Here is a 72,089-nt window from a genome sequence, read left to right on the forward strand (position 1 = left end):
TGACACTCTCTGACTCTCTCTCTCTCTCTGACATACTGTGATACTCTCTGAGACACCGTGACTCTCTCTGAGACACTGTAACACTTTCTGACGCTCTTTGTGACATACTGTGACACTCTCCGTCTCTCTCTCTGTCTGAGACACATTGTGACACACTCTGACTCTCTCAGACACACTGTGACACACTTTCTGACAATCGTTGTGACATTTTGTGACATATTGTGGGCGGCACGGTGGCACAGTGGTTAGCACTGCTGCCTCACAGCGCCTGAGACCCGGGTTCAATTCCCGACTCAGGCGACTGACTGACTGGAGTTTGCACGTTCTCCCCGTGTCTGCGTGGGTTTCCTCCGGGTGCTCCGGTTTCCTCCCACAGTCCAAAAGATGTGCGGGTCAGGTGAATTGGCCATGCTAAATTGCCCGTAGTGTTAGGTAAGGGGTAAACGTAAGGGTATGGGTGGGTTGTGCTTCAGCGGGTGGGTGTGGACTTGTTGGGCCGGGGGGCCTGTTTCCACACTGTAAGTAATCTAATCTAATATTGTGACACTCTCTGTCTCTGTCTCTCTCTCTCTGAGACACATTGTGACACACTCGGACTCTCTCAGACACACTCTGACACATTGTGACACTCTCTGACTTTCTCTGAGACACACTGTGACACTCTCTGAGGTACGCAGTGATACTCTCTGACTCGCTCTGTGACACTGTGAAAATGTTTGACACTCTCTGGCATGCAGTGACACTCTCTGTCTGCCTGTCTGTCTTTCTCTCTCTCTCTCTCTCTCTGAGACACACTGAGGTACTCTCTGACTCTCTCCGACTCACTCTGAAACACTCTGTGACACTCCCTGACAGTCTTTGACACTCTCTGACTCTCTCAGTCGCTCTCCTACACACTGTGACAATTTCTGACACACTGTAACACTCTCTGACTATCTCTGAAACACACTGCGACACTCTCAGATAGACTCTGAAACTCTGACTTTCTCAGACACACTCTTACACACTGTGACAATTTCTGACATACTGTGACACTGTCTCATACTCTCTGACACACAATGTGACACTCTCTGACTCTCTGCGACACTCTCTGAAACACACTGTGACACTCTCTGAGTCGCTCATACACTCTCCTAAAAATTGTGTCAATCTCTGACACACTGTAACACTGTCTGACATCCTCTGAGACACGCTGTGACACGCTCTGACATTCTCTGATTCTCTCTGACACTCTGACATTCTTTGAGACACACTGTAATACTCTCTGAGATACACTGTGGCACTCTCTGACCCTCTTTGACAATCTCTGAGACGCACTGCGGCACTCTCTGACACACTGTGACACGCTCTGAGACATGCTGTGACACTCTCTGTCTCACGCTGAGGTACTGTGATGTTCTCTCTCTCTCTCTCTCTCTCTCTCGACTCCCTTTGACACTCTTTGACATTCCCTGACACACTGTGACACTCTGTGAGACACTGTGATACATTCTGACCATCTTTGTGACATACATTGACACTCTGTGTCCCTCTCTCTAGCTGTCTCTCTCTGAAACACACTGTGACACGCTCTGACGCACTCTGACACTCTCTGACTCTCTCTCTTCTGAAACATTCTGACAGTCTCTGACACACTGTGACACTCACTGACACTCAGAGACACACTGTGCCACTTTCTGACCCGCTCTGCCATTCTGAAAAATGCTTTGACAGACTGCGACACTCTCTGACTCTCTCCGACACTCTCTAAGACACACTGTGATACTCTCTGACTTTCTCTCCGACACCCTGTAACACTCTCTGATACAATGTGACACCAATTGAGACACACTGTGACACTGTCTGTTACACTCTGATAGTTTCTGACTCTCTCTCTCTCTGACACTCTGCGATACTCACTGTCACACTCTGACACTCTCTGACTCTCTGTCTCTGACACATTGTGACAATCTCTAACACACTGTGACTTTCTGACATTCTGAGCCGCACTGTGAGACTTTTGGACTCCCTCTAACACTCTGAGACATGCTCTGACACTTGCTGACTCTCGTTGACACTGTCTGAGACACTCTGTTACACTCTCTGACACCCTGTGACAGTCCATGACTCTTCATCAGGCACCCTGTGTCACACTCTGAGACACTGTGACACTTGCTGACACCCTCCGAGACACAATGTGACATACTCTGAGACACATTGTGACACACTCTGACTCTCTTTGAGACACACTGTCACACTCTCTTACTCTCTCTGACTTTCAAATACGAACTATGAGAATCTCTGAGACACATTGTGACACTTTCTGACTCTCTCTGAGACACATTGTGACACTTTCTGACTCTCTCTGAGACACACTGTGACAGTCTCTGACACTCTCTGGCTCTCTTCGACACTCTCTGAGACACACTGTGACACTCTTTGACACTCTCTGAGACACACTTTGGCACTCTCTGACACTCTCTGAAACACACTGTGACATTCCCTGATAGACTGTGACACAGTGTGACTTTCTCTGATAGACTGTGCCACACTATGACACTTAATGACACTCCGACATTCTCTGATACCGACAGTGATACGCTCTAACTCTCTCTGAGACACAGTGCGACACTCTCTGACACTCTATGAGACACAATGTGACACTCATTGACTCTCCCTGAGACACAATGTGACACTCTCTGACTCTCTCTAAGACAAGCTGTGAGACTCTCTGAGACACACTGTGAAACTCTCTGACTCTCTCTGAGACACAATGTGACACTCATTGACTCTCCCTGAGACACAATGTGACACTCTCTGACACTATGAGACACACAGTGATACACAGTCACTCTCTCTGAGACACACTGTGACACTCTGACTCTCTCTAAGACACGCTGTGAGACTCTCTGAGACACACTGTGACACTCTCTGACTCTCTCTGAGACACTGTGAGAATTTCTGACACTCTTTGTGACATACCGTGACACTCACTCACTCTCTCTCTCTCTCTCTCTCTCTTTCTGTCTCTCTCTGAGACACACATTGACACTCTCTGACTCTCTCAGACACTCTCTGAAACACACTGTAACACTCTCTGGCGCACTCTGACACTCTGACTCTCTCTTTCTGAAGCATTGTGACAGTCTCTGACACACTGTGACACTCACTGACACTCGGAGACACACTGTGCCACTTTCTGACCCCCTCTGCCATTCTGAAAAATGCTCGACACTCTCTGACTCTCTCTGACACTCTCTAAGACACACTGTGACACTCTCTGACTTTCTCTCTGAAACCCTGTAACACTCTCTGATACAATGTGACATCCTCTGAGACACACTGTGACACTCTCTGTCACACTGTGACACTTTCTGACTCCCTCTCTCTTACACATTGTGACCATCTCTAACACACTGTGACTCTCTGACATTCTGAGCCGCACTGTGATGCTTTTGGACTCCCTCTAACACTCTGAGACATGCTCTGACAGACCTTGACACTTGCTGACTCTCTTTGACACTGTCTGAGATACTCTGTTACACTCTCTGACACCCTGTGACAGTCTATGACTCTGCATCTGACACCCTGTGACACTCTCTGAGGCACTCTGACACTTGCTGACACTCTCTAAGACACACTGTTACACTCTCTGAGGCACACTGTGACACTCTGACTCTCTCTGAGACACACAGTGACACTCTCTGACTCTCTCTAAGATACACTGTGAGACTCTCCAAGACATACTGTGACACTCTGACTCTCTCTCTGAGATACGGTGACACTCTCTGTCACACAGTGAGACTCTCTGAGACATTGTGAAACTGTCTGAGACACACCACACTGTGACACTCTCTGACTCTCTCTCTCTCTCTGACATACTGTGATACTCTCTGAGACACCGTGACTCTCTCTGAGACACTGTAACACTTTCTGACGCTCTTTGTGACATATTGTGACACTCTCTGTCTCTCTCTCTGTCTGAGACACATAGTGACACACTCTGACTCTCTCAGACACACTCTGACCCACTGTGATACTCTCTAAAACACACTGTGACACTCTCTGTCTCTCTCTGAGACATACTGTGACACCCTCTGACTCACTCGGACAGTGTCTGGAACATACTGTGACTCTCTCGGATGCACTCTGGCACTCTCTGACTCTGTCTCCCTCTGAAAAATTGTGACAATCTCTGACACACTGTGACACTCTCTGACACTCTGAGACACACTGTGCCACTTTCTGACTCCCTCTGACATTCTGAGACACTCTCTGACAGACTGTAAAACTCTCTGAGACTCTCTGAGTCACTCTGTGACACTCTCGACATTCTCTCTGACACTCTCTGATACAATGTGAAACTCTCTGAGGAACTGTGACATTCTCTGAGGCACACTGTGACACTCTCTGTCATACCGTGACCGTCTCTGACTCTCTCTCTCTCTCTGACTCTCTGATACTGTGACTCTCTCTGAACACAGTGACACTTTCTGACACGCTTTGTGACATGTTGTGACACACTCTGACTCTCTCAGACACTCTCTGACACACTGTGACACACTCTGAGACATACTGTGACACTCTCTGTCTCTCTCTGAGACACGCTGTAACACTCTGATTTTCTCCAATAGTCTCAGAAACACACTGTGACACTCTCTGACAGACTGTGACACTCTCTGACTCTCTCTCTGACACAATGTGACACTCTCAGAGACACTGTGACTCTCTCTGAGAGACTGTGCCACTTTCTGGCTCCCTCTGACATTCTGAGAAATGCTCTGACAGACTGTAAAATTCTCTGACACTCTCTGAGTCACGCCGTGACACTCTTGACATTCTCTCTGACACCCTGTAACACTCGCTGATACAATGTGACACTCTCTGAGGAACTGTGACATTCTCTGAGGCACACTGTGACACTCTCTGTCACACCGTGACAGTCTCTGACTCTCTCTCTCTCTCTGAGATACTCTCTGACACACAGTGAGACTCTCTGAAACATTGTGAAACTGTCTGAGACACACTATGACACTCTCTGACTCTCTCTCTCTCTGACACACTGTGATACTCTCTGAGACACCGTGACTCTCTCTGAGACACTGTAACACTTCCTGACGCTCTTTGTGACATATTGTGACACTCTCCGTCTCTCTCTGTGTCTGAAACATACTATGACACCCTCTGACTCTCTCAGACAGTCTCTGGAACATACTGTGACTCTCTCTGACTCTGTCTCCCTCTGAAGTATTGTGACAATGTCTGTCACACTGTGCCACTTTCTGACTCCCTCTGACATTCTGAGACATGCTCTGACAGACTGTAAAACTCTCTGACACTCTCTGAGTCACTCTGTGGCACTCTCGACATTCTCTCTGACACCCTGTAACACTCTCCCATACATTGTGACACTCTCTGAGGAACTGTGACATTCTCTGTGGCTCACTGTGACACTCTCTGTCACACCGTGACAGCCTCTGACTCTCTCTCTGATATACCTTGACACTCTCTGACATGCAGTGACACTCTCTGAGACATTGCGAAAATGTCTGAGACACACTGTGACACTCTCTGACACATTGCGATGCTCTCTGAGATACTGTGACTCTCTCTGAAACACCGTGACACTTTCTGACACGCTTTGTGACATGTGACACACTCTGACTCTCTCAGACACTCTCTGACACACTGTGACATTCTCTGACACACTGTGACACTCTCTGTCTCTCTCTGAGACACACTGTAACACTCTCTGATTTTCTCGGACAGTCTCTGAAACACACTGTGACACTCTCTGACAGATTGTGACACTCTCTAACTCTCCGACACTCTCCTACACACTATGAAAATCTCGGACATACTGGGACACTCTCTGACACACTGTGACGCTGTTTGACACTCACTGTCTCCCGCTGAGACACTGTGACACACACACTCTCTCTCTTTCTGGACTGCCAATGTCACTCTCTGACACACTGTGACGCTCTCTGACTCTCTCTCTCTGACACAATGTGACACTCTCAGAGACACGGTGACTCTCTCTGAGAGACTGTGACACTTTCTGACACTCTTTGTGACATACTGTGACACTCTCTCTCTGCAATGACACCCTCTGAGTCTCTCATACACTCTGCTACACACTGTGACAATCTCTGACGCCCTGCGACGTTTCCTGACACCCTGTGACAGTCTCTGAGTCACACTGTTACACTCTCTGTCACACTCTGGCAGTCTCTGACTCTCTCTCTCTGATACACTGTGACAATCTCTGACACACTGTGACACTCTCTTACACTCTGAGACACACTTGACACTTTCTGACTCCCTCTGACACTCTGAGATGTGCTCTGACAGATCTTAACACTTTCTGACTCTCTCAGACACTCTCTGAGACACTCTATGACACTCTATGACACACTGTCTCTGACTCTCCATCTGACATCGTGTGACACTCTCTGAGACACTGTGACACTTGCTGACACTGTCTGAGACACACTGTGACACTCTCTGAAACACACTGTGACACTCTCCGACTCTCTCTGAGACAAACTCTGACACTCTCTGAGACACATTGTGAAAACCTCTGTCTCTGACAGTCTCTGACACTCTGAGACACACTGTAACACTCTCCGACTATCTCTCTGACACACTGTGACACTCTCTGAGACACACAGTGACACTCTCGGACACACTGTGACACTGTCTAACACACTCTGAGACACGCTGCGACACTCTCTGTCTCCCGCTGAGACTCTGTGATGCTATCTGTCTGTCTGTCTGTCTGTCTCTCTCTCTCTCTCGTTCTCGACACTCTGTGTCACACTCTGACACACTGTGACACTCTGACTCTTTCTCTCTCTGACACACTATGACAATTTCTGACACACTGTGACACTCTCTGACACACTGTGACACTTTCTGACTCCCTCCGACACTCTGAGACGTGCTATGACAGGCTTTGACACTTTCTGACCCTCTCAGACACTGTTGGAGACACACTGTGACACTCTCTGTCACACTGTGAAACTTTCTGACTCCCTCTGACACTCTGAGCTTTGACAGACTTTGAGTCTTTCTGACTCTCTTAGACACTGTCTGAGATACACTGTGATACTCTCTGAGACACACTGTGGCACTCTCTGACTCTCTCTGACCAACTGTGACACTGTCTGAGACATTGTGACTCTCTCTCTTCACACAGGCCGAAGACGTGCAGTTTAGGTGAATCGGCCAGTCTAAATTGTCCATAGAGTCACGTGCATTGTCAGGGGTAAATATAGGGTAGGCAAGTGGGTCTGAGTGGATTACTCTTCGGGGAGCCTACATGAAGAGCCTGTTTCCATATTGTAAGGAATGTAATTTAAACTGACAGTGAGAGATATTGGTGTGGGTCTTCTCCTGGAACAAATGTTTACACTGCATGCCACACATTTGCTATGGGTCTTTCCCTCATTCTGTTCCTGCAGATACTGCAGAGGGTGTCCCAACAGTACTGATGGTGGGCAACAAAACTGCATTGTGTGCAGTATCTACATTACAGAGACCCAGAGATGGAGAGTAGAAGGAAGTCTGTGATTTTGTTCTTCACCATCGCTGGGACCTTCATCCTCCTGTTGTTCATTTATGTTTTAAGTTTCTTACATTATGTTATTCCAGTAGTCCATCCTGAAGATTATTCACCTTTCCTGTATAACTTCACAACACGTGGTTATATGTGCTGCAGACCCGAAGTTGGTGCACAAACAAATTTATTTATGTAGCAACATTATCTAGATTCAATATGAAAATCATTAGAGTCATAGAAATGCACAACTTAGAAAAAGACCTTTCGGCCCAAACCGTCCATTCCGACCAGATTTCCCAACCTAACCTACTCCCACCCGCCAGCACCCGACCCATATCCCTCCAAACCCTTTCTATTCATGTACCCATCCAAATGCCTCTTAAATGTTGCAATTGTACCAACCTCCATCACTTCCTCTGGCAGCTCATTCCACACACGTACCACCTTCTGCGTGAAAAAATATCCCCTTGGGGTCTCTTTCATATCTTTCCCCTCTCACCCTAAACCTAGGCCCTCTAGTTCTTGACTCGCCGACCTAAGGGTAAAGACTTCGCCTATTTGCACTATTCATGTCCCTCATAATTTGGTAAACCTCTATAAGGTCACCCCTCAACCTCTGACACTCCAGGGGAAACAGCCTGTTCAGCCTCTCCCTATAACTCAAATCCTCCAACTCTGGCAACATCCTTGTAAAATTTTCTGAACCCTTTCAAGTTTCACAGTATCTTTCCGATGGGAAGGAGACCAGAATTGCACGCAATATTCCAACAGTGGCCTAAACAATGTCCTGTACAGCCGCTGTTTTGAAGTGAGAAATTGTGGCAAGTGATTACATGATATTATCAGAATCCACTCATCAAACAAATGGCTGGTCATTATTTTCCAGCATCAAGCTTTCAGTTTTTTGGGCTACTTATCCATTGCAGTCTCATCAGAAATTTCGTACCATTGGTTACGACGCAGAGGTCGAACCTCTCTGTTAATTAAACCAAACACCAAGATAGTCTTGATTCACCCTGTAATCTGTTAAAATATGAGGCACAGAGAAATCCAAAATACTACTATTTCAGGAAAATAACAATTATTTTCTGAACTCTAACAGTGAACACTAAACAACAACTGTTCACAAATCCAAGTCCCCCTTTTTTAACTATTTAGTATCTGACTCCAACTGCACATAACTACACTGTTCCAATTATTAAACTGGACACTTATTAAGCATTGCAATAACTTAATCTGAAAATCAAAGAGGTTCCTCTATTTCCAATCCTCTGGCTGCTGATCTCGCTGGGTTCTCTTGTTTCATTTTTCACTGTGAGAAATTATTACATGAATGGTACCTTTGGAAGAAATTGTTTTCTAATTTCACTGAGAGGAAGATGCGAGATGGGCATTTATCTCTCGGGCTCGACAGCAGTCGCTCGCCATTCGATGGCAGTTACTGTCTCTCATACTTTCAAAATACCGTTTTATACAACACCCACAACTCATTAAATTCTTATGATCAGGTTCAAGGTGTCCAAACAATCAAACCAAATGTTTTCTGTTATTCTGGGCATAAGTTAAACTAATGGGGTAAATTGAAATTGTGGTCAAAACAGCAGCCAAACCTCAGGTAATTTGAACAGGTAATTTTGGATCAGTTCCTCCATCAGCTGGCAACCATTGCTGCACTGGAAATTCAAAAGGCACTTTCTATCTTGCAGTGAACATGCATTCTGTTGACTTTGGAACATTATAGATTCGTTGGTTGAAGTTCCAGATACAGACTGTACATTCATCTATACTGTCACCAAAAAACAGATGCACCAACACTGTAACAATCGACTCGCTGACTTATCCCTACTGGACACTGCAACCACCCCCTCCCTGACTGATCCCTACCGTACACTGCAATCACCCCTCCCCGACTGATCCCAACACAACACTGCAATCACCCCCTCCCTGACTAATCCCTCCCTAAAACTGCAGTCTCTGCCTATCTGACCGACCCCACCCAACATTGAAAACTCCCCCTCCCTGACTGTTCCCTACCCAATACTGCAATCAAACCATCCCTGACTGATCCGTCCCCAACACTGCAGTCTCCGCCTCCCTGACCGATCCCTACCCAACAGTGCACTCACCCCCTGCCTGACTGATCCCCTACCCAACACTGCAATCTCTCCCGCCCTGACTGATCCCTGCAAAGCACTGCACTCACCTACTCCCTGACTGGTCCCAACACCACAATACAATCCCCCCTTCCTGACTGATCCCTACACAACACTGCAATCTCGCCTTCCCGACTGATCCCTACCAAACACTGCAATCTCCGCCTCCTTGACTGATCCCATCCCAACACTGCAGTCTCACACTCCCTGACTGATTCCTATCCAACATTGCAATCAACCCCTCCCTGACTGATCCCTACACATCACTGCATTCACCCCAGCCCAGACTGATCCCTATGTAACACCGCATTCACCCCCTCCCTCACTGATCCCTACACAATACCGCACTCACCCGCTCCCTGACTGATCCGGACCCAACACTTCAATCTCCCCTCCCTGTCCGGTCCCTACACAACAGTGCAATCTCCCCTTCCTGACTGATCCCTACCCGATATTGTAATCTCCCCCTCCCTGACTGAAACCTACCCAACATTGTAATCACCACTCCTTGACTGACCCCTACACAACACAGCAATCTTCCCCTCCCTGACTGATCCCAATCCAACACTGCAATCTCCCCACTCCCTGACTCATCCCGGCCCAACAATGAAATCTCCCCGTCTCTGAATGATCCCTTTCCAACACTGCAATCTCCCACTCCTTGACTGACCCCTTCCCAACACTGCAATCACTCCTTTCCGGACTGATCCCTACCCAACACTGTAATCTCACCCAAACCTGTCTGATCCCCAGGCAACATTACAATCACCCCCTCCCTGACTCATCCGTACCAACACTGCATTCACCCCCTCCCTGACTGAGACCTACCCAACACTGCAATCTCCCCTCCCTGAATGATCGCTACGCAACAATAAATCACCCCCCTCCCTGACTGATCTCCACCCAACTCTTCAATCTGCCCCTCATTAACTAGTCCCGAATCAACACAGTATTCACCCCATCCCTGGCTCATCTCTTTCCAACATTCCACACCTAACAAAGCAATCTCCCCCTCCCTGACCCATCTCTCCCACATCAGGTCAGTGAGATGGAAGTATTAATAGTTAAGCCTGTACTTTGGGTATTTGACTGTGACAACATTGAGAGAACACGATGTGATGTCAATCCCCAGATGGTTAGAGGGAAGCACTTCGAGGAAGCTTTCCTCCAGATCTAGGTCCATTCTCAAACTTTTCTGCGATATTTACATGACAAATACCTCAATGAAGATTCTCTTTGAAGCCTTTCTGTACCTTGCTGTAGTTACCTGGGAATGCTGATAACCTGGGAAATAATGTTCCTGGGAATTTTGATGCGAGCCAGATTTAATGGAGATTTCTGGGTCCCGTTCCTTCACATAGAACATAGAACATAGAACATAGAAAAATAGAGCGCAGTACAGGCCCTTCGGCCCTCGATGTTGCGCCGACCAATGCCTACCTAACCTACAATAGCCCAATAACCTCCATATGCTTATCCAAAGCCCGCTTAAATGACCATAAAGAGGGAGAGTCCACCACTGCTACTGGCAGGGCATTCCACGAACTCACAACCCGCTGAGTAAAGAATCTACCCCTAACATCTCTCCTATACCTACCACCCCTTAATTTAAAGATGTGTCCCCTAGTAACAGCTGACTCCATTAGCGGAAAAAGGTTCTCACTGTCAACCCTATCTAAACCCCTAATCATCTTGTAAACCTCTATCAAATCTCCCCTAAACCTTCTTTTCTCCAATGAGAACAGCCCCAAGTGCCTCAGCCTTTCCTCATACGATCTTCCTACCATGCCAGGCAACATCCTGGTCAACCTCCTCTGCACTCTTTCCAATGCCTCCACGTCCTTCCTATAATATGGCGACCAAAACGGCACACAATACTCCAGATGAGGCCGCACCAGAGTCTTATACAACTGCAACATGACCTCAAAACTCTGGAACTCAATTCCTTTACCAATAAAGCCCAGTACACCATATGCCTTCTTCACAGCACTATTTATCTGGGGGGCAACTTTCAGAGATCTGTGTACATGGACACCAAGATCCCTCTGCTCATCCAGACTACCAAGTAGCTTACCATTAGCCCAGTAATCCATCTTCTTGTTACTCCTACCAAAGTGAATGACTTCACACTTAACTACATTGAACTCCATTTGCCACCTTTCTGCCCAGCTCTGCAGCTTATCTCTATCCCGCTGTAACCTGCCACATCCTTCTTCGCTGTCCACAACTCCACCGACTTTCGTGTCATCCGCAAAAGAGTTTACATGGAAGAGATAAAGTATCACAAGTGAACCTTGAGATGCTGATGGTGTTGTCTAGTTATTTCTAAAGACAAGTTAAACAACCCAAACAGAATGTTCGGAGTGAGATGACAGTAGGGTAGCACCTGGAACCAGTGACCATTTGCGTGGATACAAAGAGATTCTTGAAGTATATTAAAGGGAAAAGAATAACTAGAGAGAGAACAGGACTCTCCAAGGACCAACGTGGACATATATGTGCAGACTCGCAGGGGTTATGTCTCTACTGTGTTGACTGTGGAGAAGGACATAAAAGCTTGGGAACTTGGGGAAGTTAGTTATGATCTCTTGGGGACAGTCCATATCACAGGAGAGGAAGTGTTGAATGTATTAGAATGTATGAAGGTAGATAAATCTCCTGCTCCTGACCAAACATATCCAACAACACTGCAAGAGGCGAGATAATAAATTTTGGGGTCCCTGACTGATCTTTTTTGCATCATTGTTAGCCACAGGTGAGGTCCCAGAAGATTGGAGGACAGCAAATGTTGTGCCCTTATTTGAGAAGGGCTGCAAAGAAAAACCTGGGAACGACAAATCAGTAAGCTGAATATCCGTGGTAAGTAAGTTAATTGAGAAGATGCTATGCATTGGAAATACAGAACTTGATTGGGAGTAGACAGCATAGACTTGTGCGTGGGAGACCATGCCTCACACATTTGTTAGCGTTCTTTGATGAAGTGATCGGGAAGGTTGACGAGAGCATGCCAGTACATGTAGACTCTAAAGATTTCAATAAGGCCTTTGATAAGGTTCCACATGGTACATTGCTCTGGAAGGTTAGATCGCATGGAATACGGGGTGCGGGGCGTTGACAAACTGGGTACACAATTGGCTTGATGGTAGGAAGCAGAGGGTAACAGCCAGACTGAAGGCATATGACTGGTGGTATGGCTCAGTGGTCATGGAATCGTAGAATCCCTCCTTGTAGAAACAGGCCCTTCGGCTCAACAAGTCCACTGGCCCTTTGAAGATTATTCCACCCAAACCCATTCTCCTACTTTATTTCTCTACGTTTACCCCTTAGTAATGCAGCTTACATACACATCCATGAATACTACAGGCAATTGAGCATGGACAATTTCCCTAACATGCACATCTTTGGATTGTGAGATGAAACCGTAGCACCCAGGGGAAACTCACGCAGACATGGGGAGAACGTACACACTCAGTGGCATGGTGGCTCAGTGTTTGGCACTACTACCTCAGAGCGCCAGGGACCCGGGTTCGATTCCAGCCTCGGGTGACTGTCTGTGTGGTGTTTGCACATTGACTCTGTGTCTGCGTGGATTTCTTCTGGGTGCTCCAGTTTCTTCCCACAATCCAAAAATGTGCAGGTCAGATGAATTGGCCATGCTAAATTGCCCAAAGTGCTAGATATAGTCGTCAAGGATAAATATTGGGTTGGGAAAAAGGCTCTGGGTAGGTTATTCTTCAGCAGTTCGGTGTGGACTTGTTGGGCCAAATGGTCTGTTTCCATACGGTAGGAAATCTAACCCTAACAGGATCTAACCCTCACAGACCACCATGGGAGGTTGGAATTGAGCCCAGATCCACGGTGCTGTGAGGCAGCATTGCTAACCACTGAGCCATTGTGCCGCTGGTCAGTGCCAGACCCATTGCTGTTTGTTGTCTATATCAATGATTTGGATGAGTATGTTTAAGGCATGGTCTGTAAGTTTGCAGATTCCACTAAAATAAGTGAGGAAGGTTCTCAGCAATTGCCATAGGGCCTTGATCATATGGGGAATTGTGCTGAGAAATGTCAAATGGAGTTTAATATAGACAAGGGCGAGATCTTGCATTTTCGAAACTCAAATCATGGTGAATAGTAGGGCCTGAAAGAGCGTAGTGGAACAGAGGGATCTTGGATTCCAGGTGCACGGTTCTTTGAGAGTGGAGTCACAGATAGACAGGGCAGTGAAGAAAGTTTTTGGCACACTGGGCCATTCATCAGTCAATGTATGGAATATCGAAGTTGGGAAGTTCTGTTGCAGTTGTGCAGAATGTTGGTGAGGCCGCACTTGGAATATTGTGTTCAGTTTTGACCACCTTGCTATCGGAAGGATGTTATTAAACTGGAAAGAGTCCAGAAGAAATTTTGTTACCAGAACTCAACTAGAGTTATAGAGAGAGGTTGGACACTGTAGGACATTTTCTTTAGCGTGCAGGAGACTGAGGGGTGTCCTTATAGATATGTATAAGATCATGGGAGGCATGGATAGGATGAATGCACTCAGTCATTATCCAAGGCTTGTGGAATCAAGGACGAAAGGGCATCAGTTTAAGATAAAAGATGTGAGATTAAAGTGGAACCTGAGGGACAACGCTTTTGCACAAAGTGTGGTACACTTAGCATATGAACTACCGGTGGGAGTAGTTGAAGAGGATACATTTAGTAACTTTTAAAAGGCACTCAGACAAATACATAGAGAGGAATATATTGGAAGGATATGGGCCAAGTGCAGGGAAACGGAGTCAGTGCTGTAGAACTCTATGACTCTATGAGTATACGCTGGTGTCCCACAATGCAGAAGCAGCTAAAGCAATAAGAACACGCGCCTATACAAATGTGGAACAGTCCTGCAGAATTTGGCCGGAAGCCAGCCTGGCCTTGCAGTGAAGAGTTCCTGGCACAGGAGCTGTGGTAAGAAGCCCATAGAGAACTGGGGAAGGAAACTGGAAAGCTCACTCCACTGCCGATAATTTGGAGGACCCTCGGCTGGGATAAGGCAGCTGGGATCCGGTCACCCCCGGGAAAACTTCAGGCTGTGACACAAGCCTGAATGAGCTTGTACAGAATGAGCAGGACAAAACGTTGCAGAAAAGATCTCACCCAAAGGGACTACTCCAGTTACAATTGGCAAGGGCCAAATCCAGTGAAAGAAGGGCCTCTGGAGATGGGGAAGCAGCCTCAGGTTACATGGACAATCTGGAGGGATGGTGTAGGGAGCTCCAAGCAGCTGCATGTGTCCTGTACGCCTGCAACACTGAACAACACAGATCAGGCCCTCGTAGGAGGAGCCCTGGCAAATACAATCCTTAGGGAACCAGGGCTCCTCCCAGAATGGGATAATGTGTGCCTTTTTGATTCTACTTCCCCAGGGGATAACGACAGGCCCCACACTGACACATCCACACCCGCTAACAGATGGGTACTCCCACTGGCTTTCTCCCAAGTAACTGCACCTTTTGCCCCCAGCCCTGACCCACAGCCGAACTCAGAATCCATGAACCCTGTGGTCAAACAGCTGATGGTCTCATTCCATACACAACAGCCATTCCAGGCACCCAGCTGGTGGGCAGCACCAAAAAGAGCCAGTTTCTGACCCAGATACATTTTTGGATGAGATTGACTGACAGTCTGTCATACACAGAGTGAACGCTGAAGAGCAAATCAAATGAATCGCCATGTGTCCTGGTCCAGTAGGCCATTCAGCCTTCCCTGAGGGCCAACAGCTGTGGAGGGGCATCCATTATGTGATGAAGGCAGCCGTCCTCACTTCTCGAGGGCAGGTTAAGGCAGTTCCTGCAGAGGCGCTACATAAATACAGAACAACCATCAGAGGAACGCCCCCTCCCCTACCCCTGTCAGCATCACCTGGAGTCTCTGGGTCCAATTTTTCTGAGTTTTCAGGGATATAATCTTCACCTTTCTTAACGGTGAGAAACTGGGCCCAATTCGTTGTCTCACGTGTCTCAGAAAGGAGGAGGGACACCTGGGACTCGTCCCCTCAGTTATCTCCTGTCATGAGGTTTGGGCCCTCTGCTAATTAATTGCTGAATAGGAAATAGACTTTAGGGATTTCCATATTGTGTTACAGGAGCTCAGGGATCACAGGTGATTGGTAGGGTTTCCCTGAGATCAGGTGCATGGTAGTGGGATACCGACCACACAACCTGGACAAGGTTATAGAGTTCGGACAGCGATATTCCAGGAAGCCCACCAGGGAGAATTCCTCAGAAACAGAATTAAAAACGGGATGAGACCAGGATTGAAGGCTCCTCCCCCAGCTTTTCCCACATACACCAGGTTCTCACAATGGACTAGTCACTAAACCACACAGGGAATTCCTTGTTCACTTACATTTATCAGAAACTGGCACTAATCATAATGAATGCATCAAAGATACTGTCACCAGAGTGGCCTCCTTCCCCATTAAAATTATTATGCTCCCAAATGACCCACAGGATAATGGGACGAAGGACAGGGAAATTTGAGGGATAACACAGAACCCAGAAAAAGTAATTAACAGACAAAAGAAACGAGAACTCCTTAATGATGTAGCCACGGTATCCAGGGCAGGAGTGTTACCGGTCAGTATACGTTGACTTGGCTAATTTTGAGAATAAACTCAGGATCTTGACCTAACAACTCTCTCACGAGCCTGAGAAAGACTGAATATGGAAAACCCAGAGGAGACCATGGGACAACTAGTGGAGAATCAGGCTAACCATCACTTGGAGGGTCACGCCAATACGATTAACCAGATCATCCACTGTCCAATCTGATGACGGTGAGCAGTAAAACCACACCATGTGTAGCATCTACGGTAACGGGATGATGGAACAGCTGAGGGTCATTGTGGACTCAATGGGCCTAATGGCCTGATTCTGTTCTGTCAAGATTTTATGATATCACTTACCAGCCATAAAACCATCGGTTTGACCAATGTACACAATGGCTTTTGCACAGACAGCTGGCTACTCTGACAACAAGCATGACCAGCTTTTAAAATTAGGTTTGTAATTTATTGCATAACCTTATTTCCATTCAAGTTGATGAGTTGGGGGAAATGTCACAACCTCCTGGCTAAAACACAGATTGGCCAAGTAAATCTCCCAAACCACAAAACCCGCACAGCAGGCGCAGTGCAAACACACCATAATTTAAAAGGCAACAGTTATTCTGTGCAGACGTATCCACCAAACAAAGGAGGGCCCAGACGGGAAGGCAGTATCCTGCTACACAAAGAAACTAACAGCAACAAGCCATCCAAATGATTGGCAATGCGTCAAACTATTAACTGATTGTCTTAATTGGCCAGAATAATAGAAAGTTCCGGAAAACCATCCAGAAATGAACAAATAAAGGGTGCATCTGCAGACTGATTTCTTGAATTTCTGGAGGTCTCTCTAGAGACCAACATGGCAAGAGACAGAGACCATCTGACCATCCAGAGAGAGAGAAGAAGAGAGAAAACAGTTTCGAAGACCCAGAGGCAGAACGAGAGCGTGCGAGCGAGCGAGCGAGCGAGCGAGAGAGAGAGAGAGAGAGAGAGAGAGGCTGAAACAAAACCCAGGAGCATGGCAGAGAAGGAATAGGAAAACCATCGAGAGAGAGAGATGGAACCAACTGGAATAACGAGTGTCACCCCTTCAATCTGTCCAGGTTTTAACTCCTGTTTATCTCAGTCTCACTTCCCCCTTCTCTCCCTCTCTCTGTCCTCTCTCTCTCTCTGTCCTTCTGTCTCTCTCGCTCTGTCTTTCTCTCACTCCCACCCTCTCCCTGTCTCTCTCTGTCCATATTTCTCCCCACTTCGCCATGCCCACTCGCTCGATCTCTCGCTCTCTATTTTTCTCACCCTCCCTGTGGGATCTTGGTAAAGTAGTGTTACTTCTGAAATCATAATTACTTTTGCAAGGTAAATGAACTCACACCAGTATATAATTGTTCCAGCCAAGAGCTGAGTCAACAAGAATGAAAACGATGTGAAGGAAATACATTACTGTTTTTGTATTAGCGAAAATTTGCATTTAAGAATGAAATGTGCCTGCAAACAATGGTAGATGTTCCAGATAAAATAGATAAGGTGCTGTGAGGGGAGGGAGTTAAGCTAGAAATGTCTGTACAAACAGTAGTTATAAGCATCTGATTCCCGCTTCTGCAAAAACAAGAACAAACCACAATCAAGAAGTCATGAGATCGTAAGATCATGACAAGTGAGGGAAACAGATGGTACTGAAGAAGGATATACCTAACAATGGCCCACAGCAGGATGTGGTCAAACGGCCTTGTGAGGCCACAAATAAGCATTTTGTCACAGATGAAGCAGAATAGGCAAGAGATAAACAGGAGTAATGGGCGCCGGTCCTAGAGAGGTGGGAGTTAGAAACAGGGGAAGAGCAATGGGATGAAAGAATATGCACCAAATTACATAAATGTTCTGTACTAGTTGAATTCTGTGTGTGTGTGTGTGTCTGCCATGTGGACAGTGGATGCCACACCCTCTTGCAAGAGTGCAATAAATTACACGACTGATTTAGATCTTGTCTCAGACAGAAATTATTGAAGTGAGTGAGCTTCGTTTCTCACGCCCCCTTTCTGCTTTTCGCTATTTCAGACCTGAAAGATCTCACCACATTGGAACTCCCCCCAAAATACAATACCCCTCATTTTCACTGTCCTCACAAATCTATCCCCTTCCCTAAATACCGTCCCTCCCAAATAATTGTCTCACCAAATACGCCCCCGTCAAATATTTTGCTGCCCCCAACATGGCTGTGAGCACCACTCCGTGAGGCAGAGGGAAATGAGTGGAAAAGTGTGGAGTTGGAAAAGCACAGCAGGTCAGGCCTGAAATGTCGACTCTCCTGGTTGACCAGCTATGCTTCCTCAGCTCCACACATTGTAACTCTGACTCTCCAACACTTGCAGTCCTCACTTTCTCACACAGCTAAATGACTCTGAGTTGGCTGACTGGCCTGGACCTGTTTTAATGCACAGCAAGATCCTAGTCCAAGAATTACAGCAGGCTTGTTTCACAGATGGAGTGCTTTCTGCCCATCATCCCCCCTCCCCCATTAAATGATGCTTGTCCTGTTCTGGATCCTCAGTATTGGCCCCTGACTGGTCTTATTGGCTATCCTGTCAGTGGAGACCTCTTCTCCATGCTGTCTCAGACTTTGCATCACATGCTATCCCTCCCTCAATCTATCTCTGACAGCAGCCACTCCTTTCTCCTCCAAACCCAAGTCCCCATCAAACACTCCCACTGTCCCTGGCTGTCCCACTCCCTCCGTGTCTCCCAATCTCCCCCTTTCCCGTGCAGACTCACAGCCCCTGGGCTGGAGGACATAGTGTAGAGACTAAATCGCTTTTTGACTGACTCCTGTAATGCACAGCAAGATCCCACTCTGCAACCATGCCCAACCACACACACTGTCCTTCTCTCTCCATATGTACCCTTCTCTCTCTCGCCCTGTCTCTCTCACTCTGTCCTCTTACTCTCTCCGTCTCACTGTCTCTCATTACCCATCTCTCTCTGTCTCCTCACTTTCTCCATCCCCACTCTCTCCATGTCTCTCTCTCTCTCTTTGTCACCCTGCGCTTCTCTTTTGCTTGATTTCAGACACAATGAGAAAAGTATTTTATATCCCTTATACTCAAACTCTCCCCACAATCGGAGTGAAACCCCGAAGAGACCAGGAAAAGGTTGCTCTCCCACATGAAGTATGCAGCATCCAGCGACACAGAGACAAACTCTTCCCAATGTCCCTTCCCCAGTCACTGGGACAGAGCAGAGGGGTCCAGGGAGAAAGAGGAAGATAAACTACAATAGAGAAAGAGAGATAAACAGACAGTGAAAGGGAGGGAGAGAAAAAATAATGACAGGCAGACAGAGGTAGGGAGAGAAAGTGAGAAGAACTGAAAGAGAGCAGAAGAAGGCAGAGAGAGAAAGGGAGAGAGAGAGAAAGAGAGTAAAACCCCAGGAAGAGAAATACCATGTCAGACACATACAAGGTGAAAAGCGGGAGGAAAATATATGGAGACAAGGTCAGATAGATAGCAAGAGAGAAATACCAGGGAGAGATATAGGGTAGAGAGAGAGAGAGAGAGAGAGAGAGAGAGAGAGAGAGAGGAGTTGCGCCAGCAAAGATAAAAGTGCTGAGAGAGTTGGGTGATGGGGGAGGGGGCTGCTGCGATGAGCTATAATGATGTACAGACAAGAATAGCAAGATCCCGCAGAGCTGAGACAAAGATGCAGAGAGAGATGAGCAATGTGTTGGTTTTGTGAAAGATTGAACGATTAAGCATTCCTGAAAAACATGGTGGGGTGACAAAGCGGCAGAGTGTTGTAGGTAGGGAATGTACAGGAAATGTCAACAGGGCAGATATGTGAAGAATGCTGAGAGATAGGAATTGAAGGAAAGGTTTGGGAGAGACAGCTGGGAACACAGATACAGTCATGAGAGCTCTCATAGGAGTGGGAAGCAGTGAGATTGGTGGGATCAGACTGTACAGCTGCCCCCTTTCTAGCATTTTGCGCCTTTGTCTCTCCCCAGTGCAGAACTCGCCACTTGTGGTAAAATTCCCAGAAACAGCCTGAATTCTTGTGTGTATCTGTGTGTTTGCGTATGTGTACGTTTGTGTGTGTACGTGTGTCTGTGTGTGTGCGTGTGTGTGTGTACGTGTGTCTGCGTGTGTGCAAGAGAGTCTGTGTGTTGTGCGTGTGAGTCTGTGTGTGTGCGTGCGTGTACGTGTGGTGAAATGAACCCGGGTCTCAGGCGCTGTGAGGCAGCAGTGCTAACACTGTGCCACCGTGCCGCCTTCTACTAATTAACTGTGATGATACAGAAACATCCCATAGACATATCCCTTGGTAAAATGGTAAATTCAAACACAGAATCTTACGTGCAGTTCTCCAAACCGCTTCAAGAGAGATTTCATAGAGAATAGCAGCTCTATTGAAACTTCCAACCTTTCAGGGACCTCGAACAGCTTCTGAATGCTGCAACTAAAACCAAACCGAGAAGACGTGGTCTGGGAGAGCTGGCCACTGCCATTCCATTGTTCCCACTCTTTTAATAAACTTGTCAGGAGGCAGTGCGACACCTCTGCCTTTAAGATCTCTCCACAAAAAAAACTTCATTAGACAAATAAATATTTTAAAGCGACAGTATCGTCACAATTTCCCCTTTAAAAAATAACGAACCATCAATATGCAACGATGGCCTCATTTTAAACCCTTTATTCTTACTGTTTTAGTAGATTGCAATTCACATATATTACATTGACATTAAACATGCAAACATTCACAACTCCATTCTATTTCAGTCAATTTACTCTTGCCACAGAACGCCTGCGTTTTTCTTCATCCAAATTGAATGGCCATAATAATAACTTCTATCTGAACACACCAGAGATTTTCTCCCTAAATTTCTCCAAAAACGTTTAGGCTTTATGGTCGTAAATAAATTTGTCTCAGGGACTTCATTTGCAAGTTAAATGCTGAATTGTTGTAACGCCAACACCAAACTCAATGCCTCCTTCCCAATTGTGAAATATTTCTGTTGATGGCTTCACCGGACACTCCAACCACACAATACATAATGGAGCGTTTCTCATCTCTCCAATAGTCTTCTCAATGACATGTTTCCTCACATCTCAACTTAAAGGGTGTAAAAGCTTTTGTATTTCTTAATATTGTAACCCCTTTACTTGCTACTCCTGGCGTATGCCAGTGAACATTACTCTCGCAGGTATTTGTTTTAAGAAGACCTCGCAGATTCTTCTCAATCCCTCACAGAAGATGAACTTTGATTTATGGACCAACTGATCATCATAAGCCATTTCCGATTGCCATTTTAACTCTGCTCTCACACACGAGTTCTCACGACTGCAGGAAGTGAATTTTTGAACTCATCCAAAGTAAGGATCTCTCTAGGAGTCCCGTAGGTTTGCTCTGCTTTTAATATCCTTATGCAACTTTCAAAATTACCTTGTTTGATTCTTTCAAACTCAATGTACATTTCACCAGGGACCCTTAAACGCTGTCTGTCGGCTTCTGGCACAAGCTCGTATGCACTTCAGATGGCTTGCTTCACCTCCTCATATACCCCAGATACCTTCTCCGGTCGAGGTGCAAATACCTCACTTCTCAAATGAAATTAGAAAAGGTTTGCCATCCTTCTCATCAAATGTAGACAATGCCTGTACATACTTAAGCAGATCCCATCAGGCCTTTGGCTACCATAGAGTTGTTCATCCTCACTATCGTAGAACATGGAACACAGAACATAGAAAACAGAACATAGAACAGTACAGCAAAGAACTCTTACTTCAGCCCACGATGTTGTGCCGACCATTGATCCCCATGTAAGGTAAACCTAATGCACAAAACCTCAAATGTCTGTGACCATATGCATGTCTAGCAGTCTCTTAAATATCCCCAATAACCTGGCTTCCACAACTGCTGCTGGCAATGCATTCCAAACTCCCGCAATTCTCTGTGTAAAGAACCCGCCTCTGACATCCCCTTTATAATTTCCACCAAACAGCGTAAAATTATGACCGCTATATCCTTCGCATTCAGCCTACCCTCTCCCTTCATCTCTACCCTGATAACTCGACTTTCCTCTCATATTACTAACTTTTTAATTTGAATCTCTCTCTCTTTCTGATTTCTTCCTTATTTTTTTTTCTGTCTTTCTTCTTCCTCTCCTTTTCTTTTAATTCTACTTTTAATCTAATTTCAAACTGTTTCAATTCCTTTTTATGTTCAAGCTGCCTCATTTGAAAATGAATTCCAGTTATTTCCAAAGGTTCTGATGATGTTTCCACCAATGTTTAAACGCTAAGCTATAGCTGAAATTACCTCTCCTTTTTTTACAGAAAATCACAAGCCCAACTCCAGCTTGTCTGCCAATTCTAACAGCTGTACCTTGCTCACCTTTTGTAAAACTACCAACTTCACTTCTTACACACCCAGAGAACTCTTATAGACAGAAAGAACCATTACTACCAAAGCACTGTTCAAACCAACCGAATTCAATTCCCGGAACAAAAGACACTATCAACAACCCAGACGCTGTCTTTGAGCCCAAATATCTCCCTGAGCATTCTCCTGGTCCCAGCGTGGGTTTCTTCTGGGTGCTGCGTCTTCCTCCCTCAGCCCAAAGATGTGCAAAATAGGTGAATTGGCAACGCTCAATTGCCCGTACTGTTCAGGAATGTGCAGGTTATTTGCAATTGTCAGGGTTAAATATGGAGTGATAGGAGAGTGGAATGGGTCTGGGTGGCTTACTCTTCGGAGAGTTCGTCAGGAACTGATGGACAAATTAACTGTTTCTGCACTGGAGGGATTATAATTCTGAACCCAATTTGGAATTGTTGATTTCGAACAGGGCAAGAGTCCCCAGTTTGCAATGGACCAGACCAGACGGCCATAAAATACTTTAGTATGGTAGCCTGGACGCCAACCTTTTCTTATACTAAACGTAGATGTGGAATGGGTATTCCAGATGTAATGCAGTTAGTCGAACCACTCATTTTAAGCAAAAAACAATTTAGTGAATCTATCTAATAAAACTGCGTAAAAAGAAGATGAGTTTAGAATAACTAAACTACCGGAAATCTTAATAGAATAATAAATAAAGTACCTTCTACTAATGAACTGTTACAACGAACTAACATCTCATAAAGTCATCCCCTTGTCAAAAGGACACATCCCAGGCCCTTCAATCTTTCATGTAGTTCTCCAATTTAGGTGGAAACAGCATCAGGACAGATTTCAGGGAGAATAGCAGCGTCCATCCCTTCTCCGACCCCCAAGCACCTAGCGACTGTTACAGCTCCGAAAAAAGTGGAAAGTCTGGTCTGTGAGAGCTGGCCATTGTTACCACTATTTAAAAACAAAACCTAATAACTTCCTAAATTATTTACTTGAGTCGATTGTAGTCGGTAGATTGGCCTTTCAGATCTCTCTTTAAAGAAAAGGTGCAAAAAAAACTTTTTTAAAGTGACAGCATTGTCAGTGATGTTAGATACCTGGGTCCTTTACATAATACTCAAGGGGCTTCCTCATGTTACTGTCCATATGATCGACTCAGAGGGACAGTCACAGAAGTCAGACGTTTAGTGGACAGGCACAGACCATCTTTCAAAGATGTGAGTCAAAGCTGCTGAAACCCCTATCCATCAGGGAGCACAACATAGGATACACCAGGAAGTGAACAACAGACCGATACACACCCCCATTTCCAACATGGAGCACCATATTGAACATAGCGAGAAGTGAACAACAGCTCGACACACATCACAGCCTCCGCCCATGGAGCAGCAATGGGACACACCGGAAAGTGAACAAAAGCCCGACACAGTCCCACCTCTGAACATGGAACAACACGTGGGACATAGCGGGAAGTGAACAACAGCCTGACATACAAGCGCCTTTCCAACATAGAGCAACACATGGGGCACACCAGGCAGCAAACGACAGACTGATACACACTCCCATTTCCTTCATGGAGCAGCAATGGAACTCAACGGGAACTGAACAACAGCCCGATACACACCCCCATCCATGAATATGGAACACCACATGGGATACACCGGGAAGTGAACAACAGCGTGACACATACCCTCCTTACCAACATGGAGCAACACATGGGAAACATCAGGCAGTGAACAAAAGACCAATGCAAACTTCCATTTCCAACATGGAGCAGCAGTGTGACGCACCTGGAAGAGAACAACAGCTCGACACATTCAACACATCCCCACCCTCTCCATGGAGAACCACATGGAACACACTGGGAAGTGAACAAAAGCCCAAGACGCCATTTCACTGTTTCTGAACTTCATAATGCCAGGTCTCGATAGACTTATTGCATCACTAGCACCCTGACCCCAAACCAAGGCCAGGGAAAGATACAGAGGGACAGAGAGATTCACATTAAAGACAGAAACAGACTGTTAATTAACTGAGAACATGTTGTGGAATCATGGAGGAAATATGGAAGGAGTGGAACTAACTGGAGGATTGACTCATTAGAGAGCAGCATTTCAAAAATTAGAGCATTGAATAAAGGTATTTTCTGATCAGAATTTGTTCATGGAATTCTGAATCAGTTTCACAGAATACCTCAAACAACATAAACTGAGAGAAAACCAAAATGGAGAGCTGTGCAGGCCAAAGTAATGTATTGCTCAGTAAACTGGATTATCGACCCAGCAAGACTAGCTTTGCTAACCTTTGCTATCACATGGGAACGATACACACATCAAATACTCACAGCAGGGGAAGATTTCAATCTCCATTGGACCAGTATAAGGTTGTATGTGTACGTGTGTGAGTGAGTGAGTGAGTGAGTGAGTGAGGTGGTGGCGTGTATTTGGGTGGTTGAATGTGAAAATCAATGCTTGAGAGAAAATGAACTTGAAGAAAATCAGGTTAAACATGAACAACTGACAGGGATATGGATAATCGAGACTGAGAGAAGTTTCATGGACAGGTGAGTTAAAGTGCTTTAGAATATTAAAATAAAGGCATTGCCAGACACAATAGCTATATAGGTCATCGTGGACAGAAATGTCAGATGGATGGGCTTCTGATCTGAGTTCGAATCAGATTTGTTCCTGCAGGTTTCAACTCGACAGTGTGAAAAGCAGATTGTTGTCTTCATTAAGTCTGTATTTCACAGCTCAAGGTTCAACCAGAAGATGACTTATGCCAGTGAAATACATTGTGGAGCAGTGAGTAGTAAAATGTAATAATGGTCGGAGCGTCGTGTCAGGAATCAGCTCATGGCCAAAGGGATCACCAAAGTTGTGATTCGTCTGTGTCAAACACCAATTGCATGTTCCCCTCCAAGACAATCACCACCCTGACTTGGAAATATGCCGCTGCTCATTCACAGTCTTTGGCTCAGAATCCTGGAATTCCCTCGCTAACGGCATTATGGGTCAACCCACAGCAATTGGATTGCAGCGACTCAAGAAGGAAGCTCACTACCATCTTCTCATGGGCAATAAGGGAAGGGCAATTAATGCTGGCCAGCCAGCGATGCCCAAGACCCAGAAATGAATAAAACAAGATATTGGCCAGGGATGGAATGAAGTTCCAGGATGGAAATGGAGTCTGTAAACATAATAAAGGACAATGACCTCCACACTCCAAACATTTAAATAACAAACACAGATAGACAATGGTTCACATCTGAAACTGAGGAGGTCAACATAGAGACGCATGGGTAATATTACCAGAATCAAGAAGGGAGACAGTAATTGAACATGTTCCCTGATGCAGTTAGTAGTGGTCTGCAGAGTGAATAACTGAATTCGGAATCTCAACATGAACAATAATCGTGGCAAAAGGTGACGACGATATGAAAGAACAGTAATGCAGTCATAACTAGATTACAGAAAAACAGAACTTTGAACGGTGAGACTTACCAGGAACACCAAGGATAGGCAGGAGAGGTTACTAAAAGTATTGAATAATGCGATGAGCATAATAGATCCGCCATGATAATGAAAACAAATTATAATACATCGAAAGAGAACAAACGTATTCAGATAAAGCCCTGCCCATTGTTGGAACATTCCAGTCTAATTTTTCCAGATTCTGATCCATTGTTGGAACATTCCAGTCTAATGATCTCGGATTATGATCTTTCCTCCCCTTCTCTATCTGGAGCTGCTGATCCCTGTTACTGCTGCCGGTGAGGCTCCTGTTCATATTTTGTGACAACACATTGAATGGCGCCCATTTATCATTAAAAGTTGGGAACTCTCTACTGGTATAATTAGAATCCATTGAGACATTATTCACAGTAACCGAACAAACAGGCTCAGTTAACCCTTTCCTTACTTAACAGTTCATATCATAATAAAAGGGAATATTTACTCAGTCACGATGGAATGGATGGTGGTTACTGGCGGACTGACTATAAATCATTCAATTTATTTTTCATTTTTTTCTTATATGTGGGAGTATTGCCAAAGCAGTGCAGGAGACAGGGATTAAATAGCAAACCAGCTGCATAAAATGTCTTGTGGGGGAATTTCTGGGTACATTAACTTAGGGGAGAAAGTGAGGATTTCAGATGGTGGAGATCAGAGTCAACAATATGGTGCTGGGAAAGCACAGCAGCTCAGCCAGGATCAGAGGAGCATTGACGTTTGTTTTATAAGCGCTGCGTCAGGAACGAGGCTTGTGGCCCAAGTGGGCTGAGAGATAAATGGGAAGGGGTGGTGTTGGGAAAGGTAGCCGATAATGTGATAGGTAGATGAATTTTGGGTTTGAGGTGATATGTCGGAGAGGAGGGTGAGGCAGATAGATGCGAAGGAAGATGGACAGTTAGGACAGATCATGGGGCGGTGCTGATTTGGAAGGTTGGAGCTGGGAAATGTTGGAGGACGGGAAGTGAGAAAAACGTTGAAATCAACATTAATCCCATGTGGTTGCAGGGTCCCAAGTTAAGAGATGAGTCTTTCCTCCTCCAGGCGTCAGGTGGTTAAGGTTTGGCGGTGTGGGAGGCCCTGGACCTGCATGTCCATGGCGGAGTGGGAAGGGGTGTTAAAGTGTTCAGCCATGGGCTGGTGGGGTTCGTTGGTGGGGGTGTCCCAGAAATTAACTCTGAAATGTTCTGCACTTTGGACTCCTCTCTCCCCAATGAAGAGGGTACATCAGGAGCAGTGGATACTGTAGGAAACATGTGTGGAAGTGCAGGTAAAATTCCGAAGGATCCTTGGGGGTGTCAGATGGAGGTGAGGTGGAGGTGAGGGCGCAGGTTTTCCAAGTCTTGCAGATGCAGGGGAAGGGGCCAGGAGTGGAGGGGGGTTGTTGGGTGGCGTGGACCTGACAAGGCAATCACGACAGGAATGTTCTTTACGGAATGCAAATCCGGTAGGTAGGGAAATGTATACCTGGTGGTGCGGTATGTTTGCAGGTGGATCAAATGGGGGAGGATAATGTGTTGTATCTGGAGGTTTGGTGGGATGGAAGGCGAGGAACAGGGTGTTCTTTTCCTGTTGAGTTTGGATGGTTGGAATTCTAAGACGAAGATTCGGGAAATGAACGAGATGCTCTGGATTTTGGATATACACTCGGTTCACAGAGGTCAGGCAGCATCCGCGGACCAAGATAATTCGGCGTTTTTGGTAAAGGTCCTTCATCAGGAATCACCTTCCCCTTCACATTCATATAACTATCACGTTCTCGGCTACCTTTCCCCCAAACCCACTCTCCTCCCACTTATGTCTCAAAACCCCCAACCTCATTTCTGTTGAAGGGCTTTTGCCTGAAACGTCGATTTTCCTGCTCCTCAGATGCTGCCTGACCTGCTGTGCTTTTTCAGCACCACACTCTCGACTCTAATCTCCCGCTTTTGCGATGCTCTCTTTCGCCTACACTTTAGGTTCAGACAGTTCTGTAATACTGAATTTAATTCTGTTCTCGCTGCTTTAGGAAAGATATTGTTAATCTTGAAAGCGTTCAGATAGGTTTCCAAGTGTATTGACACTGTTGGGTAAGGTGGTGGTGGCGAGTGGTGTTCAGCTGCACGAAGAGGATGAATGGGCTGGGGACATGTTCCCTGGAGGGTTGGTTCTGAGGAGTGATCTTACTGAGGTTTATCGCAGGGAATCCCGTTGCTCCAGGGTGAGCAATGCCAAAGGCCAAAGAAATAGACAGGACAGTTATTCACCACAGCCACACACACTCACACACACAGACACAGAAACACAGGCAGAGACAGACACAGGCAGAGACACATACATGCCGATACACGCACAAACACACAGACAGTCACACTTCCCACCCACAATGACATCCACACTCTCCGCACACACACATCCAGACACCCACATTCGTCACATATCCACACATACGCTGACAAACAGGCACATACAGATACATACCCATAGATATACTCAAACAGTCATATACACAAACAAACGCATAGACACCTACACTCCCCACACATGCCCACATACGCTAATGCAGACTCACACAAAGAGATATACACACTCAAACACACACACACATTAAGGCAGACACAGTCAATCGCTAAAAAACTCACCTAAGTACAGACACACGCAGACACCCACATACAGGCACATAGATGCACACACTGACAGACATACACACAAAGGCACACAGACAAAGGCACGCACGCACTGACGTACACCACACAGAAAACACACATATACAAATCAACACACAGGCACGCCCAGACTCAGTAACACACACAAACAGACAGATACGTACAATCTCACTACACACAGACACTCGCATTCCCCACACAAATGTACAAGCATGCACTCACACAGATGTACACGGACACACAGGCACGGACACACACAGAACAATGAAACACACTAACACACACAGAAACGCAAAGACATGCAAACACAGACGCACATACATATACACAGCTCCACACACAAACATATAAAAACATAGGCACACACACATTGGCACACACTCACACATCTTGTAAAAAACAATGTTTGGTGACATACCCTTACAAATAATCTTACATGTAAGAAATGATTGAAAATTCATAAAACCGGCAGAGCATGACATTGAATTACTTTCAGGAAAAGTGGGAGAGACAGAGGGAGAGGGAAGGAGAGGAAGGAAGGCATGGAACCCCATTCAACGATTCACTCCAAAACCAGACAGTTCCCATTCCATTCCGATGTGAAGATTTAGATGCAAACATGCATACACACACTAATGCAGAACACACAGAGAGATAGATACACACAGATACACATATAGACACACACCAATCGACAGAAATATGCAGATACATATTTGGGCATGCCAACACACAGGGATCCAGAGAGTTATACAGTCGGTTTTAAAAATACCTATTGGCCCGTGCACTCAATGCTAACGATAATCTGAAACGAAACTAATCCCACATTCCTGCACTTGGACCATATTTTTCTAAACCTTCTATTGTTCTTGTACTTAACAGAATGTCTTGTAAACGTCGCAACTTTACCCACATCTACCACTTCTGAGGACGTTCGTGCCATACATGAACCAAATGATATATTATAAAATTGCACATCATAGGTCCTGATCAGGTACAAACAAGTACTCTGTAGGATGCTCGAGAAGTGATTACTGGAAACCTTGATGAGATGTTCTTAACATCAATAGCCACAGGTGAGGTGCTAGAATACATGAGGCTGACTAAAGTGATGCCAGTATTACACAAGCTGGCAAGGAAAAGCCAGGGAACAATAGACCAGTGAGCCTGACACAGGTGGTTGGAAAATTATTGGAGAGAATCCTAACGACAGGATTTAGATTAATTTGGAAAGGCAAGGCGTGATATCTATACCCCGCATTGTTTTATAAACCTTTATAATGTTAAGAAGGTCTCATCCTTCTACGCTGCAGTGGGGAAGGTCCCAGTCCATCAATCCTGTCCTTATTACTCAAGCACTCCATTCCCAGTAACAACCTGGTAAATCTTTTCTGAACCGTCTCCAGTTTAATGATATTCTCAATGTGACTGGGTGACATGAACTGCACACAGTATTCCAGGAAAGAACTCACAATTGCCCTGCACAACCTGGAGATAATGTTCCAGCTCTTGTACTTAAAGGTCTGAGCAATGAAGGCCAGTAACCCAAACGCCTTCATACCCACCATGCCTATAATTGATGCAAACTTCAAAGAAATATACCAGAACCTGTCTGTTCTGCAACACTACCAATGACTTGACATTTAATTGTGTATATCCTCTCCTTGCTTGTTTTATCAAATTGGGATACATTGTATATATCGAAGTTAAATTCTATCTGCCACTCCTCAGCCGGATGACTGATAACACCGGGGAGGAAAGGCTGGAAAGTAATCGGCTGCCTTAAATAATTTCGTGGTTTTAAGAAGTGGGCAGTCATATGTTACAGGCGGTAAAGAGTGATTAGTGCTTTTGATCCAGAAAGTATGCGCTTTCTTCATCTCTGGTGTTCAGTGATAAATTTCTGTTCCAGATCCTTTATAGTGCAGACTGTGTCTGCAGGATGTCATTCCCTCATATTGCAGATGTAAGGTAATAGCTAATTAAGGTGGAAACCATAGCTAAACATTTAAAAGTCTTCATACTTTATCTCAAAGGCCGAGCACATAAACTCAACATCCTATATTTGAGGTGAGCACTTTCATCTGTTGAAAAATGTAATTATTTTAACTGTGTAATTCAGTGAAGTGAACCAAATTTTAATTAATCCACACTGAGCTGAAAGCTGACAATTAAAATGTGACCCAAAATCTGGGCATGGTTTAATTCTTCTGTAGCAGTTAACGCCCATGCCTCTGAGCCAGAGCTCTGGGTTATATTCCAATACCTGAGCTTGCCTGATAATGTCTTTTACTCTGGTCCAGAAGGTCTGGATTCAAGTCCTGCCTGTCACGGAGGTATGTCACAGTATTTCAAAACAGTCTGATGAATAAACACAGAGGTGAATAATGTTGCAGCTTTAGGGATTATTGCCAAGTGGTGGTAGTGCCCTACATCTGAGGCCAAAAGTCTAGATTCAAATTCCATAGATGTGTTCCATAATGTGGCTGAAGAAGTTGATAAAATGATTTTAGAATTGTGATGTGAGGGAGAAGGAAGATGCATCAGTATTGCATTTCAGAATTTATGCCCAGGTTTACTAAAAACCCCAGCCATTCGTGTTGATTGAAATCAAATTAGCTCATTCTAGAGGTTTATAAAGTCATGAAGAACATGAATGGGGTGAATAGTCAAGGTTGTTTTACCCCAGTGTAGGGAAGCCCAAAACTAGAGGACATAGATTTAAAGTGAGATAGACAAAATTTAAAAGGGGACCATTTTCATACTTGTGGTGTGTGTATGCAATGAGCTGCCAGACGAAGTGGTGGAGGCTGTTGCAATTACAACATTTAAAAGATATCTGGATGGGGACATGAATTGCAAAGAATCAGAGGGATAGGGAACAAATGGTGGAAATTGAAACTAAGTTAATTTCGAACATCTGGTTGGCACGAATGAGTTGGACCAAAGGGTTTGTTTCTGTGCTGTACAACTCTATGATTCATCGATCCAATTTGTGAAGATATCTTTGTAATCTTATGTAATATTCTTCAGCTTCCACTATACAACTAATGTTGTTGTAACCCATAACTCTAACTAGGCAAGTTTATAGAAGGCAATGCTCTTTTTAATTCTCATTCTGGAGATTTATGCCTTTTTAAGAAGGCAATGCTTTCTATAAGTCTCATCTAAATCATTGATATAAATGATAATCAAAAGTAGATCCAACCCAAATCCATGTGGAACGCCGCTGGTCACAGGCTTCCAGTCCCAAAGACAACCCTCCTCCACCACCTTCAGCCTCCTGCCAATAACCCGAAACACACACATACAAAGACACAGGCACAGTCCTGTCTTTAAGACAAAGATAGAGACATTTTGAATGCTAAGGGGATCAATGGTCACAGTCAGAATGTGGGAGAATTTTATTTAGAAACATGTCAGCCATGATTGAACAGCAGACCAGACACGATGGAGCAAACACTATAGTTCTGCACCAATGTCATATGCTCTATAGTTTACGCTATCTGAAATGTCTACCCAAGAGAGCAATGGAGACTGATTTTGATAAGTACTTTCGTGAACACAGTTATTGGGAATGTGGGATAGGTTTGAGGGTCTGAATGGTTTATGTCTTTCCTATTGGTTGTGGCCTCATTGTTTTTTTTTTAAACAAAGCGAAGCTGACTTGTTGTGAGGTTCATACACGTTTAAATATAGAGGTTCCCCATTTTAGATTGAAATAAGGATGTTCCTCTCTCCTTAGTGTTCTGTTGTCTGTGGTATTCTCAACCCCAGGTAACAATGATGACTGGGCCATAGAGTCCTAGAGTCCTAGGGATGTATAGCATGGAAACAGACCCTTCGGTCCAACTCATCCATGCTCAGCAGATATCCCAACCCAATCTAGTCCCACCTGCCAGCATCTGGTCCATATCCCCCCAACCCCTTCCTATTCATATATCCATCCAGATGTCTTTTAAATGTTTGAATTGTACCAGCCGCCATCACTTCCCCTGGCAGGTCATTCCAAACATGTATCACCCTCTGCGTGAAAAAGTTGCCCATTAGATCTCTTTTATATCTTTCCCCTCTGACCCGAAAACTATATTCTGTAGATCAGGGCTAACCCACCTAAGTAAAAGACTTTGTCTATTTCTCCAATCCATGCCCCTCATGATTTTGTAAACCTCTATAAAGTCACTTCTCAGCCTCTGACGCTCCAGGGAAAACAGCCCAACCAATTTAACCTCTCCCTATAGCTCTAATCCTTCAACTCTGGCAACATTCTTGTAAATCTTTTCTGAACCCTTTCATGTTACACAACATCTTTTAGATTGGAAGGAGACCAGAATTACACGCAATATTCCAACAGTGGCCTAACCAATGTCCTGTACAGCTGCAACATGACCTCATAACTCCTTTACTCAATACTCTGACCAATAAGGGAATACCGGCCAAACGCCTTCTTCACAATCCTATCTACCTGCAACTCCACTTTCAAGGAGCTATGAACCTGCACTCCAAGATCTCTTTGTTCAGAAACACACCCGAGGCCCTTATGGTTAAGTGTATAAGTCTTGCTAATATTTATTTTCTCAACCTGCAGCACCACTTATTTATCTGAATTAAACTCCGTCTGCTACTTCTCAGCCCATTGGCCCAACTGATCAAGATCCCGTTGTAATCTGAGGTAACCTTCTTCGCTGTTCACTACATCTCCCATTTGGGTGCCATCTGCAAACTTACTAACTAAACCTCTTATGCTCACATCGAATCATTTATACAAATGATGAAAAGTTGTGGGGGGGTCATTGAAGATATTGAAGACTCACCTTGACTGACCTTTGATGGACAGGGTTGTCAGTGTTTATTGGAAATACAGGAAAGGGATTTTCAGCCGCAAACACATCAGCAATGATCTGTATAAACTTATCAGCTGGCTGGAACTGCTATCCCATGTTGTTCTCTCACTGCACCCCTTGAGGCTGTTACAGATGGAGAAGAAGACCCCATTCTGTCAGTTAGTATCACTCCAATGAGGCAGGAGGAGCCTATTCTGCCCCCCTAAGGCGATACATGGGAATATAATGAAGGATTGAGGCATAGTGTAATACAGATATACATCAGGAAAACAGACCCTTTGATCTGTCCCAACTAACTGTCCTTATTTGCCAGCATTTCACCCATATCCCTCTGAATCATTCCTTTCCGTACATCAATCTAGATGACTTTTATATGTTGTAATTACACCAGCCTTCACCACTTCCTCTGACAGCTCATTCCACACACACCATACTCTGTGTGAACAAGTTGCCCCTTAGGTCCCTTATATGTCTTGTCCCTCTCACCTTAAACCTATGCCCTCTCGTTCTGGACTCCCTTACCCAAGGAAAAATATCTTGCCTATTTGCACTATTGCTCCTCGTGATTTTGTAAACCTTTACAAGGTCACCTCTCAATGACAATAGTTTATTTTAATGCACAGTGAGTGCGGCAATTATTCAACACAGCATCAGCAGCCGATAATGACATTACTGATGAAGATTATTGGTTGTGTTGTTAAGGGGACACGTGCAAATCAGGTTAATAGGAAATGTCCGTCCCCCCGCCCACCCTACCTCCTCAGTGTCTGAAGTACAAAACTGAGCACATGACTGATATTGCAGAATGGATGTATCGCTGCATCTGAAAGACTGCATTTTTGACTGGTCAGTGATTCCCCCCAAATGTTAATCTATGTTCTGTGCTCATCTTTTAAACTCTCAGGGATCAGGATTATTGACGGTATGTACTCCACCTGATCATCTGACAACAAATGACCCGAATGGAGGATGCTGAACTCAGGAACAAATCGACAATCAGGTACACGGCATAGCAGGAGGCCATGCAACCTTTCTAGGCTGCTACACAGGAACAGCGGAGTCCTGGTTCAGTACCAGGCAATACAGAATTTAGATAATTACTTTTTTTTCAGGTTGGAAAGCTGTAACTATTGAAATTCCTCAGGGATCAGTGTGGGTTTATCAACAGTTTATAATTTAGAATAATGGTTTGGATGAAGGGGCTGAATGGATTGGAGTTCAGTTTGCCCATACACCAGGACAGTCATTCAATAAGATGTCAAGTGGAGACACAGAGTCTGCAATGGGATGCAAACTGGGGAGGGTCATGAGCAAACCTTCAGCAAAACAAAAACCACAATGTCAGTGATGGGAACTTTGTGTTTTGGAGGAGGCATAAAACAAATGTAAATTATATAACAGGAGACAGAACAGAACCCGATGGTACAAAAGGATTCGTGTATCCTGGTACATAAATCACATCAGGTTAGTCTGTAGACACAACACGTGATTTGGAAAGTAAATGGAATGACACCTTTTCTTGCAAAGAGTATTGGGTCTGATCTTAAGGATGTTTATACTGCATCTGCACAGGCCATTGCAGAAACCGCATCTGATGTACCGTGTGTTGGTTATTATTTCCACTGAGGTGAAAATCAAATTGCTTTTGAAACTTTTATAAGCTCTTTCTCTTCACTCATTCTTGGGATGAAGACATTATGTTATGAACAATTTGGTGTTCAGGCGTGAGAATGAGAAATGTCCTTGTTGACCACATAAGAATTTGAAATAGTTAATACCTGATGAATATTTCATCTTGTATGGGAGAAAAAGATTGTCTAATTAATTTAAGACGAAGATGTATTCATTTAAATACAGATATTGTGAAGATATTAAAAGTTGTATTTTAAAAGCATACTAGAACCTAAAAACGATTCTTCAAATCTAACGGGACTATTTAGTCCAGTTTGGGGCAGGATAATGTTATTGTGTGATTCAAATCAGAGAGGGAGAAAATGCACCTTACTGACAAGGAAAAGCCTGTTGCTCCCTCTCTCACCATGTTCCTCTTCCCAACAATTTCAATGAGCTGAAAACTCCACAGTCATCTTTACCACTCATGGTGTAGTCCTACCGAGGATTTACTGGAATATTCCTGCTGCCTGAAGGCAATTCAGCTAAATCCATCTATTCGAGGAAGTGATACGTTTACCAGTAGGTTGTAAGAGCAGAATTCTCCATAAGCTGAATGATGTTTGGCACAATCACCCATGTTCCCTTTTGCCATGAGTTCAATTAATATTTGGACAAAGTTCTTCCAAGTTAACGCTCTGCTGAGATTTGGTTAGTCTGTTTGTCACCAACCTTGTGCATGTGTCAGTTTTTTTTTCAGAAAAGGAAACATCAGTGCTCAGATTTGCAATATGCAAAGTGTTTGTCATTCATTTTTTCCATCGTAGTTTGAGCAACTTTGTTTGGATCATAAACTAGTTAATTTTAGCAGATTAAAGAATCCTGCCTGACTTGTTCCTAACACTGACCCAGTCCGAGACCTATATTGTTGGTCATATCACCAACCCGGTTACATTAACATTTGCAGTGAACAGTGTAAGTGTGGGACGAGGAAGTGAAATGTTGCCCCGAGCTATAGATCGGTGAACCTGACGCCATTAGTGGGCACTTGTTGGAAAGGATTGTGAGGGATAGGAAAAACTTTCATATGCAAATACAACTACTGATTAGAGAGAGTCAACATGATTTTGTGCATGGGACCTCATGTCTAACAAAACTGATTGCGTTTTTTGAAGAGTTGAAAAACATGCATAATGGAGGCAGTGTGGTGGATGCTGTTCATACAGCCTTCATGAAGGCATTCGACAGGAATCCGCATGACAGACAATTTAAGTAGCTTGGATCATAAATGAATCCAAGTTATGCTAGCCAATTCACTGCGAAATTAGAGTGAATGTAGGAGGTGGAGGGTGGGCGAGGACTGCTTTTCAGACTGGAGTCCTGTGACCAGTGGTGTAACACAGCGTGCTGAGTCCACTGTTTTTGTCATTTATATAAATGATATGGATGTGAATATTTGCCTGTTATTATGTTTAAAGTTGCAGTGTCCAGCAAGATTTACCGCAGAGTGCAATGGGATCTCGATCAGATGGAGCAATGGGCCAAGGAGTGATAGATTGAGTTAAATTTAGATAAATGTAAAATGTTGCATTTTTGAAAGGTAAAATACGGCAGGACATGTGCAATTAATGGTGGGGTCCTGGAGAGTATTGTTGAACAAAAGGTTTCAGAATCATAGTTGCTTAAAAGTGGTGTCACAGGTAGACAGGATGGTGAAGAAAGGGTTTGGTATGCTTGCCTTTATTGGACAGTACGTTGAGTATGCGAGTTTGGAAATCATATTGCAACTGGGAAGGATGTTGGTGAGGTGACTAGATTAGATTACTTACAGTGCGGAAACAGGCCCTTCATCCCAACAAGTCCACACCAACCCACCAAAGCGCAACCCACCCATACCCCTACATTTCCCCCTTACCTAACACTCCGGGCAATTTAACAGGCCAATTCACCTGACCCGCCCATCTTTGGACTGTAGGAGGAAACCGGAGCACCCGGAGAAAACCCACGCAGACACGGGCAGAACGTGCAAACTCCACACAGTCAGTCGCCTGAGGCGGGAATTGAACCCAGGTCTCTGGTGCTGTGAGGCAGCAGTGCTAACCATTGTGCCACCATGACGTTTAGAATATTTGCCTATTTTGGTTTTCATTGCTATGGGAAGGATGTTGTTAAACTTGAAAGGGTGCAGATAAGATTTACAAGGATATTGCTGGGCAAGGGGGGACTGAGCTACAGGGAGTGCTAGACAGACTGGGGATTGTTTACTCTGGTGCATCAAATGCTGAGGCCTGACATTATAGAAGTTTATAAAATCATGAGGAACATGGATAATCTGAATAGTCAAGGCCTTTTTGCCAGTGTAGCGGAGTCCAAAACAGGGCAAAGGCTTAAGGAGAGAAGAGAAAGATAGTAAAGGGACAAGCTTTTCATCCAGACTGTGGTGTGTATATGGAATGAGCTGTCAGAGAATGTGGTGGAGGCTGGTACAGTTGCAGCATTTGACGGCATCTGGATCTGCATATTAATAGGACGGATTTAGAAGAATGTGGGCCTAATGTTGGCAATGGGTTGAGATCAGATTGGGATGTCTGGCTTATGCGGACAGGGTTCTGCTGTACGACACTATAAGAGATTTGAGAAGACTTTCTAAAAGGACCATTTGAGTGGAAATTCTCTTCCCCATTGGTATGTGGTGCATCTTTGTTCACATTTATTCAAACTGAGTTCATTAAATACTTGACAGAGATAGAGTCATAGATAATGAAATACAGACAGGAAAGGGGAGCTGAGATCACAACCTGATCATTCATAAACGTAGTGATGGTGGATAATTTCCACAGTGCGACATAATCTTGCTCCTGAGTGCGATGCTCCGTTGTTCCATTCAGCCCCTCCAAACTGCTAGACAGGAGCAGTTGGAGGCCACTTACTGCTATAATCTCGTGCACAGAAACAGGGAAGACAATTCAGAGATGTTTCAGTGATATAGCTCCGCTGACTCTCTTGAACAGAGATTACCTCTCTGTTTGAGGAAACCATTGCCTGCTCATACCTATTCATATAAGTGATAGAAATGAATACAAGTGCTTAGCTGAGAACAACAGGCACTGATATTAATGGCAGTATTTACCTGCGGATGACATCAAAGAGCCTGAACAAAATCGCACTTCATGAGAATCCATTGCAATCTCTCCAGTGTTTGGAGTTATTCACAGCACAAGCAAAAATGTTTATCATCAATGGACATCAATAATTTCAGCTGTGGGGCATCACTGCAGGACATCCTCAACGTAGCTCCCTCAGCCCAGGCATCTCCAGTTTGTCAGTGGTGAATCCCTGCAGTGTGGAAAAAGGCCATTCAGCACATTGAGTTCACACGGTTCAGAGGTTCACTCTAGATTACACAACGTTTAGTACACTTCGCCATCCCTCAGGTCCTAAAGCAGTATGGGTCCTTGCACAACAAGACCTGGACAGCATTCAAGCCTGTGCTGCTAAACTGTCGGTAACATTTATGTAACTGCGCTGCCAGACACGGAACATTTCCCCAGAAAACGGAGGAGTTCATTCTGCGCCTCCATCTGGCTTCACAAGAGTGTGGGAAAGTCACTCAGCCAATCAAAACTGCTGTGCAAAAATAGGGACAGCCCATTTAGTCCCTTCTGCCTGTTACACAGGAAGACAAGCATTCTGTCCAACACAACAAGTCAATTACACAGGATCAGAAAGAGACCATTTCATACACATTAAAAAGGAAAAGGAAGACGTCATTCAACTTCTTAAGTCACTAACATAGGAACAGGATGGTGCCAGAGATACTTCAACACCACACACAAATGGGTGGCACTGTGGTTGGCACTGCTGACTCATAGCGCCAGAGACCCAGGTTCAATTCCCGCCTCAGGCATCTCTGTGTGGAGTTTGCACATTCTCCCCGTGTCTGCGTGGGTTTGCCCGGTTTCCTCCCACAATCGAAAAATGTGCAGGTTACCTGTACAGTTAGGTGAAAGGGGATATGTAGGGGGATCGGTCGTGGTGGGTTTCACTTCAGCGCGTCGTAGCAGGGATCTGAACAGATAAGACTGCTCCACTTTGTTCCTCGTGGTTTCATTACTCATACTGCATATGTGTTACTTTAACATGGTATCCTGGGAGCAGGACTGAAGACAATTTTATAACCAGTTTCAATTGCACCTTTCGTCGCTCAGACAGCTGTCCCAGGTTCTCTCTGGAACATGGAACAGACCAGCTCTGGAAGTCAGAAGCTGGTGGGAATGTCTAACTGTTTCAGAATGAAGGTATTATGGCGTCTGACAGGATTGTATAAATATAACAATGAGTGCAGGGTCACACAATAACTGTGCATGAAAGTGTTCAGAGTTCATTCAGAGCCTGAAACTCAGTGTCAATGGAACTGTGGTCTCTGCACACCCACGCAAACTATCAGGAATCGACCATCCTATGGAAAGTGCGGAATTACTTACCTTATTGAGACAAGGTGAGAGTTTGTCCATAACCATCAAGTTTCAACTGCTTATTCTCTCACAGTGCTGTAGATTAAACAGATAGTTGCTGCGTTCTCTCCTTATGGTAACATCATGCCAGGGTTTAGATTAGATTAGACTAGACTTACAGTGTGGAAACAGGCCCTTCGGCCCAACAAGTCCACACCGACCCGCCGAAGCGCAACCCACCCATGCCCCTACATATACTCCTTACGTAACACTACAGGCAATTTAGCACGGCCAATTCACCTGACCCGCACATCTTTGGACTGTGGGAGGAAACCGGATCACCCGGAGGAAACCCACGCAGACACGGGGAGAATGTGCAAACTCCACACAGTCAGTCGCCCCAGACGTGATCGACGATGCCCTCCACCGCATCTCCTCCACTTCCCGCTCCTCCGCCCTTGAGCCCCGCTCCTCCAACCGCCACCAAGACAGAACCCCACTGGTTCTCACCTACCACCCCACCAACCTGCACATACAACGTATCATCCGCCGCCATTTCCGCCACCTCCAAACGGACCCCACCACCAAGGATATATTTCCCTCCCCTCCCCTATCAGCGTTCCGCAAGGACCACTCCCTTCGTGACTCCCTTGTCAGATCCACACCCCCCACCAACCCAACCTCCACCCCCGGCACCTTCCCCTGCAACCGCAGGAAATGTAAAACTTGCACCCACACCTCCACACTCACTTCCCTCCAAGGCCCCAAGGGATCCTTCCATATCCGCCACAAGTTCACCTGTACCTCCACACACATCATCTATTGCATCCGCTGCACCCGATGTGGCCTCCTCTATATTGGTGAGACAGGCCGCTTACTTGCGGAACGCTTCAGAGAACACCTCTGGGCCGCCCGAACCAACCAACCCAATCACCCCGTGGCTCAACACTTTAACTCCCCCTCCCACTCCACCGAGGACATGCAAGTCCTTGGACTCCTCCACCGGCAGAACACAACTACACGACGGCTGGAGGAGGAGCGCCTCATCTTCCGCCTGGGAACCCTCCAACCACAAGGTATGAATTCAGATTTCTCCAGCTTCCTCATTTCCCCTCCCCCCACCTTGTCTCAGTCGGTTCCCTCAACTCAGCACCGCCCTCCTAACCTGCAATCCTCTTCCTGACCTCTCCGCCCCCACCCCACTCCGGCCTATCACCCTCACCTTGACCTCCTTCCACCTATCCCACCTCCATCGCCCCTCCCCCTAGTCCCTCCTCCCTACCTTTTATCTCAGCCTGCTTGGCTCTCTCTCTCTTATTCCTGATGAAGGGCTTATGCTCGAAACGTCGAATTCTCTATTCCTGAGATGCTGCCTGGCCTGCTGTGCTTTGACCAGCAACACATTTGCAGCCATTATCCAATTATCAATCCATTCAGTGTATTCCACGCTTACTTACCCATTGACTCTAACATTCTTCACCCACCTGCATTCTTCTGGAAATTCAATTCCTCCACTCCCACTGGTTCTCAATTGTCAAAGACACAACTGTGACAGTTTTCACAAGCTCCAGCAGGTTTAGCAAAGATCATTTCCCTTTACTGAATCTAATCGTCTAATCCAAATCTATTACATTGTATCATTATTATCCAAATGTCTAGTTGTCACATTCTTAAAAAAGATTCCAATGCTTTGTTTTTTCTCACAGCTCTCATCAAGCTATTTAGTTTTCTGTTTGCCCTCTCCGTCGTGTTTGAAATATTTAGGTTCACAATAGCCGCTTTCCAGTCAGCAGCATCCTTTCTTGTATGTAAACAGCTTTGAAGAATAATCAGTAATTCTTTCTCTAGCTCTATTGCCACCTCCTCAATACTCTGGGATGTAGCTTACAAACCTTCAATTCGATTAGATTTTCAAAAACATACTCTTCATTAATTCTAGTTTTGTGCAGCTCGGCATGTTCACCAGTCCCCTTCTTCCCTAATATATCTAGAAGTTTGCTTCTGCACCTTCCTCAGGGAGATGGGATCAATGTATTCCTCACAATTGGCAGATGGCTTCTGACAGCCAGTGAATATTTCAGAGGACTGCACTTCGGAGATGATGAATATGTCTGGAAAGTTCTAGGATTAATCCCGTTCACTTCATGCTAAATGTCAGCACAGTCCTGTTTCTGGTGTGAAGTGACAGGTTATACAGATGGAGGGGACTCAGCTCAGTGACCATCTCATGTTTGAAAGTTTCACGTTTAACATTTGGAATTGTTTCGTCTTTGAAAAATGTTCCTAGAAATCCCAGGGTGGACAATACAGTACCCAGCTCCACCCTATTTACAGAGCTCCCCTTCTGTGTGGTCTCATATTAATCTGTTTTCTATGGACTCAGACACTCTGGAAATGCAGTGTCCATTTTGGGGGTCACCAGACCTTCGGGTCTCTCTGAATGGAGGCAGCAGTTGATAACAGAAACCGGAGCAAAGCAACCACAGAATCTCCCCTTACTGTCTAAGGACAGGAGCAAGTCAAATTCCCACACACACAGTGCACCCATTCCGTGTTGAAAATGTTTCTATTTGGGACGGAAGAAGACGTTATATCTGGGAAAGTCCCACAGTAAAAATTCATTTCTCCAAAGAAGCAGTTGACAATGCTCTGTATATCAGCGACTGTAACAGCAGCACAGGTAGTGTCATTTGAGTTGATCACCACGATCAGAGAAGAGCAATTGAGGGAATATAGCTCACTTTAAACAGTGGCCTATCTAGACTGATATTCAGGAATATGGGAAAAGGTGTTATGTTGGCATATGCTCCCTCTTTATTTTCCTTCTGCATCATCATTAGCAATCCCTTTGTTTGTTTTACACATCTCTCTCTGTCTCTCTGTCTCTTTTTCTCTATCTTGTTGGACATTTCTCCATCCATTCAACTAATCTCCCCCTCACTCATCCAGCTATCCCTTATATAATTAATAGTATTTCTTGGTTGCTTTCAGTGTTGATGTAGGGTCACTAGACTTGAAGCTTTACCTGTTTTTCTTTTGACAGAGGATGCCATACTTGCTGAGATTCTCCAAGATCTTCAGACGCTGGATAATTTTATTTAAAATCTCCAGCATCCACAGTTCCTTGGTTTATTTCACCTTTAGTGTTGTTGTTTAATGGGATGTCAGCATCACTGGCAAAAGCAACATTTGTTGTCCATCACTAACTGCCCTTGACTGAAAGGTCATTTGTCAAGTCAGTATGGAGTCAACCATGTGGTCGTGGGTCTGAAGTCACACTTCGTTCCTTTACCAAAAGCTACAAGTGAAATAATGAAAGAAATCCTGACATTTTATGGTTGTCGTTATTAAAATGAGATTTCATCCTATTTTTGGCATTCCAATTTAATTTCTGTCATCAGCTGTATAAGGATTTCAAACAATGGCTTTGAGGTCAGAACTTGTGCCTCTCAATAATCCATCCAGTGTCATTATCACACTGATATTGGGTCCCTATTATGAAGTAGCTGGAGAGACAACACCAAGTATGTGTTCAAAATATTTACCATTTGCATAGAGGTCAGAAGAGATCTGGAGCCGTAAGATCTGAAATTAACAAAGGGGCACATGGTGGCTAATTCAACAGCAGCACTGAGGCAGCGGTGGAAACTAGGAATACTATAGTGGTGGGCGTGGGCAGGTTTGATGACAGAGAGAATATAGAGAAATAGTCGAGTGTAAAAGGAAGACTCAAGGGTCTGAACAACTTTGTTCCTTAATAAATGTTTATGAGTGAGGAGCCTGAAATTGATGGGAAAGAAGTGGACTTTGTGACTGAAACTGAAGATAACAATTTATGCATTTGTTAAATATAAATGACTGAAATAGCAATAGCCTTCACCATTGTAACTATATTTGACAGAGATATGCTTACCAGGAACACCAACAATAGCAAGGATGGGATAGTAACACGCTTGAATTATCACCAGTACGGCTTCTATCCGCATGTCTAACCATGGCCAATCCAGAGAAAGATAGAAAAGACCCAAAGATAAAGCTCTGCCCATTGTTGTAACATTCCAGTCTAACGTTCTCAGATTCTGATCCATTGTTGGTACATTCCAGTCTATTGTTCTAAGATTGTCTTCCTCTCTCTTTCTCTGTATCTCCTGAACCCTATCATCTTGAGGATGATGCTGCCACTGATAAAACGGGTTAACAGGTTGAACGAAGCCCATTATTAATAGAAGAGGAAACCCTCAATTGACGCAGTTAGGATCCATGGAGACTGACATCAATCACAGTCACTGTACAAACAGCTCCAGTTAACCCCTTTCACAATAACACTGACATATGACAATAATACTTGATCTTTGGTAGTTGTCGACATTGCAGGATATTGTGCTAATGGCACGCCATCAATTGTAAAGTGAGAGTTGAGGCAGAGAGATGATGCTATCTCTTCACAAGCTCGATGGTTCTCTTGTGTTTTGGCAGGGTAGGAATTGCTGGGCTCCCGAGTCCGTTTGTGTCTAATCACCAAACCTTCTGCATCCTTTGGTTTCATTTATTTATATTTAACTTTGATATTTATCTTACCAACATTGGACGGCTTAGGTGGAGTTAGGCATTTTTGAGAGGCTCCTCCAGTGCCATAGACGGTGGAGATACAGTCCCTCCCTTATGATCCTTGCAGGTGTGGCCCGATCCGGTGGAGTGATGGCCAAACTCTCACAAAACCAGGATTCTTAGTTTTACCTTACGCCTGTTATTGCTGGGGTCTGAGCAAGGCTGGAAGGCAGTACATGTCTCCCGGCTGCCACACTCCCTCTCTGAGATTTATCTCAGAATTCTCTTTTGGTTTTCATTCCTCCTGAATTGGAGAACTGCAGGTCAGACAATCTGTTTCCTGAATTTGTGTTTTGGCAAGTGTGTTTTTCCTGGATGTTACCATGTTAGAGCAATTACTGTTTTGTAATTAAATAGCCAATTAATCTGTAAAGTTTTATAATAAATTAAGTTATTACAAGTTCCTATTATTTTTGTTGCATTTATCGACAGTGTTTGAATAAATTGTGTTCTGCTGAATGTCGAATATTTTTACCAAATGAATTGCATCTGAAACTCAGTACCTCACTATTACCTTTAAAATATGGAAATATTCGTGTCAAGACTACATTTGTCATTAATTCTGAGGGGCGTCTGTTCGTGTCCTTAACAAGAAGAACAGATATTCATGTTTTAATTTGATAATTACTTGATGGAAAATAATTAGCAGAAATACGGAGGTTAGCAGCGGAATGCGCCGAGCTGAAGGAATGATAGCTCTATCAGGAATTATATAGGTTGCTCAATCCACCTCACAGTTCCAGCCCAGACATGTGTAGGATCAGATGAGATACCTGTACAACACAGAGCATTGTGCAGACCAGGCTCAATACAACCCATTGATCTATCCAGGATGGAATACTGCGCAGCTCTCACTAATCCACCATCTATTTGTCCAACATGGGAAGCGGTGCAGAACTCACCATTGCATTGATTCAGAAACCTGGACGAAACGGTTAGTCCAGCATGGGGTAATATGCTGGGCTTGTTCTACAAAAGTGGATAAGTAATCTGTTCAGTATGGGGAGCTGTACAGTGAATAGTAGTGAATTGATCTGTCAACCTGAAGCAGTTACCCTCCCAGCACGTAGAGCTGTGTATTCCACCCCATTGCATTGCTCAGTAACACTGTGTTAGATCACTGTCCAGTGTGAGGAATCTTGCAGCACAAGCTGAAAGTGACAGGATGTGCAGCTCCCATCCACTTACAGCCCCATATCTCCATTGTAGCCTGACAAAGCGGTGATATGGGTGTGAACATCACTGTCAGAGAGAGGTGGTGAGGGAATCCGTTTAAATACCAAAAGACAAAAGGAATTTGGAAAAATGAGAAAGGGAGGCTGAGAGACAATTTCAAGGAAGATCTCAGGTTTCAGATTGCTGAAATGAAGATATTTCAATAGCATCCTGCAACGTGAGCCAATAGTCCCAGGAATGATGGGTGAATGGAATATCGGTGTGAGTTCAGATGATGGAAAGTTTTGCATGAGTATTTGTTCTGCAGCTTTGTAACTATGTGGGCTCAGCAGTCTTCGCCTCATTAGGGTGAGTCGAACAATAACTTCTCTTTGTGTGATTTTCATTGTGTATGCACGAGACCGGGCTAGTTTTCTGGTGCTATCTTATATAACTCATCTGATTAATTACCCACCCCACCCCATGGTGTCCCTCTCATTCAATGCCAGTCCGATTCTGCCACTCATCATTCTTGGAGGTACTCACCATTGCCCACATGATCCTTGGTATTCCGTGATCCCTGTCAGTGGCGACATATTTAAAACGCCAATGGGCACACAGTTGAACTTTCTCAGTTTGTATCTACCTGACACAATGTACCCCGAACAAGGCAGATAATGGGCAATTACACCACGGTTTGACAGCAGGGTATTGGAAAATGGGCGAGTACACAAGAGGATTATTCTCTTCCCAGAGAGGCCCACAAAAGCAGACCCACTGAACATGGTCTGAGCTCCCCACCCAGCTCAGTGCAGTATCTGCGGTCTGAAGAAATGTACAGCAATACAGCACAAGCATCAATAATCTCCCTCTCTTTGACAGAATAAGGCTCACCGTATCCTTTCTGCTCGCTCACACTCACTGTATATCTGTTATAGCAGCGACCCCCGAACAAGGCTCATGTTTCACCACTCTCACTACTACATGCAGCAGACTTCCCTTTCTCTCTCTATCTCTCTCTCTCTCTCGCCTTTTCAATTCCTGCACACGGCAATAGAATGTTCTGGAGAATGCTGATCATGGCATGTTCCAGAACTTGTTCCAAATAATTCCAATTTTCAGCAAAGTGTCAGTGTCCCAATATGTAACACATAAGGGGAAGGTGTAGGGATGCACTTTTTAAAAAAAAACACACAATTCAAATCCATCACGTGGCCATCCTGCTCTTCAAACTTGTTATAGCATTTAATAACATCACAGCAGTTCTGTTGGTTTTCTCAGCTCCAGGAACTTTCATTCATTCAACCCCCGGCTTCCTGTCACTGATCAGAAAACATTCAGGCACTTTTACCCTGGAAATCGTTTATACTTTTATGTAATGATAAGCATATGTTATACAGACCAATCAAAAATACAGTTATTTATGGTTAACGATATCAAATTACAATTAATAATTCTGGTAATTTCACTTGTATCATCTTATTGCATTCAGCCAAAGATAGCTTCTAAACACCTTTCTCGTCAAAAAATAGAATTTCGAGCAGCGAACGTTTTTATCCTCAGCGATTATCTTGACAGTTAATATGAATTGTACCTTTTTCCTTGTTATGAAAGTTTCTCTTGCCCTTTGTCTGTAACAGTAACACAGTCTCCCACTCAGTTGGTAGGGCGGCTGGTTTGCGATGCAGAGGGAGGCCAACAACGCGGGTTCAGTTCCTCGTACTGACAGAGTTACCATGAAGGGGACGCTCTCTCCACCTTACCCCATCACCAGAGGTGTGGTGCCCCTCAGAGTTAACCATTGCTAGTGGTCTCTCTGTAATGACAGAGTAGACCCATCATCCTTTGGAACTGTATTGTACCAGTGTTGCATCTTAAATTTTTATCTATGCTATAATTCTGTTTTGCCTTATATTGCTGGATGATCTGGAGCAGTGTCACTTTGTGCTCAGCACTTCCAGTCCGCATTTCCCCCACACTACACATCCCTGTGTGATAATCCTTCACTCGTTGTTAGTTATGAAACTTGCATCTGTGCCGCAAAAAAAATCAACTTCTCTACCTCCAATGCTCTGCGGGAAAGAGAGTTACAGCGACTCACAACATTGAGAAAATAAACATAAAACTCATGTCAGATTATTTTCTGTCTTCTTACCTGAATGACAATATAATGACATCGGAAGCAGATCAGATATGCTTCGCTTCACATATTCCAGGTATGAAGGGTTTATATTATGAAGGCTTTAACAGATTACTCTTGAAATGAGAGGTGATCTTATTAAAACTTACAAAACCTTGAGGAGAGCGGATCAGTTAGATGCTCACTGGGTATTTTGGTAGTCCAAACTTGTTGTCATTGTCATAGAATCTCTACAGTGTGGAAGCAGGACAGACTGCCCATCGAATCCACACCGACCCACCGGACAGCATCACACCCAGACCTGAATCCTTCCCTGTCCATGTAACCCAGCCTTTTCCATGACTAACCCACTGAACCTGCAAAACCCCGGGCACTATGGGCAATCTAACATGGTCACTCCACTCTAAGCTGCACATATTTGGACTGCGAAAGGAAACTGAGGCACTGCGAGGAAACCCACACAGACACGTGGAGAATTTTCAAACTCCAATCAGAGGGTCGTTAGAGTTTGGAATTGAACCCAGCAGTGCTAACCTCATATGCGCCATGTTTCTCCATTAGTTCTATTAGTTACTTGTGCCTGACTAAAGAAACATACCTGACTTGTTCCTATCATTGAACCTGACCCAGTCTGAGACCTTTGTCATCAAATATATCACCAACCTGGTTACATTTAAAATTTGTTGTGAGCAGTGGAGGAGTGGGACTAGAAAAGGAAACAGTGACACCCTCCAACATCAGTCAGAACAGGAATGAGGAGGAATTCACAAAGTGATGTTTCATTCAAGTGGGAATTCTCTTTCCCAGAAGTTTGAGATGGCTGAATATTTTTATTATATCGAGGCTGGCTTTGTCTGATTTTCCACAGACAGGTGAATCATGGTAATGGTGCATGGAGAGAAAGGTGCACTTGGAACCACAATGAGATGAGCCAGGAACTTATTTACTGGTGGTGCAGTGTCAAAGGGCCGAATGACCCACTCTGTCCCTCAGCCCTGTGTTCTGATGTTACATTCAGCCCTTCAGACCTGCTACACAGGAGCAGATCGAGACCAATCCGATGGTTAGGTGTAGTTTAGGAAATGTACTTGGAATATCCAGGCTGGGCCAGGAATTGACCCACACCCCCAATTCCTCTATCCAGGCTTCCCTTCTCTGTAACTTCTGCTCGAGATGTGGGTCATTTTAGAGAACCCCAGATTTGCTGTGAATAAAGCCCACCGCCTTCCTAATCTGCAATATTCTTCCTGACCTCTCCGCCCCCACCACACTCTGGACTAACACCCTCACCTTGACCTCCTTCCACCTATCATATCTCCACCGCTCGTCCCCCAAGTCCCTCCTCCCTACCTTTTATCTTAGCCTGCTGGACACACTTTCCTCATTCCTGAGAAGGGCTTATGCCCGAAACGTCGAATCTCCTGTTCCTTAGATGCTGCCTGACCTGTTGCGCTTTTCCAGCAGAACATTTCAAACCCATACTCCACCCAGGATTAACTCAAATAAATCCTCTGCTCTCCCTGAAAGCAACATTGTATAACACAACTTCCAGTAAAATAATCTGTGCCTTTCCAAAAGCTGAACATGATAACGGACGAAATACAAACAGGAGCAGGCTATTCGGCCTCTCATGCCTGCACGGTCATTCAATCAGAACATGGCAGATCTATTCCACAACCTAACTCCACTTTCCTGCTCACCCCTTTTATCCGTCAACTCGTTGATGTGTCAATAACCAATCCACCCTGTCTGTAAATTCATTCAGTCTCCCAGCCACCACAACTCCCTGTGCTAGGGAATTCCAGACCATAAGACCATAAGACCATAAGACATAGGAGTGGAAGTAAGGCCATTCGGCCCATCGAGTCCACTCCGCCATTCAATCATGGCTGATGGGCATTTCAACTCCACTTACCAGCGTTCTACCCGTAACCCTTAATTCCTCGAGACAACAAGTATCTATCAATCTCGGCCTTGAAGACATTTAGTGTCCTGGCCTCCACTGCACTCTGTGGCAATGAATTCCACAGGCCCACAGACAAGCACTATCTACTAAAAAAAGACATTTCTTTGCATGCCTTTTTGAAGTCGATATCCCTAGATCGATATCTATGTCCCTGAGTCCGAGACTGCCCAGGTGCGGAATCACATTCGCAATATCTCCCTTGTCAAGCCTCCTCTGTATCTTGTAAGTTTCAGTAATATCACCCTCATTCATATCAACCACAGTGAATAATCGCCTCACCATTTTAGATGCACTCAATAAATCAACTCTTTCGTCCCTCGATCCTGTCTAGTGAATAAACTTATTTACTTGCTCCATCAGCATGCTGATGTTATGTTTCATACACAGGAACACTCCAATCTCTTTTTAATGCTACTTTTTTGAGAGTTCTCTTCATTAACTAACGGCTTGCCTTTTCGTTCTCACCGTTATCTACAAGCTCGGATGCACATTGCACTCAGCTCCCGCCGTCAAGCTTTCAGTATAGATTGTAGATGACTGAAACTGTCGAACTGATATTTGTAGTACTCCAGTAGGTACGTCTTTATCATACAGGTCGATGAATCCTGACCCTTAGATTTCTATGTGTTAGCCAACTCATCCCATACTAATACATTATCCATCATACTGGGAGCTTCTGTATTGTGAATGAACCTTTATTTTGTGGTATCTGGCGGAAATATCCGGAAAGCTTCATGTCTACCAGTTTCCCTCAAGTCCGAATGTCACATTCACAGTGATCACCAGAAAAAAAACTTTGCATGATTTTCCAGACAAAATACAGTCACCCTTTCACAAAACCATACTGACTCTGCGTGAAGATTTTCTAAATGCCCTGCCTTAATTACAAACTCTCACAGATTGCTAGCAGTAATTTTTCGGCTAAATGGTTTCTGCTTTCAATCTCGCTCTTTTCTTGAAGATAGGCGCCACATTGGACGGTCTCCAGTTTCGCTGGAACACTCCTGTAATCCAGAGAGATATGGAATATTTCACACGGTGCCACCAGTCACTCCGTAACCACTTCCTTTAAAACCAGCCATGAATTACTGCTGACCTGCCTACCCTAAGTCTTATCTAAAGGAAACGCTTGTTCCTTTAATTAGCGGAAGTTCAAGAACTTCCCTCCTATACCATTTGCTTTTATCATTGAAATGCTTATAATGCCTTCCCCTGTAGGGAATAATGTAAAATGTTGATGTAAGCTATCTATCTGTTTTTCCCAGGCGCCAGATCCTCATTCACACGCTTCAAATATCGTAAGTATACTTTCCTGACTTCCTTTCTCCCAACGGTCAAACACTCATCTTGAACTCTTTTCATATACACGGAAAAGCTCGTGCTGCTTGTTTTTATACTTGTTGCCAGTTTACTTATATCGTATATTTTCTTCATCTTTCCTCGCTTTCTGGATTCATACAATCATATCGTGCACAATCAGACTCTTTAGCCAACTCGTCCACGCTGACGAGGTTTTCCAAACTAAACTAGCCTCATCTGCTTGCATTTGGCCCATATGCCTCTAAACGTTTCCTATTCATACATTTGTCCAAATGCCTTTGAGGTGTTGGAACTGTACTTGCATTTACCATACTTCCTCTGTCATCGCATTCCAGACACATGTCACCCTCTGCATGAAAATGTTGCCCCTTTGTCCCTTTTAAATCTTCCCTCTTTCACCATAAAGTTATGATTCTGTGTTTGAACTCCCCTATCCTGTGGAAAAGATCTTGGCTACTCACCTTATCCACGCCTCGCATGATTTTATAATCTTCGAGAATGTCACCCTTAACCTCTTACACTCCATTTGGTACTAACTTCAAGATCAAGCATTTAAAGATAAGCACAGCAAATTTGAAACAATATTCAAAATGACAGGTAAACAATACTCAACTCAAACTTCAAACCGTGATTTGTTTTTCTCCATGTTACAATACTAGCACAGCATGAAACTCTTACTAGTGCCAATATGAAGTCAAACACCTGAATTCCTTTCTCTAAAGGGAATGATGATCTCTACGGTGAAAACGTATCTCTGGCCAGATATATGTAAGAAAGGGAATACTTATACCATACAGTCAGCGTGCACTTGCCTTGAGCAGAATGTGATGAAGGTTGAGTATGCTTTTTGAAATTTGGTTCAAAGTGCGAATTCAGTGAAAATGAGGAAAGGTGTTTTCAATAAGGTTTAAACAAAGAAAGAAACTTTCCTGAATGAGATTTGAGTGGGAGGGGTAAAACAGCATCAATGGAGAGGCAGAGCCACACTGAGACACTGAGACCAGAGGCAAAGTGGCAGCACAAAACGCAGCTTGATGTTAGTGCAGTGAAGGTAGACTGGATGAAAGAACTTCAGGTGAAGTGGGTAGGGCCATAATGTGAGAGAATGTGTTCTGTTTTTCAAGAGGGAGAACCTGGAAACAGGAAGGGGAGACGAGCAGGGAAGAGGATGGAGCAGTAATGGTAGGGTCTTTTTGGTGTGTAACTCAGGAAGGAAAACTGACATTTATGCCCAGAATCTGCTTCTGGTCAATGAAATAAACCATCAAATTGTGATTCAATAGTATCCTTGACAGTTTTTATCATCCATTGGTGGTCTATTTTCTTATCGACTACTTCTTTTTTGGACAGAAATTATAATTGCTGATCGTTTTGGGATATCTTCCTGAATGTCTGCCCATGAATACCCACTGACCTTCCTCTGGGTTATTTTCCACATCCCACTACAGACCAAACAGAATCATCCTATTTCTCCAATTCACACTTATTTTACACGCATTTTACATCTGTTTCTCTTTCACCACAATTAAAAGCCCATTCGTCTGTGGTAAAGCACCTCCACATGCTCTGTTTCCCATCATCCCTCGTCGAATTTTGACAACGGATTAGAAGGTCCTTTTCAGTCCTGAACAAGGCTATCGCTGCTTTTCTGACTCCACAGATGCTGCCAGACTTGCTGAGTTTCTCCAGCAATTTCTGTTTTTGGTCAAGTTTCAACGACGTGTGTCAAAGTTGCTCAAACACCCTGTACAATATGGAGCGCCATACACCGGGAAGTGAGCAACAAGGAAAGATGCACAAATTCATTGAATCTGAAACTACATAAAATTGGCATCATTGACACTACAGAGTTCTTAATGAGGCGCTGGAGAAAAACAGACTAAAACACATTCAATATAAACACCGAAAGTGGCTCGACTGGAAGGGAAAAGATTCAGGTGAATATTAGAATTTGAATCGCAGCAGTATGGAAACAGGCCCTTCTGACCAACAAATCCACACCGATCCTCTGAAGAATAAATCAAGCAGATCCATTCCCCTATCTTATATTTACCCCTGACTGATGCACATATCCTACATTCCTGAACACTGTATGCAATTTAGCAAGGACAATTCACGTAACTTGCACATTTTTGGATTGTGGGAGGGAACTACAGCACCTGGAAGAAACCCACACAGACACGAGGAGAATGTGCATACTCCACACAGATAGTTGCGGGAGGATGGAATTGGACCCGGGTCCCTAGTGCTGCGAGGCAGTACCGCTAACGACTGAGCCACGATGCCTCCCCGTGGAATATGTTTAGAGTTTTTGAGAATCGTGACAGTTAAGAGGTGTGACACCACGGGCAGACACTCTCAGGAATGAGAATATGAAAATGAAAGTGTTGCCAATCAGAACCAGAGTAGGTTAGAGGGTGTGGGTAAATGGGTCTTGGTATGAATTGGGCGACATACAGCAGAATTGCCCTGCAGAAATTGCAGCTTAAAACTGGGAATTCATGCAATAGTGTAGGTCACAGTTGGACAGAAGGAGAATGGTATTGAGTCACAATCTGTAAATTTTCGCTCAGTATAATCTCTCAGTCTATTATTCCCATTAAGCTGAACGATGTATCAGTCACGACTGTGGATGAAACTATCAGGGTCAGAACCGTGTGTACCTGAAACTGATGACAACCCGTTTAAAGCTACCACACTTGACTACTCACTAACATTGCAAACAGCAAGACAAACACCTGATAGAGAGGACGAAATGATTACGAAGCAAACCGATCAGATTGAAGCTCTGCAGTCCTGCCACAGCCAGTCAGAAATGGAGTTGAACTGTGAAACAACTGACGAAAGAAGAGGACTCCAAATATATTATTTTTAAAAAAGTGAAATGGAATTTGGGTGTCGCTGGCTAGTTCATCATGTATTGCCCAGAGGGCAGTTAGGAGACAGACACATTGCTGTGGGTCTGCATCGCATGTAGGCCAGAGCAGGAATGAATTTCAGCTTCCTTCCATAAAGGCCAACATTGAATCAGATGGGTTTCTCTCACAACCAGCAATTGATTCTTGATCATTATTAGACTCTTAATTCCAAACATTTACCGAATTTGAATTCCACCATCTGCTATTGCAGGATTCGAACTCAGGCCACAAGAGCATTGCCTGGTTCGCGAGACTAACAGCTCAATACCATAAGGTTATTGCTTTGCCATTCCCCGAAAGAATGGAACCTTGCTGCACATCAGTGTAAAACATAGTATGCAATGTCTGCACCATCCTCATCCGGAAGTGTTCCTTGGATGGTGCCCACAGAATCACAGATACCAGTCCCAAACTAATTCGATTCGCTGCATCTGGCATGAAGAAACAGTTGAACACAGTTGATACAACAAAGGCAAAAGGCCCTGACCCCATTGCTCCAATGGGACTGAAGACTTGTGCTGCACAATAAGCCGCATACCTGGTAAAACTGCTTCATTCCAGCTCAAACTCTGACATCTCCCTGGCAATGTGGAAAATTACTCATCTATGTCCAGTCCCTTAAGAGAGGAATAATTACAATCTGACAACTAACCACCCCTCAGTCTCATCACGACAGTCAAATTGGTGGGAGTTACTTTTGACAGAGCTGTCAAGCAGCACAGAAATAATCAGTTCAGTGTGGATTCCGATCGGTCCCCATGTGGAAATGGTGCTGTTGTGGTAATGTCACTGGATCCAGACACGACTAACGCTCTGGCAGCTCGTGGAAGTTAAAAGCAATTAATAAAACATCGAAATCTAATATCATCTGCCAGTAACAGTAACCTTGAAGCTAGTGTCAATTGGAAACACCAATTTTCTTCCCAATGTACTTTCAGGCATTGAATCTTCCCTGCTTTCCTGGTCTGGCCTAAAAGTGACTCCAGACACACAGACATGTGATAAACTTTTCAATGGTCTGAGAAACGGCCAAGCAAGACACTCTATTGTATCAGACTGTTCCGAGCTCTTCATTGATTAAATTAGACAGAACACCCAGCACAGCCTCGGTATACAAGGGAACAGGAAACACAGTCCTGTTGATCCTGATGAAGCCTCCTTTCTAACAGCTGAGAGCTTGCGACACATGTACAGACCTTTCCCACAAACTGCATAGAAACATTGGGAAAGGAGTAGGTCATTCAATAGAATGAGCCTCCCCATTCTAGTTTTTGGTCGAACGTCTCTTCATTTTTTTCCGCCTAACACTGCAAACAGTATATCCTTTGAAGTGATTAACTATCGGAACAATATGAAGTAGGAACTTCAGTGCATCATTTTTTCTTTCCCATTCAATATATCGTTGGTTGATCCTTTCGCTCCACACCAAACTTCTGTTGCAATCTTGTCCCTTTAGTGTCTAGAAATACTTAACGAAATTCAGTGCCTTTGCTTCCACAGGCTTGTGCAGCATAGAATTCCCCAGGTTCACCAGTCTGTGACTGCAGACATTTATTCTCATCTCAATGCAGTGTGCCTTGACAGTACCTAATACTGTGGCTCCTGTTTTAGACGTCCCACCCAGGTGAATCATCATCCCTGCTTCCAAACTGTCTCGCCCTGTCAAAGTTTTATATATTTCACTGGGATCTCCACTCATTTTCCTAAACCACATGGAATACAGACTTACTCGCCACAAACTCTGCTCCCATAATGAGCTTGTCATCCTAGAGATCTGGTCATTCTTTGCTGTTCTCCCTCAATGCCAGGTTTGTCCTATATTAGGTAAGTAGATCAAAAATGCACACAATACTGCACAATGTTCGAGATGGGGTCTCACCAAGGTCCTGTACAGCAGTAATATGAAACCATTATTCCTGTATCAAATTCCCCGGAAATGAAGATCAACACAACATTTACCTTCCTAATTGCTTTCTGTTGCTCCAATATTGCTTTCATTGATTGGTGTACAGGGATATCCAGATCCTTTTCAATGTTACATACAACCATTTGGTAGGTCTATGTACAGTGGGCAGCTGGCCAATACCAGTCCCAGTATTGACTTCTGGCTTCAGAATTCACTACCCTGCATGGATCTTGGAGTTCGGTAAAGAAGTCAACAAAACTATGCACATTAGTATCTTCATAGAACAACATTCTCGCATCAATTCCTTTTGAAATGCTCACGTGATATTCTATTTTTCCAACGGAAGTTCTCAATGTTACGTTCATCTGCCACGTATTTACCCATTCCCTCCATGTGTCTCATTCGCCTTGAATTTCTTTGCATCTGCCTCACCCACTCAATACTCACTTAGGTGCCGTCAGCAGATTTTGAATGATTACATTTAAAGCCCTCGAGCACTGTTTGATCCCTTTCCTGAATAGATGGGGGCCAAACATCAATTCCTAGATTATCCTGCTAGTGATTGCTTTTCACTCCAAAAAAAAAGGAACTGTTTATTCTGACTCACTTTTTCCTGTCAGCTCTCTACCATTCTCAACCCATGCCACGATATTAGATTTCACTGTTGCACACTGTTATGGGCCAGGACAGACCACAACAATCATTTTAAGCAGGCAGCGGCGACCCAACCTTTGCTCGTTGCCATAAGTAGGTGTAAGGCAGATATTCCAGAAATGATACACCTGGTCAAACAACCCCAGAGTTAGGGTTGTAATTGCGTTAAAACTGTTTTTTCTAACCTTTGCATTACTGCTTCTGCTGTGAGTACGGAAATCGGTGAGCCCGTGGGTGTTCCGTTGATTTGTTCATATATCTGGTTGTTGAATGTGAAGTGTGTTGTGAGGCACAGGTCCAGTAGTTTAAGTATGCAGTCTTTGTTAATAGGTTCAGCGTCCTGTTGTCTGTTATGTATGTCCAGCAGATTGGATATTGTTTCTCTGGCTAGGGTTTTTTCGATAGAGGTGAACAGTGCCGTTACATCGAATGAGATCATGGTTTCTTCCTTGTCTATGTGTATATTTCTGATGATGTCCAAGAATTCTTGAGTTGACTCTATAGAGTGTCTGGATCCGCTGATCAGATGTTCCAGTTTTTGTTGCAGCTCTTTAGCCAGTTTGTGTGATGGTGCTCCTGGTAGTGAAACTATGGGTCTGAGTGGGTTGTCTGCTTTGTGTACTTTAGGTACGATACTTTGTCTCACTGTTTGTTGTGTATCTTCTGTCAATCTGTTGTGGTTTTGTTGTGAAAGAACAATTCTGGCCAAGGGACTTAACTACAACCACAGCGATGCCAAGACAGCAGACTTCCTAGCAGTACTAGAATGCCCACTCAGGAACAATGGATTGACAGAAGAGACACAACAAACAGTGAGACAAGGTATCGTACCTATGATAACAAGAAAAAGACAACCACACAATCTCAACACCAAGGAGAAAGAATCAGTAAAATCACTAAGAAACGATAAGATCATAATTATACTACCAGCAGACAAAGGCAGAATGACGGTGATACTCGACAAGTCAGATTAAATTCATAAAGCAAAACAACTACTTGCAGACACCAATACTTACCAAAAGAGGGAGGTTGACCCCACTCCACAGCTCACCAGTAGGATAAACAACACACTGAGGAATGTACAAAAAAAAAGACAGATAACCAGGACTGACCTACAAAGAATGAAACCGGAAAGCAACAACACCCCCAGATTATATGGACTACCTAAAGTACACAAACCAGACATCCCACTAGGACCCATAGTTTCACTACCAGGAACACCATCATACAAACTGGCTGAAGAGCTACAACAAAAACTGAAACACCTAAACAGCGGATCCAGACACTCTATATAGTCAACACAAGAATTCTTGGACATCATCAGAAATATACACATAGACAAGGAAGAAAACATGATCTCATTCGATGTAAGTGGGACAGCGGACGACTACAGGCCAGTTAGTTGTCATCCGCAGTAGGGAATCTGTTGCAACCTATTTGAAGACAGATGCAATTTAACTGTTTTGTCTCTTTGTCATTTTTTTTTGTTTTCTACAATAAATTATTGTATCCACACATTCGCTGTGCCACATTTGATCTTGATTTCATTTTCCATTCAAGTGTTAAATACGCTTTTCGCCAGTATTTAAAATTAACAAAGAAAATCACAGCACAGGAACAGGCCCTACATCCCTCCAAGTCTGTGTCGATCCAGATCCTCTAAGTAAATCTGTCGCCTATTTTCTGAGGATCTGTATCTCTCTGCTTCCTCATATTAAATGGCGCTATTGTCCCCACCTCTATCACCTCCACTGGCAAAGCATTCCATCCACCCACCACCCTCTGCGCAAAGAACTTTTGGAGCATATCTCCAATAAACTTTTCCTCTTTCATCTTGAATTGTTGATCCCTACTAACATGTCCCCCACTCTGGGAATAAGCTTTTTGTTATCCACCCTGTTTACATCTCTCAAGATTTTGTAGACCTCAATCAAGTCCTGGCACAACCACCGTCTTTGAAATGAAAATAATCATAATCTACCAATCCTCTCTTTATATGTCATTCTCTCCATAATAGGCAACATTCTGGTAGAAATCCTCTGCCCTCTTTCCACAGCATCCAGGTCCTTTCAGTAATGTGGCAACCAGAAATGTCCGCAATATCCGAATGTGGCTGAACGAAAGTCCTATACAACTGTCATATGGCCTGCCTACTCTTGTATGCAATAGATTCCAACAGATTCCCTCCTGTGGGTGACGAGTTAACTGGTCTGTGGTGTTCTTCACTTCTTAAATTGTTAGAATGCAGGAAGGAAATCATGCTGTATGCCTTCTTGATCATTCTATTGACTGGCCACTTTCAGCGAACAATGGACCTGAACACCCAGACATCTCTGTACATCAATTTTCCCCAGCGATTTTTCCAGTTACTGTATAATTCGTTCTCGAATTGGGTCTTCCAAAATGCATAACCTCACATCTGCCCTTTCTCCAACCAACTCTCCAATCTATCTATATTCAGCTGTGTTCTCTGCCAGTCCCCTCAACTTTCTGCTATTCTACCAATCTTATTGTCATCTGCAAACTTGCTAATCAGTCGACATATACCTTCCTTCAGATCATGTAGGTTTACCATAACAAACAGTGATCCCAGCACGGATCCCTCTGAAACACCACACAGAACAGTTGTCTATTTGGAGAAATTCCCTGCCATTACTGTTATCTATCTCCTGTTGCCCAGTTCTCTAATCCATCTGTAGCTGTACAGGGCCCTGGTGAGACCACACCTGGAGTACTGTGTGCAGTTCTGGTTTGAGGAACATTCTGGCTGTTGAGGGAGTGCAGCGTAGGTTCACGAGGTCAAATCCTGGAATGGAGGGATTACCTTACACTGAAAGACTGAAGCGACTGGGATTGTATATCCTTGAGTTTAGAAAACTGAGAGGGGATCTGATTGAGACGTATAAGATTATGAAAGGATTGGACACTCTGGCAGCAGGAAACATGTTTCCGCTGATGGGTGAGTGCCGAACCAGAGGACATGGCTTAAAAATACGGGGTAGACCATTTAGGACAGAGGTGAGGAGAACCTTCTTCACCCAGAGAGTGGTGGTTGTGTGGAATGCTCTGCCCCAGAGGGCAGTGGAGGCCCAGTCTCTGGATTCATTTAAGAAAGAGTTGGATAGAGCTCTCGAAGATAGTGGAATCAAGGGTTATGGAGATAAGGCAGGAAGCGGATACTGATTAGGAATGATCAGCCATGATCATATTGAATGTAGGTGCAGGCTCAAAGGGTTGAATGGCATACTCCTGCACCTATTGTCTATTATCTAGTTAGTACATCATGGACCCGTGCATTTTCACCTTCTTCCACCAGTCTATCTCATCAAACGCCTTACTGAAGTCCATGTATAAGACATCTACAGACCTTTCCCCATTAACAACTTTGCCGAAGCGCAACCCACCCATACCCCTACATTTACCCCTTACCTAACACTACGGGGCATTTAGCATGGCCAATTCACCTGACCCGCACATCTTTGGACTGTGGGAGGAAACCGGAGCACCCGGAGGAAACCCACGCTGACACGGGGAGAACGGGCAAACTCCACACAGTCGCCTGAGTCGGGAAATGAACCCGGGTCTCAGGCGCTGTGAGGCAGCAGTGTTAACCACTGTGTCACTGTGCCACCGTGCCACCCACTATTATGCTTGCTAAGATGTGACCTTCCCTGCTCAAATCATGGAAGGTCTTGTGCGGAGCCCGACTTGTTTTACCCTGGAGTCATACTGGTTTTATTTCCAAAGCAGGACTTTATAAAATGCCACAATGAATGGTTGCGCACAAATTGAATGTTGTTTGAACAAAATACAATCTATCCACAAATATAAATCTGCAAACGCAAATTTGCCCCCCCCCCCAGATTTATAGGTGTGTCTGTGCGAGAGTTACGGAGTCTATGTGTGTGATTGGGGGGAGGTGTTGTGCAATTGAGGGAGAGAGGATGTGTATGTTTGTTTCCACGTGTGTGAGCGAAAGAGGGTGTGTGTATGCTTACGGATGAGAGTGAGAGCTTATTCTCACGTTCAGACACAGAGGGATTTGGCAGATCCCTTTCCCCTCACACACTCAGCACGTGGTTTCAGAGCTTCCAGGCTCTTCAGCCTCTGCTCCATTTCTTGTTCATGTTACCGACTCTGATGCTGTAACATGCTCCCCATGCTCCATCCAGAGGGTCACCAAATCCGCTGGTCTCCCTGAGGTAGCTCACAGCACAATATCCAGAAAACCATCCCCAGCCCCTCCACTAACTTTTCAATAACAGGAGGCAATCAGACATCCCTCCACTAAAAGTGAGATATCTACACCTTAATTATTATACTTCAGTGTGCTCTTCGTGTTTCTGCCTACGTGAAAAGCTGAGAGGGACAAACACAGGAGTTCAGTGGACAGGCACAGACCAACTTTAAAAGACATGAGTCAAAGATGCTGAAACTCTCTGTCTAACATGGAGCACGATGTGGGACACATCGAGAAGTGAACAGCTGCTCTGCACACATACACATCTCTTCATGAAGCACCTGAAGGGACGCACCAGGAAGTGAACAACGGCCCAGCCCACACTCCCCTGTCCATGGAGTAACACATGGGACACAGCGGGAAGTGAACACATACCATTACATTATTTCTGAACTTCATAATGCCAGTATTCGATACAATACACAACCAAACATAAAGGCCAGGGAAAGATACAGACGGACAGAGACATTCACAGTAAAGATACAAACGGACAATTCAGGCAGAAACAGAGCATGTTGTTGAAATATGAGAGAAAAAGAAACAAGGGAGTTGGTCTATCTGGAGCAGCAAGACCTTGGCGGCTCAAGTCACAAGAATGAGAACATTGAATAAAGGCATTGCCAGATTAACTGACAAAATTTGTTCCACTAAATTCTGAATTTGTCTCACAGAACAAACGCAGAAACTATAAACTGGGACAAGAAGACAACCCAGCATAGAGAGCAGCGCAGCTTATGCCAGTGTATTGCGCAGTAAAATGGACTATTGGCCTGGCATGGAGAGCTGTGCAGAATATGCCAGTGTATTGCTCAGTAAACTGGAATATCTGCCCAACATGGGGAGCTGTGCAGACTATGATAGTGTATTTCTCGGTAAGGTGGACTATCTGGCTAGCATGGGGAGATGTTCTGACTATGGTAGTGTGTTGCTCAGTAAGCTGGACCAGCTGCCCAGCATGTCAGTATTGCAAAACATTGCCGATATATTGCTGCCACATTTGCGCTACGTAACTGACTAACACAGGACCATTTGCCTCCCATACTGCGAGTGGCAATAAATGGGCTCTGACAAATTAATGTCTCTGTATTTTCACGCATCAGTTCAAGGCAAGGAGTTTTAAGAGTGCATGTGCGTGTGGTTCTGGGGTAGTGTTAGATGTGCAAATCATTGTCTTAGAGAAAGCACACATGGAGGAAATCAGTTTAAGTGTGAACAACTGTTAGGGCTTGGTATACTGGACAGTGAGAGATAGTTCATGGGCAGCTGTTAATGACGTGCTTGAGAATATTAAAGCAAAGGCATTGCCGGATCCAATAGCATTATAGATCAGTAGGCATAGGAATGATGGATGGATGGGGAGTTCTGTGTGTTATCAGATATGAGCTGTGGAGTATTGACTCAGATTTGTTTCTGCAGGTTTGCAGCTGTAAGTGTCAGCAACAGACGAATGCCATCTTTAAGACTGTATTTCACAGCTTATGGTTCAAATAGCAGATGGGATGAGCCAGTAAAGTATATTCTGGATATATCAGTAGTTATAATTAGGAATGGTCAGGTTATAGTGTCAGGAATTGGTTCATGGCCAAAGGGATCATCACTGTTGTCATTTGTCTATTTCGGCTTCCGATGCTGGCCAGGGATGAAATGGAGTCAGAAGAAGGAAATGCAGTTTGTTACCACAACAGAAGATAGAGATCTCAATGCTTTCAATATTTAGATTGCAAGTGCAGTGATACAACGAATCATGGTGCACAGCTGAAACTGAGCATGTCAACATAGCAACCCATGAGTAACACTGCTAGAAGCAAGGGGGGAGAGAGTGATTTAACAATTTAGTACTGGTTTGTCAAGTGAATATGTGGATTAAGAGTCTTAGCAGGAACAATAAAAGTGCCAAGGAGGGTAGAGTGAATGAAAGAACCGTATTACTGTCAATCATGATTTATAAAATTAATGACTGAACAGTGAGACTTACCAGGTACACCAACAAAAGCCAGGATTGGGTAATAAAGGTATTGTACAATGTAAAGTGCATATTTGATCTGCCAAGGTAACGACATTCGATCATAATATGCAGAAAGAAACCAAACATCCCAGGATAAACTCCTGTCCATTCTTGGGCATTCCAGTCTAATGCTCTCAGATTCTGATTAATTGTTGAAACATTCCAGACGCTTGTGCTCAGACTCTGATCTCGCCACCCCGTGGTCTCTGGAGCTGCTGATTCCTGTTAACACTGTTGGTGATGTTCCCACCATACTGTGGGATAACACATTGAAAGCAGCCCACTTATCATTAAAAGATGGAAACCGTCCACTGGGGTAATTGCAACCCATGGAAACTAACATTTATTACAGTCACTGGACAAACAGGTCCAGTTAACCCCTTCCTGACATCACTTTTCGTATCCCAATAAAAGGGAACATTTACTCTGTGTGTGCGGAATGGATGGGTGTTGCTTAAGGATGGACCATAAATCTTTTAATATTCTTATTGTTTCTTCCATGTATGTGGGAGTAGTGCCAGAACACTGCAGGACTGCGTATATTACATCCTGTTAATAAAGGGCGAAGTGAAAAAGTAACAGACCAGCTGTATAAGGTGAGTGGTGAGATAATGTCCAGAGTGAATAAACCAGTGTATATATTTATTGCCTGTTGACTTTGTGTAATGCTGCTCCTGGTTTTATCTGCACTGTTGTCAAATTCTTTCATAATCTTGGGACATCATTCAGAGCATCGACACTGCTGCTCAGGGACATGAGGAAGTAATTCTTTGCCCCTGTTAAAAAGGGACGGGGGAGGCCATTTAGCCTGTCACGTCTGTTACAGAGGGACAGGAGGGAGCCATTCTGCTTCTTGAACCTGTTATGCAGTAAGTATCAATTGTAAAATACTTATGGAGAAGAATACACCTAACATAAATTTAAAGTTTTCAGTTGAGTCAGACCAACTTTGAACGTTTTATGTTGACACTTTGAAAAGCTGCTTTGGAAAAGCTATTGACGGGAAAGTGGGAGGCCTTCACGAATGGGTTGCAGAATCTAGCGCCAGCATGTTGCTGTCTATGAGCAGGGTAAGGCTAATAGGTGTAGGGAATGGGGAGCCGAATTGAGACTCTGTTCAGGAAAAGACGGAAGGATATGATAGGTGCAGAGAGTAGGGATCACGTGAATCCTTTGTGGAGTACCAGCGATGTTGGGTAATACCCAAAAAGAAAATCAGGAGTGCGTAATGAGGGCATGAGATATCTTTCGAAAACAGGGTAAGGGGCATTCCAAAGAGATTCTACAAATACATTAAGGTCAAAAGAGTAACTAGGGAGAGAACAAGACACCTTAAAGATCAGCAAAGTGACCTATGTGTGGAACTACAGGAGATCAGTGAGATGTTAAATAAATATTTTGCATCAGTATCTACTGTTGAGTAGGATATGGAAGGAGAGAACCTGGGAAATGAATAGTGATATCTTGAAAATTGTCCATATTACAGAAGATGAGGAGCCAGACATTTTAAAACGCATTAAGGTGGCTAACCCCTTCTGACCTTTTAAGTGACTCTTAGTTAGGCGCATGGATTTCAGTACAATGTTGGGCATAAAGGTTAGTCTGACCTTAGAGTAGGATAAACTGCCGGCACAACATCGACAGGCTCAATGGAGAGAACTGTGCTGTACTGTTCTATGATCCATGAACTAATCAGATGTACCACAGACCTGTTCGGAAGCTGGGGGGTAATTGTTTCGTCTCTGGTTCAGATATTTGCATCATGGACAGTCACAGGTAAGGTTGTGCCATTGTTTAAGAACAGTTGGTAAGAAAAAACAAGGAACTGTATACAAATGGGACTGATGTCATTGGTGGGTAAGTTGTTGGAGGGGATTTTGAGGGACAGCATTTACTTGTGTTTGGAAATTTAAATTCTGACTAGCGATAGTCATCATGACGTTGTGTGTGAGAAATCGTGTTCCACTAATTTGATTTAGCGTTTTGAAGAAGTGACGAATACGACTGACGAAGGCACAGAAATAGAACTGTGGAATAGAATATAGACTTTCGTAAGGCATTCAAAAACGTTCCGCATGGTAAACTGGTTAACATGATGAGATCACATGGAATACAGGGAGAGTTGGAAGTAATTGGCTCGAAAGTAATAGACGAAGGAAATGTTTGTGCACTGTTATATTTCTTTGGACTGGAGGCCAGTGACCAGCAGTGTACCACAAGGATCGAATGGAGTTTGTCATTTTATATAAATGATTTGGATGTGAATACAATAGGAATTGTTCGTGAGTTTGCAGATAACACCAAAATTGGTGAGGTAGTGGTCAGTGAAGATGGTTAACTCAGAGTAAAACGGGGCGCTGATCAGATAAGCAAAAGGGCCGAGGAGTGGATGATGGAGTTCATGTTAGACAAACGGAAGGTGTAACATTTTGTCGAGGCAAATTTTCTTAGCACTTATTGGTATATTCTTGGAAAGTGTTTTCAAATACAGACAGCTACATAGAAATTATAGAAGCCCTGCAGTGTGGAACCAGGCCATTTTGCCTCCCAGTCCATACTGACTAGATAACATCCGGACGAACAAACTCAAACGTTACCCCGGTAATTCTACGTTTCCCATAGACAATCCACCGAACCTGCATATCCCTAGATACAGGGAAAAATTTAGTGAGTTCACTGAACCTAAACTGGACACTTCTGGCTGTGAGAAGAAACTAACACAGACACAAGGAGAAGGTGCAAACGCCGTACAGAGAGTTACCAAAGGGTGGAATCGAATACAGGTCATTAGTGCTGTGAGGCAGTATTGCTAGCCACTGCGCCACTCAATGACCAGCTGCGAGAGAAGCTGCATCCTCCCACTTTCTCTGCATCTGCCACATCTGTTCAAATGATGTCGAATTCCAGTGCTGTGCTTCCGATAAACCCTCCTTCACTTCCACCCCAGGATTCACATTCTGAATGATAGGGCCTTAAGCTGGGAATGACACATTGCCTGCTCTTCTGCCCTGACCCCCTTCCCCTTCTTCCCAGATCAAGTTGTCCATTAATATTGCAGCATGCAAGATAATTGCTGATCTAAAATAAAGCGAAGAGCTGCATATACTGGAGATCGAAAACAAAAGGTGTTCTGATGAACAATCCCCAAATTAAAAATATTGACTCTCTTCCTACAGAGAATTAGGAAAAAGTGAATTCTGAAATGAATTCCTGATGAAGAGCTTATGACTGAAACATAGATTTTCCTGCTCCTTGGATGCGCCCTGACCTGCTGTGCTCTTCTAGGGCCAAACCTTCGACTTTCCTCCTTCAAGTGATGCCAAACCGGTTGAGTTTTGCCTGCAAACTCTAGTATATCTAATTTCCTGTTTATAACATGCACATTTTTCCCCTGCAGTATTGACTCCCATACACATGTAGGTGGCACAGTGGCACAGTGGTTAGCGCTGGTGCCTCACAGCACCAGAGACCCGGGTTCAATTCCCGCCTCAGGCGACTGACTGTATGGAGTTTGCACATTCTCCCTGTGTCTGCGTGGGTTTCCTCCGGGTGCTCCGGTTTCCTCCCACAGTCCAAAGATGTGCGGGTTGGGTGAATTGCCCGTAGTGTTAGGTAAAGGGGTAAATGTAGGGGAATGGGTGGGTTGCGCTTCGGCGTTTCGGTGTGGACTTGTTGGGCCAAATGGCCTGTTTTCACACTGAAAGTAATCTAATCTAATTAACACATCTCTATCAGTGTTTGCTTCTACTTCTTGTTTATAGCCTCCAGTCAAATTGTTTTTGTGTAACCTGATTGCTGGGGTGAGATGAATGGTAGGTTTAGTGAGATCTTTCACGAGGCCTTTCTTGATGTCACAAAACCTCGTTGCACTGTGTTCGAACAATATATGAATTGGAAAGGCAGAGAAGGAAATGGGTCAAGTGCAGGGAAATGGGGTTAATGTGGACGGACATTTTGGTTGGTATGGACCAGTTTTGGCTGAAGGATATGTCTCCGTGCATGACTGTCAATGAAAGTGGTTTTGAATATAGACAGAGAGGGTGAGATTGAGCAACAATATCATCGAAGGATGTGCTCACAGGTTTCAGAATGCTGAGATATATACATTTCGATAGCATCCGGGTAAATAAGCCAGAATTACCAGGAATGATGGTGAACAGAATATCGGTGTGAGTTCAGATAATGGAGAGTTTTGGATGAGGATTTGTTTGGCAGCTCTGTAACTGTGAATCGGGTCAGCAGAGTCTTCAACTCATCCGTCTGAATCTAACAATAATTTATCTTTGAGTGATTTTCGTTGAGTCTGACAGGTGGATTGTTTGCACGAGACTGAGCTAGTTTCCTGGTGCTATCTTATCGAACTCACTTCATTAGCTATCCACCCGAACCCGTGCTGTCACTCTCATTCAATGTTAGCCCGATTCTCCCACCCACTTTGGCTAGAGGTACCCACCATCGCCCGGATGCCGCTAGATATTCCACTATCCCTGGCACTGGTGCCATCTATAAAAGGACAATGGACACTCGATTGAGCTTTCCTCAGTTGGGAGCTGCAATGTACAGTTTACCCAGAGCATAGCAGATAAGGGTCAATTACACCACGGTTTGACTACAGAGTCACAGATATCTTGGTGAATGGGTTAGTACATATCTTACCAGAGTGGGACACACCACCAGACCCACCAAGCATGATCTGAGCTCACCACCCAGCTCAGTGCAGTTTCTGCGATCTGTAGCAATGTCCAGCAGTACAGGACAAACATCGATAACATTGCCCACTCTGCGAGGATAAGGGTCAACGTATGCTCTCTGGTCCCTCACACTCAATGTATCTCTGTTCCAGCATCGACACCCGAACAAGGCTCAAGTTCCACCACTCTCACTCCTGCATTTAGTACCCGCCACACACCCCCACCCCCAGCGCCCCGTGTCTCTTTCCTTTCTAATATCCCCACAGATTGTAGAGTGCTCCGGAGAATGCTGATTATGGAATGTTACAGATAATATTCCAAATAATTCCCAGTTTCAGGAAAATGGCAGTGCCCCAGTGTTTAAAACATTAGGTGAAGGGCCAGTGCTTTTTAATCATTTGCAAGTAAAATCCATGATGAGTCCATTTAGCCCTGCAAACGTGCTGTACCATTTTATAAGATCGGGGTGACCTGACTGTCTCCAAAGCTTCACGGTGCAGGAACTTTCAATCATTCAGCCCCCGGTTTCCTGTCACTAACCAGACCACACTCACGCACTTTCTACCCTGGGTTTCTTGAAGCATGTGTTCGGGAGGCATTTCCCATTGGGACCCACTCTCCAAGAAATATGTTCCATCAGCTTTTTACTTTCATACAATGGTTAGCATGCTTCACACAGACCAACCAAGTATCTACTCATATTTTATAGGTATCAATATCTAATTCTGATTATTTACTTGGGTCAACTTATTATATTCAACCAAAGATAGCATCCAATCAACTCTCTTGTTATAAAGTACAATTTCCAGCGGAATTCTTTTTTCCCCAGACATTATCTTGACTGTTATCGGAATTAGATTACTTACAGTGTGGAAACAGGCCCTTCGGCCCAACAAGTCCACACCGATCCACCGAAGCGCAACCCACCCATACCCCTACATTTACCCTTACCTAACACTACGGGCAATTTAGCATGGCCAATTCACCTAAACTGCACATCTTTGGACTGTGGGAGGAAACCGGAGCACCCGGAGGAAACCCACACAGACGCAGGGAGAACGTGCAAACTCCACACAGTCAGTCACCTGAGGCAGGAATTGAACCCAGGTCTCTGGCGCTGTGACGCAACAGTGCTAACCACTGTGCCACCGTGCCAGTGTACTTTTTTTCCTTCTTATCAAAGTTTATATTTTACTTTGACTTTGGTTATTTCTATCTATAGCAATTACACAGTCTCGCAATCTGTTGGCTGGATGACTGGCTTGTGATGCAGAGGAAGGCCAACAGGTTCAATTCCCCACACAGGCAAAGGTTGCCATGAAGGGGACGCACCCTCAACATCATTATGTCACCCGAGGTGTGATGACCCTTAAGATAAATCACAATTTGTGGTCTCACTAATGAGAAAGTGGTCCTTTTGGACTCTATTCTATCCATGCTAACATATTTTTCAAGCATATCTTTATTCAGAGAAAATCTTTTTAATGCTTCAATGAACCAATAAGTACACAACAAAAAAAAATGCAGATTGAACACAATTACACCCGTGTGCATGTACATTAAAACAAGGTAAATCAACGGACTGAAGAAAAATGATAATAAATTTAAAAACGAATAGTAGAACTCAGTTTAACAAAACTATAGCTCTCAACCTTCAAGAACATTAAGTAATACACGTTCCTTTCTTCGTAATTCTTCCTCGCTGGACATTAGATTCATTAATCAAGTTCGTCATAGCTATATAAAAGTCTTTATTAGAGTGGCAGAACAGCCTGTACCTTGGTAATTCAAAAAGGGCTGCCAAGTCTAATAAAAATCATTTATTTTCTGGTGCAACATACCTTTTAAAAAGTCCAAAACTTTCATGACGAGGTCAGACACCTAACACATCAAAACATTTTTTTCTGAACTCAGAGAGTGAGGGTATTGAAGTTTTGCTTTTCCTCGGCACATCTAAGTAAGGTACACTGGGCAGGCCCAGGAAAAGTTAAACCTGATCCATCTCCAATTCGGTCCGCAACATCCTCTCCATCCCAGCGAAAACACCGCTTCTACAGCGACAGTGGATGGTCAACAAGCTTGAGTAAGAGTGCCCATAGTCATTCTGTATTTAAAATATACTCCCATTTGAATTTTGAGAGAGGATCTGGTGTGAGATAGAGTCTATGAAGAATCTTCAACTACATGGCAACATTTTTGTTACAGATCGAAATACTTCTTGCACTTTCACAAATATCCTCCCCGTGTCCAAAGAGATCAGAACCCCTAACTCTCTTTGCAGAACTCAGAAAGGCACAAAGTCTCGTCTGAGGGTCCACTCTCCAACAAATGATAAAGGTTTCTGGCAGAGGGTGTGTTCTTAGCACGAAGCACCCTCTTTTCTGTATCGGATCTGTAGTTCTGTTAAAAGCCTGGTTCTTTTTAGAATGACAGCTCTGATCTGATAAAAAGAAAACAGAAGAGATCTCTACTCGATAGTCTACAGATACGACTTATTTGATCAAAGGACATCCTTGTTCCTCTCTCAGATAAATCATTAAAACAAGATGCACCCACGATTTGCCCATAGTTTAAACATGGAATCCAGTATCCTCCGTCAGAAACACGGTACACCACGTTTTGGGTTAAAAACTGAGGTTTGGCTATATTGCCCTCGATCGGACACATTACCCTCCCTACTTTAAAATTATTGATATTTGTTGGGAAATGGCCATACTTCGTAATTGTCCTCACTTTGTCTATGAGTAGCAGACTAATAAGGGAGCACTTCGTCTGAGAAGATTCAATATTTAACCATATTGACGTCGAGGCCACACTAACATCGGGTAAAGAAGAGCTTCATTGATAGCTTTTAATATCCGGGAGACCTACTCCCCACAAACAGTGGGGTTTTTGTAATTTGGTTAACTTGATAATGGGTCGCTTCCGGTCACAAATCGGAGCTACATCATCCATTTAGTCTCCTAAACGTCTGTAAGGGAAACATCAAAGAAAATATTCACACGGAGTATACCAAACAAGGGAGGGAATTCATGTTAATAAGAGCTATCTGACCTAGCTAGGATATTGGAAGTGCCTCCCATCTTCGAAGGTCTAGTTTAATTTTGTCACACAAATGGACCAGTCCCACATTAAATATAAGTTCAAACATAGGATTAATGAATATACCTAAATAGGGAACATCCCCATTACCCCCTGGGACCATTGAAAAGGAAATCAGGATTCTCCCACGGCATCAGGCATTTCCCTGATTTCGCCCAGAGGCATGGCCTCCGACTTTGTAAAATCAATGGTATAGCCAGAAAAGGCACCAAACGAAATGTTGCATTGTATGAGGTGAGGTACCAGAGCTGTGGGATTTAACAAAAAATTAAGACCATCATCTACAGACAATGTAATCTATTGTGGTTCTGTTCGCCGAGCTGGGAGTTTTTGTTGCAAACGTTTCGTCCCCTTTCTAGGTGACATCTTCACTGCTTGGGAGCCTCCTATGAACCGGAAGCAGCAGATTCAAACCACTATAAATGCCGGTTTATAGTGGTTTGAATAACCTTAGGAGGCTCCCAAGCACTGAAGATGTCACCTAGAAAGGGGACGAAATGTTTGCAACAAATACTCCCAGCTCGGCGAACAGAACCACAACAACGAGCACCCGAGCTACAAATCTTCTCACAAACTTTGAACAAAGTAATCTTACGTGACTTCTATCCCACTTCTGGGGCAGATATGTTGAGTTCCCTGCAGATGGCCTTCGCCAGTGGCTCAATCACCATCGTAAACAACACTGGCGTAAACAACCTTGTCAACTGCCTCTAGAAATATTAAGTTTCCAGGATCGTACACAGAGGATCACTTTCAAGGACCCTCACCCACTTGATAAAAAACTTTGCCGAGACCAAACCATTCAAACATATAGAAGAGATACAGCTACTCAACCCAAGCAAATGCCTTCTCTTCATCTAAATAGATCATCGATACCTGTATATTTTGTTGTTGATACGCTTGGATCATATTGAGTAATCTCCTAACATTGTTGGAATATCTACAGCCTTTTATAAGCCGGTGTGGTACACTTTGACAATGGAAGGATAAATAGTTTCCATCCTCACTATAAGGGACTTAAATAGAATTTTGAAATCAACACTTAGAAATGAGATGGGCCTATAAAAAGCACAATCTTTCGGTGTCTTCCTTTGCTTAAGAATAAGAGAGATATGAGCCTCTCTAAAGGATGGTTGGAGTCAGTCGTGACTGTGTGAGTGACTAAAATGGTAAGCCCCGGCCCTGACAATAGGTTTATAAATTCCCCATAAAACTCATTTGGACATCCGTCAGGACCGGGCGCCTTTCCGTCCTGAAGCTGCTTTACAGTCTCCTGCACTGACAATGTTGCATTAAGGCAAGACACTTATTTGGGGGTTAACCCTGGAAGTTCCAAGTTCTTGAAGAAAGATTCCATCTTAATCCATCAATCCTCACAATGCTCAGTTTGATACAATTCGGAGTAAAATCTCCTCAATGTTGCTTTAGTCTTTATGGGATCGCAGGTAAGGTTCCCAGTACCTTTCCTACTTGAGGTATTAGCTTTGGGGCTCTCTTTTTCCTCGCAAAACAGGCTAAATACTTGCCTGGCTTATCACCATGCTCATACAGCCTTTGTTTTGCAAAAGTAAGTTCCTTCTTGGCTGTCTGTGTGGGCCGATGTGTTGTGATCCTCTGCACGCTAGCCACCGAGGGTCTTCCACAATATG

The sequence above is a fragment of the Hemiscyllium ocellatum genome, chromosome 19, assembly GCF_020745735.1.
Source record: "Hemiscyllium ocellatum isolate sHemOce1 chromosome 19, sHemOce1.pat.X.cur, whole genome shotgun sequence".
NCBI classification, from domain to species: Eukaryota; Metazoa; Chordata; class Chondrichthyes; order Orectolobiformes; family Hemiscylliidae; genus Hemiscyllium; species Hemiscyllium ocellatum.